At 40.9% G+C, this 71,694-nt stretch overlaps 2 protein-coding genes across 2 annotated transcripts; both read left to right on the forward strand.

The window, feature by feature from the left end:
* The first annotated feature begins 7,727 nt into the window (after positions 1-7,727).
* On the forward strand, positions 7,728-41,221 carry ANKUB1 (ankyrin repeat and ubiquitin domain containing 1). Its single transcript, XM_007471299.1, is given in 7 exon segments — positions 7,728-7,817; positions 9,133-9,276; positions 25,347-25,563; positions 36,883-36,997; positions 40,288-40,692; positions 40,694-41,016; positions 41,019-41,221. Coding segments are annotated over 7 exon segments (1,497 nt in total).
* Positions 41,222-58,334: 17,113 nt separating this feature from the next.
* Positions 58,335-66,384, forward strand: COMMD2 (COMM domain containing 2). Its single transcript, XM_007471300.1, has 5 exons — positions 58,335-58,447; positions 58,544-58,621; positions 59,289-59,371; positions 62,500-62,673; positions 66,028-66,384. The coding sequence occupies exons 1-5, from the start codon at positions 58,381-58,383 to the stop codon at positions 66,223-66,225; spliced, it is 600 nt and encodes a 199-aa protein (XP_007471362.1). The 5' UTR covers positions 58,335-58,380; the 3' UTR covers positions 66,226-66,384.
* The last annotated feature ends 5,310 nt before the right edge of the window (positions 66,385-71,694 follow it).

Genomic DNA, 71,694 nt, shown 5'->3' on the forward strand with positions numbered 1-71,694 from the left:
CACTGTTGTTACAAGGCTTTTAATGATATCAATCTACAATAACCTATGTTGTTTATTCAATCACTGCAAGGCACTGAGCTATGCCACTGGGTATTCAAAGGTGATTAAGACACTGTCCCTCCATCAGAAAGCTCCTAGTCTAATGGGGAAGGCTGAAACTGACATAATAAGTGGAATGCAGTATAAAAGGTTCTACAGGTAAAGAATACATGATGCAGTGGAAGAACAGATGTCAACCTTCCGGGAGAGATAAAGAAGGCTTCTTGAAAGGACTGAGTTGGGCTTTTTATTTTTGGATTTTATTTCTAACTTAATTTTTTGACTGGTTAATGCCTCCACACGGTTCAAAATTTTAAAAGAATTAAAAGGTAATACAAGCATTGATAACACCAAATGCTGGTTAGGACATGGAGCAAAATCATTGCTGGCAGAAATGCAAAATGGTACAGCCACTCTAGAGGACAATTGGCAGTTTCTTACAAAACTAAATATACTCTTACCATACCATCCAGCAATCACAATCCTTAGTATTTACCCCAAGGAACTGAAAACTAATATCCACACAAAAACCTGCACATGTATGTTTATAGCAGCGTTATTCATAAGTACCAAAACTTGGAAGCAACCAAGATGTCCTTCAGTAGGTGAATGGGTGAACAAACTGCAGTACATCCAGATGATGGAATATTATTCCCCACTAAGAAGAAATAAGCTATCAAGCCATGCAAAGACACGGGAGAAGCTTAAATGCATATTACTAAATGAGAGCTTATCTGAAAAGGCTACATACTATATGATTCCAACTATATGACATTCTGGAAAAGGCAAAATCATGGAGGCAGTGAAAAGATCAGTTGTTGCCAGGGGTTGGGACAGGAAAGGATGAATAGACAGAGTAGAAAGGATTTTTAGGGCAGTGAAACTATTCCATATCATAATATAATGTTGGATACATGTCATTACACATTTGTCAAAACCCATACAATGTACAACACTAAGTGTGCACCCTCATGTAAACTATGAACTTTGGGTGATGATGATGTATCAGTGTAGGCTCATTAATTGTAACAAACGTACTTCTCAGTTCAGGATTTTGATAGTGGGTAAGGCTGTCCTGTGTGATGGCAGTAGATATGTGGGTACATGAGAACTCTATGTACTTTCTGTTCAATTTTGCTGTGAACCTAAAAGTTCTCTAAATTAAATCTATTTTAAAAAATGATAATACAGTGAAAAGTACTGTTCTCATCCTTGATCCCTGGCTGCTCAAGTCTCCTCTCCATAGGCACCAGGGTGCTTTCTAGTTTCCTGAGTGTATTAACAGAGATTTTGAGGTATATGCAAACTATATCACATATCATATCTATAGATATGATTTCCCCCATTTTTCCTCAAATGCATACTCTGTTTTGCACCTTACTTTTTGCCTTATTATAAAACTAAATTTTCATAGTTCTATTTTTTACATTTAAATTTTTGATGCATTTTTAATTTCTCATGATGCTAGGTAAAAAAGTAGAGCTCCAGTTTTTTTCTTTCAGGTAACTACTGGGTAATTCAACACTATCTTATTTCCCCACACCATCACCACTGATACAATATGCTACTTCTTTTATATTCTTTTTTCCTTCCATTTTTATTGAGATATAATTGACATACAGCACTGTGTAAGTTTAAGTTGTACAGCGTAATGATTTGACTTACATACATCATGAAATGATTACAACAATAAGTTCAGTGAACATCCATCATCTCATATAGATACAAAATAAAAAATATATATATTTTTTCCTTGTGTGATGAGCACTCTTAGGATTTCCTCTCTTAACAGCTTTCATATATAACATACAGCAGTGTTCATTATATTAATCATGTTGTACATTTCATCTCTAGTACTTATTTATCTTATAACTGGAAGTTTGAAACTTTTGACCATCTTCATCCAATTCCCCACCCTATGGTAACCACAAATCTGATCTCTTTTTAAAAAGGAACCCTTTTACACTGTTGGTGGGAATGTAAATTGGTACAACCACTATGGAAAGCAGTATGGAGGTTCCTTAAAACACTAAAAATAGAGCTACCATATGATCCTGCAATCCCACTCCTGGGCATATATCTGGAGAAAACCATAATTCAAAGAAGATACATGCACCCCAATGTTCATTGCAGCACTATTTACAATAGCCAAGAAATGGAAGCAACCTAAATGTCCACTGACAGATGAATGGATAAAGAAGATATGGTATGTGTATGTATGTCTATATATATATATATATAGACATACATACACACATATATACAATGGAATATTACTCAGCCATAAAAAAGAATGAAATAATGCTATATGCAGCAACATGGAGATTATCATACTAAGTGAATTAAGCCAGACAAAGACAAGTATCATATGATATCACTTATATGTGGGATCTAAAAAAAAAAAATGATACAAATGAGCTTATATACAAAACAGAAATAGACCCACAGACATAGAAAAGAAACTTATGGTTACCAAAGGGGAAAAGCAGGGGGGAGGGATAAATTAGGAGTTTGGGATTAACATACACACACTACTGTATGTATAATAGATAACCAACAAGGATCTATTGTATAGCACAGGCAACTATACTCAATATTTAGTAATACCCTGTAAGGGAAAAGAATCTGAAAAAGAATATATATATATGTATATATATATGTATATGTATACACACACACACACACACATATATATATACATACATATAGAACTGAATCACTTTGCTGCACACCTGAAACTAACACAACATTGTAAATCAACTATACTTCAATAAAAAAAATCTGATCTCTTTTTCTATGAGTTTGTTATTCGTTTTCTGAAGTATAATTAATTGACCTACTATATTAGTTCCTGGTGCACAACATAGTGATTCAATATTTCTATACGTTTCAAAATGATCACCATGATGAGTCTAGTTACCATCTGTCACCATACAAAGATATTACACTATTACTGACTATATTTCCCATGCTGTACATTTCATTCTTGTGACTCAAACTGGAAGTTTGTACCTCTTAATTTGCAAGATGCTACTTTTATCATATACTAAACTCTTGTGAGTCCATTTTTATGCTTTCTATTTTTCCATTGATTTTTATGACTCTTCATATGCCAGGATCACACTGCTTTAATTTTATTGTAGCATTATAATATATTTTAACATCTTGTAGGTGAGTGTTTTTCACTATTCTTCTCTTCCAGAGCTTTTCTAGCTATACTTGCTTATTTTTCTACATTAATTTTAGAACGTCTTGCCTAGTTTGGAAAAATCCTGTTGGTTAACAATTCTGTACTGTATAACTGAAAGTTGCTAAAAGTAGATCTTAAATGTTCTCACTTCCAAAAAAAAAGGTAACTGTGTGAGGTGATGGATGTGTTAACTAATCTTATTGTGGTAACCATCTCACAATGTACACATATATCATCACATTGTACACCTTAAACTTACACAGTGTATATGTCAATTATATCCCAATAAAGCTGGAAAAAGATCCTGTTGGGATTTTTAAATTTATATATTAAATTTATATACAAACTTAGGAAGTTACTTTTATATTGACTTCAGAAGAACTGATGACTTAATTGTTTTGAAACTTCCTTCCAAAGTTACGGTATGCCAGTCCACTTGTTCAAGTCTTTTATGTTTTTTGGTTATGCTTTTACATTTATTTTACACATTTCTTACATGTTTCCTGCTAAGTTTACTCCTAACATATTATAATTTTTCTCTTTTATAAATGGAGTATTTTCTTCCATTATATTCTATATCAGTCATTTGTTTCTAGAAAACTATTCATTTCTGTGTATTAATTATAAATACAGCCACCTAGTTGAATTATTTCATTATTTGTAGTAGTCTTAAAAATTTGATTGCCATGATTTATTGGTTTACAATTATGTCTCCTTTGATAGGGATAATTTTACTTACCCTTTTCAACTTTTAATTCTCATGTCAGAACGTTTTGGCTAGATGGCCAAGATGGTAGAGTAGGAAGACCTTGAGCTCACCTCCTCTCATGGGCACACCAAAACCAGAACTATTTACAGAGCAACTATTGATGAGAAAGACCAGAATCTAGCAGAAAAGATCTTTTACAACTAAAGATACGAAGAAGGAACCACAAGGAGATGGGTAGGAAGGCTAGAGATGCGATATAGTCAAGACCCATACCCCTGCGTGGGCGACCGACAAATGGGAAGATTATTACAATTGCAGAGGTTCTCCCCAGGGAGCAAGGGGTTCGAGTCCCATGTCAGGTTCCCCAGCCCGGGGATCCTGCACTGAGAAGACAAGCCCCCAAAATGTTTGGCTTTGAAGGCAGTGGGGCTTACTTTCAGGAGAGCCAGAGGGCTGTGGGAAATAGAGACTCCACTCTTAAAGGGCACACACAGAATCTCACACAGTCCAAGACCCAGAGCAGAAGCAGTAATTTGAAAGGAGGTTGGGTCAGACCCACCTGCTGATCCTGTAGAGTCTCCCAGAGAGGCAGCAGGCAACTGGAGCTACCCCTGGTGGCAGCCATTCTGGGGCACTCCATTTGGCCAGGAGGATACTGGTGCTGGCAAGTGCCATTTTGGAATCCTCCCTCTAGCTTACCAAAACTGGGACCCAGCCCCACGCACCAGCCTGTGAGCACCAGTACTGGGATGCCCCAGGCCACACAGCTAGCCTAGCGGGAACACAGCCCCACCCACCAGCAGGCAGGCTGCCTTAAGGAACCCTTGAGCACCCAGCCACCCTGGGACACACCCTGTCCATCAGAGGGCTCAGGGCCCAAACCCACACACAAGTGCACTGGCACTAACCCTGGGACCCCAAGGTCCCTACAGCCAGAGACCACAGGACTTGACTACCAGAGGGCCAGCAACAGCCCCAGGACCAGCATCACACAACAGTGAGCATTAGCCCCAGAAACCCCTGGGCCTCAGCTCTGTCCACCAGCAGGTTAACACCAGCTCCAAGACAGCTTGGACCCCTCAACCAGCTGCCCTGGAATCTAGCCCCACTCACCAGTGAGCCAGACCAGCTTTAGGACACCCCAGAACCCACAGGCAACCATTTCAGGAACTGACCCCACCCACCAGCATGCCGACACTAGATCTAGGAACCCTGGCTCCGCAACCAGTTACTCCAGAACCAGGTTCCACCCACCAGGGGGATGGCACTAGCCCTGGAACGCCCCTGGGGCTCTGCAGCCAGCCACCTCAGGACCCACCCCACCACCCAGTAGCCGGCAGCTCCATACAAGTCAGGACCCGGCAACCAACCAGACCAGGGGCCAGCCATGCCTACGAGAGACGGGCATTTACTCCAAAAGCCAAGTCTACTGCAGAATATAAAAATATACATGTATAAGAAAACATGCAGCTCAGGAAGCTATAAAGCATTTGGTTGTGATTTCTTAATGCCTATGAGCTTCTTTAAAATCCTCTGCCCTAGGGGCTTCCCTGGTGGCGCAGTGGTTGAGAGTCCGCCTGCCAATGCAGGGGACGCAGGTTCGTGCCGCGGTCCGGGAGGATCCCACGTGCCGCGGAGCGGCTGGGCCCCGTGAGCCACGGCCGCTGAGCCTGCGCGTCCGGAGCCTGTGCTCCGCAATGGGAGAGGCCACAGCAGTGAGAGGCCCGCGTACCGCAAAAAAAAAAAAAAAAATCCTCTGCCCTAGGCTGGTTTCTCTAAAAGCAGAGCCTGAGACAGGGATTGGGATGTATGCCAATTCCTGAGGGAGCACTCTTCAAGAAAACCTTAGTAAGGAAGAGAGTTAAGCAGGATTCAGGAAAAGAAAGAGCTGAAGAAGCATGTAGTCTCAGGTAAAGTCCAGCTATGGCCTGCTCTACAGAGATCCAATGAAGAATTTTCACCCCTTAATATAAGAGAGTGGGCATTTTGTAGCCCCTTTGCAGTCAATTATTGAGGAGGGGTGCATAGCTTTCCTGGCAAGGTAGCTCCCACCAGCTGAGTGCAATTCTTTGGAAAAGGGGGTGTAGCTATAAGCCTTTAGCAGTCAACAGTAAAGGCAGCTGGAGGGGGTGAGAGAGGGTGAGCAAGACACCAAACCAGCATTAACTATGTCCTATGGTAATACTCTTTCTGTCAAAATGCTGACAGCATAAGAAGGTATCATTGTGTTGCAACATTTGAAAAACATGAGGCCAAAAGTATCAGCTTTGCAGTGAAATCCTTTGCCTTTTTTATGTTTTCCATTTTCTCGAATTTCTTATAGTTGGAACTCAGACTGTGAATGAATAGAATCAGTTAACAGGCTAACATTTACTAAGCACCTATCATGTGGCTCACATTATGCTAAGTGCTGTTAAGAATAAAAAGAAATGAAAGATAGGGATTCTGTCCTAGGTCTGTCTTCAGGAAGAAGACAAGATTTACAAACACTAAAAACATGATCAGGGCTTCCCTGGTGGTGCGGTGGTTAAGAATCCTCCTGCCAATCTTCCCGGACATGGGTTCGAGCCCTGGTCCAGGAAGATCCCACATGCTGCAGAGCAACTAAGCCCATGTACCACAACTATTGAGCCTGCACTCTGGAGCCCGCAATCCACAACTACTGAAGCCTGCATGTCACAACTATTGAAGCCCGTGCGCCTACACCCCGTGCTCCGCAACAAGAGAAGCCACCGCAATGAGAAACCCACGCACCACAACGAAGAGTAGTCCCTGCTGGCCACAACTAGAGAAAGCCCGCACACAGCAATGAAGACCCAATGCAGCCAAAAATAAATAAAATAAAATTAATTAATTTTAAAAAATGATCAGACATAATAGCATTAGAACAAGTGTATAATACTGGGGATTTCGAAGGAGAGTCTAAGTTCCAGTAAAATATAAGCTTGTGTAATGGTGATAAATACCTTTACTCATTTTTTGAGGGTGGTTTGAAATATTTTCCACCAACACTAAGGGAAGTTGAAGGAAATAACAATGGTAAATTGTTCTAAATAACATAAGGGCAAGGACTAAAAGAAATACCAACTATACTGTGTTGTTATTGGGTAGATTCCATTATGCAGAGATGGGAAGGGAAAACCACAGAGTCATTTGCCTACACATTCATCTCCCTAGTGCAAGTGGATATTGTTCTGTACCCCGTGGCAGGATTAGAAATACCGCCAGGGAACAAGTACACAAAGTTGCTATGGAAACCAGAATGCTTCAGCTCAGAGTTATTTACAGAGAACTTCCAGGATGATTGCATTCAATAAAATCAACTCTGTTTTGCTTCACTCTGTGCCAGTGCATCCCAATTCAAATATCTAGTTCTAAGGGTCCTTCCATCAGCTGTACTTGGATGAATATGGATTCAAGTATCAATGGATGGTGGTCACATTACAAAGTATAATTTATGTGTGGCATTTTTGTATTACATGCTTGACGCTTGTTCACACTTGCCTCAACCATTGTCAAGTTTTCTGGTTTCCATAATAGAGCAACAGGTGGCTGTTGACTAATGCCACTGACAGAGAAACATTTCCTCCAATGTAACTGCTGTCAGTTTCACCGGATACTGTGGTACTGCGGGACTTCTCTCTCCACGCTCTCTCAACTCGCCTTTGAGGCTAGACAGTGACAGCTGCCTCTGGCCATCATTTTTGTCCTTAACTGTGAACTGGATTCTCCCAGCTATCCAATAGGATCTTTGAAAACAGCTTCTTTCTTTCTTTTTTTTTTGACAAAATGAGGATTTTCATAGCTTTTGAGGGATCTTTTGAACCATTTGATATTTCAGCAGATGAAACTGTGGAGGCTGTCAAGCTGATGATAAAGGTACATACTTTGTCCCTGAGCCACTAAGATGTGCATTAATTTTAAGTATGCAGTGAAGTTTAAACTGTACGTGGGGTAGAGATACTATTGGGTGCATTTTCAGCAAACAGGGGACTAAAACTATTTGAAAGTATCATTGTTTGCTTACATAATCGCTTGTTAGAAGATATTAACTCTGGAGGTGTTAGACAGGAAAATTCTCAGGGGAAAAAAGTTTAGCTTATCTTTATCATATTTGTAGATTGTGTATTGGCCAGATAGTATTACTGAAATTCTTCACAAAAGGAGAAAAACAAGACACTAACTCTAGGCCAGGTAAGTGGAGCATACAGTTGTCAGATAGATGGCCTGTGTGGTGAGCAAGCAACTATAAAGAACCAAAGGATTTTGGAGGTGTAGAGGACTTCTGGACTACAGCCTCATTTTGCATCCAGGGAAAACTGAAGCTCAGATAGATTGACCATTTAACCTAGGATCACAGAGCCAGAATAAAAAATAATTTGGGTGCAGTACCTTTCTTACAAATTTCTTATAAATACTCACTATAAAATGGAAAATTAAGACAAATATTTAGGAACTGACCATCAAATGGTATTTAACTTGGAGATGATTTATTCCCATTTACTAAGGAGCATTTACTGAATCATAGTTACATGATGTATAATCAATTACTATGATCCCTAAAATCTAGATCTTCTAACACAGAAGCTCTTAATCTTTATGTATCATGGATCCCTTCGGCAGTCTGGTGAAGCCTATGGACTCCTTCTCAGAATGTCTTTAAATGCATAAAATAAAATACATACCCCCCAAAAAGGAAACCAGTTATAGTGAAGTACAATTTTAAAAAATTAAAAAACAAATTGTGATATTGTGACGTGGGTTTCCTTATTAACACATTAACAAGTGTTTGCAGTGTATCTCATAACTATTACAATTTCAAAGGAGATCAGTATAAATAATATTTTGAGATATCTGCAGCAACGGGATATGAAAATATCTGTAATTTCTATTGGTGACAAAGTCACAGGAACAGTCAATTACTGCTACTTTAGCTTGTTGTCTATATACATAAGAAAAATCCCAATTTTATTTGAAGTTAATAAAAACCAAATGTAGTTTTTTGCCACCTAAGTTCTGACCATCAACTTTTGGGGATGTCTAAAGACTTCAGATTAAGAACCCCTGTCTAATACTTCCTCCTTCTGTCCCAATTTTATAATACTCAGTGGAAAATGTAAAAGATAAGAGATTACATTGCTGGTCTAGTAATGTAGAGATATGCTGTTTTCATAATATGCTATTGATTTTTAAGGATTATTTCCACATTCCTCTCTCTGAAGATGAACAAGGCAGGAGGCATCTGGAGCTGACGTACGCTGGAGCAGCCCTAAAGGACAGCTGGAGTCTTACTGATGTTGGAATATCTTTTTGTTCAACTCTCAAATGCTTTATTAAGGTATGACGGATGATCAGAGTAACAATTTGTCCAAGATGTCTACCTCATTTCAGATAAAGTTATGAATAATTCAACCAAAGTAGTTCACAACGTAGGAAGAGGTTTTCTCTTCTTACCTTCCCCTCTCTTCCACTTGCATAGCTAGACTTAGGCACAATTTGTGCTGTAAGGGGAAATAAGGCATGGAGACTGGATAGAGCTCCCTTTGTTTACTCTTTCTCTCCCTTCCCTCCTCTATCCCCCTTGTTGCCTGCCCCAAAACAGTCATGCAGAGCAACCCATAAACCAATATAAGATCAAGGCCAAGGGGCTGATCTGGAATACTGATGTGGGAGAAAGAAGATTAGGTCACTTCCATGGCCTTACAATGGATTACAGGAATGAGGAAAGGGAAGAAATTCTAAGTAACAATAAGAATGAAATGGCAGGATCTACATTCAAATCCAACAACGCAGCCATTCATGAATTACGCGTACCTATAAGAGAGACAGCATTTTCCATTTATACTGTCCTTAATCAGTGGTGCTTAATTTGGGATCCATGGCTGGCTTTAAGAACAAAATGCTAAAACTGCAAAATATGCAAAATTATGTACCTGGAGACTTTCTGGGTGAAGGATCCTTAACTTTTGACAATTTCTCAAAGAGACAGGTAGCCTAAAGAGTATTAAGAGCTGCTCTCTAGGATAGAAATAGTATTCAGTACTGGTTCTGAAAACACGAGCCTCAAGGAACTTAGTAAAGTACATATTTTCTGCTAAATGGGGCACTTATTTTCTCATGGTTAGCATTAAAAAAAAGTTTATGGTAGCTAAAGCTAACTCTTTTTCTTTTCATATATTTTACTGATCGACCAAGTGGGAAGTCTATTTTTTAAAGGAATTTTCTAAAATATTTATTATTAAGTAGTAAAGATAAGTCACAGAAAAAAAAAACATTGTATGATCCCATTTATGTAAATAAAAACACCATATTTTATACATGTTTTTAATGTCTTATAAGCATTTATTCATGTATTTATTTTTTAATCTTTTTATTATGCTTTTTTAGATAAACTTTTAAAGTTTATTTTTTATTGGGGTAACATTGGTTTATAACACTACCTTACACATCTTTCATGTGTACAGTATTATATTTCTACTTCTTTATACTCTACAACATATGCTCACCACTAGAAATTTAGTTTCCAACCATCTCCATACAGTTGATCCCCTTTACCCATCTCGTCCTCCTCCCACCACCCCTTCCCCTCTGCTAACCACTACTCTGTTCTCTATATCTATGTTTTGGTTTGGTTTGTTCAATTGTTTGTGTTAGTTTACTTGTTTTTTATATTCCACGTATGAATGAAATCATATGGTATTTGTCTTTCTCCGTCTAACTTATTTCACTTAGCATAAATTCCTCTAGGTCCATCATGTTGTCGCAAATGGCAAGATTTAATCATTTTTAAGCCTGAGTAGTTCCGTTGTGTATATATATATATATATATACATATATATATATATATATATATATGTATATATATATATATATATACATATATATATATATATATATATACACGTTGTGTGTGTATATATACATACACATACACACCACATCTTCTTTATCCATTTGTTCATTGATGGGCATTTATGTGTTTCCATATCTTGGCTATGGTAAATGATGCTGCAGTGAACATAGGGGTGCATATATCTTTTTGAATTACTGGTTTGCTCTGTGGAATCTTTTTAGTTTGTTGTAGTACCATTTGTTTTCCTTGCCTGAGGAGACATATCTAGAAAGATATTGTTGAGACCAATGTCAAAATGCATACTGCCTATGTTCTCTTCTATTGCATTTTATGGTTTCAGGTCTTACATTTAAGTCTTTAATCTATTTTGGGTTGATTTTTGTGTATGGTATGAGATATTGATCTAGTGTCTTTCCTTTTTCTTTCTTTTTTTTTAATGTGGCTATCCAGTTTTCTCAACAACATTTATTGAAGAGACTATCCTTTCTCCATTGTATATTCTTTGCTCTTTTGTTGTAAGTTAATTGTCCATATATGTGTGGGTTTATTTTGGAGCTCTCAATTCTGTTCCATTAATCTATATATCTGTTGTTCTGCCAATACCATGCCATTTTTATTACTATGGCTTTGTAATATAGTTTGAAATCAGAGCATGTGATACCTTCAGCTTTGTTCTTTTTTCTCAAAATTGCTTTGGCTATTCAGGGTCTTCTGTGGTTCCATATAAATTTTAGGGGTTTTTTGTTCTATTTCTGTGAAAAATGTCCTTGGGATCTTGATAAGGATTGCATTGAATCTGTAGATTGTTTTTATGGACATTTTAACAATGTTGCTTCTTACAGTCAATGAGCATGGCATATCTTTCCATTTCTTTGTGCCTTCCTCAGTTTCATTCAACAATGTCTTATAGTTTTCAGTGTACAGGTCTTTCACCTCCTTGGTTAAATTTATTCCTAGGTATTTTATTCTTTGTGTTGTGATTGTAAATGGGATTGTTTTCTTAATTTCTCTTTCTGCTAGCTCATTGTTACCATCTAGAAATGCAACAGATTTTTGAAGGTTGATTTTGTACCCTGCAACTTTATTTATTATTTCTAATAGTTTTTGGTGGAGTCTTTAGGGTTTTCTCTATATAAAATCATGTCATCCATAAATAGTGACAGCTTTACATCTTCCCTTCCAATTTGAATGCCTTTCCTTTCTTTTTCTTGCTTAATTGCTCTGGCTGGAACTTCCCAATATGTTGAATAAGAGTGGCAAGCGTGGGCATCCTTTTCTTGTTCCTGATTTTAGAAGTATTCTTTTTAGGTTACTGAAAAATGTCTAGTTATCAAAAAAGGAAATAAAAACAATTCTAATTTCTTCTGCTTTTCTCTCTCTGATACTCAGAAAATTGTAGTATAATACTTTAAGCAGACCTAAATTCTATGTCATTTCTTAAATGTCTCATGTCTTTAAATATGTATATACATACTGTGTTTTTGTTACTGTACAGTATAAACCCTCTAAAATTTCCTGGAATTCTCCAACACCAATAATGACGTTCAAGACTTTTTTGTTGCTTGCTTACTTGGAGATAGTGGTATAAGATCAATACTAATATTTGGCTTTCTTTGTTTTTTTTTAATTAATAGTAATCTTTTATTTATTTATTTATTTTTATATTTATTTTTGGCTGTGTTGGGTCTTCGTTTCTGTGTGAGGGCTTTCTCTAGTTGCGGGAAGCGGGGGCCACTCTTCATCATGGTGCGCGGGCCTCTTCACTATAGCGGCCTCTCTTGTTGCGGAGCACAGGCTCCAGATGCGCAGGCTCAGTAGTTGTGGCTCACGGGCCTAGTTGCTCCGCGGCATATGGGATCTTCCCAGACCAGGGCTTGAACCCGTGTCCCCTGCATTAGCAGGCAGATTCTCAACCACTGCCCAGGGAAGCCCCAGTACTAATACTTGAAATAGCTAGAGGAATCTAATTGAACCACAGCTATTCAGGGATGTAGACAAAGTGTGTTAAGAGTATGAATAGAATACTTTTACTCAACTAAGCACTGACTTTATTTTATTATTTTAAAAATTTTGTATTTATTTTTGAGCAGGTAGTACAGTCACATGGTGCTCAATTCCAGTGGTACAGCAGGATACACAGTAAAAAGTCTCTCTCCTACCTCTGGCCCCCAGTCTTCCTCCCCAAAGTAACCTGTGTTCATAGTTTTACTTACAAAAATATTTCATAACTTCTGCCAATTAAGCATCATCTGTCACAGTGATGCAAGCTGCCTTTGCACTGAACTCTAACCTTTCCCTGGAGTTCTAAACTGCTAATGACAAGAACAGAATGTAGACGTAAAAGACTACTCCAGAAAGCCCAGGCAGAATATAATTATGAGTCACAGGGCTGGCCAACATGAAGGGTTTAATTAAAAACTCTCAAGTTCCATGGAATTTTTACTGATCTTCATCTTCACCTTCTCTGGCAGAATCACATTTAGTGAATTTCTTATCACTAGTTTTGGGAAGGAAAACAATATCTTGAATCTGAAGGAAGAGAATTACCTGCAAAGCCATAAATACTGGTTTCCATCCTAACTCAGTTCCTGTTAAATTAGATGATATAACAGGCCTATTTCAAAAGTCCACACTATTCACTGCTTATGTATGATAACGTCCAAACTGGGTTTGTAACAACAAAAATACCTTATGAAAATGTCCCTTGCTTCAAAGAATGAAGTCATATCAACTCTATACTGTTTGATCTATCTTAGGTAACCAAAGACTACCTTCTTAGTCATATTATTGCTTTATTGCATAATTAGATGCATACAAACTTAAGTAGTACTTTTCCTCTCTAACTATGTTACTTCATGCAATTGGTTCCATTTTCTGAGAATCTAGGAAAGCTAGAGTCTCAATTTATTTTGGTATAAGTTAGAAATAGCATGATATGAACCAAAAACTTGGCAAGTAAGCAATTTTTTCTTTTTAAAAAGATGTAAGTAGATACCATGTGTCATGAAATCAATCCAGACTATTTGGTTTCTTAATTGTGCTTATATTTTTGTATGGATTACAAGGTTTTGCTTGTGTGAAAAGCGGGAAAGATGTTAGATAAATGGAGGTGTTCTATTCTAAATAGTCAATAGATTTTCCAGTTTCTCTGCTAATTACACTTTCTCCTTTAACAGTAACGTAGACACATTTGGAAAAGTGAATGGGGGATGACATGAGAATAGTAGGGAAAGAACGTTGCCTTAATTTTTCTTTCTTTGGAAAAGAACTCCTACAGAAACCACAAGAAATATTTTCTCTGGCATGTATCGCCATGTTCCATCGGCACAGGTTTCAGCCCTGCCCATTCATTGCTGATGCTGTTGCAGTGTTCCTGTAAACCACACATGAGGCATTGCAAAGGCCTGGGTCACTGTGTGGCATGCAGAGGTGCTATCGCCATTTACTTCCTTCATTCTAACCTGTGTAACTGTGGAAACTATTGCTTGAGTTTTGTTCATTGTTGTCACCAGTGTATAGAATAATACCTGGCACACAGTAGGCTCTCCATAAATATGTGTTGAGTAAATGAGTTGATGAAGGCTTGAGGGATAAAGTATGAAAATAAACAAGAAGGTATATGATTGTTGTGAGAAACGTCACAGGTATTGAGATGCATTTCAGGGTTTGGGTTCCCTCCCTTGCTGTGACATCTCTCCTCCCCTTCTACCCTCGAGGCAAACGTGCTCCAGTCTTAGTGCTTTTCCCTATCCAGCATCAGGGTTCTTAGGTTGCAAGCAGCAGAAAGGAACCTGGACAATTAAAGAGGAAAACAAACATATAAGAAAGGCTATTGCGTAGTTCACAGTCTTGACAGGAAGATTAGAGAATCGGGCTCAGAGATTATGCAGCCAGAAATAATTTCTAAATCATGACCCACAACTAGTCCAGGAAGGCCCCCACTGCAGCCGCCCTACAGCCCTCAAAGCAGGCCCCGGACTCAGCTGCCAGCCCTGTTGCCAGGCCAACAGTGCTTCAGATCTGCCACTGCCAGGGAAGAGTCCCTGTGTTTGCTGCTTCTCTGCCTTCCTGGATCCGAATTCAAAGTGGAGGTGGATGGGGAGGCTTGACTGGGCAGCACCCTGGTCACACATCTGGGTCGCACAGCAAAGGGGGCTGAGAAGCAACCATCTGGCAGGTTGTGTCTTCTAAAGTGTGAGGAAGACTCAGTCTCCCTAATACTGTTTTTTTTTTTTTTTCCACCGCACCGCACGGCTTATGGGATCTCACCAGGGATTGAAGCCGGGCCACAGCAGTGAAAGTCCAAAATCCTAACCACTAGGCCACCAGGGAACTCTCTCCCTAACACTCTTTATGGCTTCCCTGCCTCCTTCTATCACAATACTTCCACCAACCAAGGGCTGCAGTTAAAACTTAGTTAATTATTTCTGGCATCCTTGGAAAGTTGTTTTATGGTGAAAGATTGTGTTATTTGTGGCACCACTGAGTAGATGTCTATCAGACAAATTGGAGAAGTTTGAACTATACTAGTAGGTCTAAAATTGATTCAAAATCACATACATTTTAGCTTTCAAAAGGCACTTTTAAAACACCAAAATCTAGGTATGTCCCTGGTGGTGCAGTGGTTAAGAATCCACCTGCCAATGAGGACACGGGTTCGAGTCCTGGTCTGGGAAGATCCCACATGCTGCAGAACAACTAAGCCCGTACGCCACAACTACTGAGCCTGCACCCTAGAGCCCGCAAGCCACAACTACTGAGCCCACGTGCCACAACAACTGAAGCCGGCGTACCTACAGCCTGTGCTCTGCAACAGGAGAAGCCACCACAATGAGAAGCCCACGCACCACAGTAAAGAGTAGCCCCCACTCGCCACAACTAAAGAAAGCCTGCACACAGCAACGAAAACCCAACGCAGCCAAATAAATAAATAAATTTATTAAAAAAAAAACACCAAAATCTATGAGATGCGTATGTGAACTCAGATTTTAAACACAATTTAAACACAAAAACATGTATAAACATGCTCCTTAAAATGTATAATTTACAAATAACATGTTTCTAAATAAAATGGCTACTTTTTTCTAAACCTAAAGTCTTAAAGAATAGTATATAAAGAATTTGGTGGGGAATTCCCTGGCAGTCCAGCGGTTAGGACTCCACGCTCTTACTGCTGAGGGCCGGGGTTCAATCCCTGGTCAGAACCTGTGGGGAGCTAAGATCCTGCAAGCCATGAGGCATGGCTGGGGGTGAAAAAAAAAAGAATTTGTGGAGGAAAGTTGTTTCAATTCACTGTCCTAGACTCCAAGTATAACTTCTCCAGAATGACTATCATACAAAAGGAGAAGTTCATGAGGCTAAGATGTTTATGAAGACATCTCAACTTGCAATTTAACAAAAACAAACATTATTTCCCCTTTTGGTCTACTCTGGAACAGTTGGGGCATGTTTCTGCTTATTTGGCGCAGCAACTCCAAAATAGCAAAATATATTAAAAAAAAAAAAAAAAAAGGAACCAAGATGGCGGACTAGAAGGATGTGTTCTCCCTCCCTCTTGCGAGAACACCAGAATCACAACTAGCTTCTGGACAATCATCGACAGGAAGACACTGGAACTCACCAAAAACAATACCCCACATCCAAAGACAAAGGAGAAGCCACAATGAGATGGTAGGAGGGGCACAATCAGAGTAAAATCAAATCCCATAACTGCTGGGTGGGTGACTCACAGACTGCAGAACACTTATACCACAGAAGTCCGCCCACTGGAGTGAAGGTTCTGAGCCCCACATCAGGCTTCCCAATCTGGGGGTCCGGCAATGGGAGGAGGAATTCCTAGAGAATCAGACTTTGAAGCCTAGTGGGACTTTGACAGGACTGGGGGAAACAGAGACTCCACTCTTGGAGGGCACACACAAAGCAGTGTGTGCATCAGGACCCAGCAGAAGGAGCAGTGACCCCAGGGGAGACTGAACCAGATGTACCTGCTAGTGTTGGAGGGTCTCCTGCAGAGGCAGGCAGTGGCTGTGGCTCACCGTGGGGATAAGGACACTGGCAGCAGAAGTTCTGGGAAGTACTCCTTGGCGTGGGCCCTCCATTAGCCCCACCAAAGAGCCCAGGTAGGCTCCAGTGTTGGGTTGCCTCAGGCCAAACAACCAACAGGGAGGGAAGCCAGCCCTACCCATCAGCAGTCAAGCAGATTAAAGGTTTACTGAGCTCTGCCCACCAGAGCAATAGTCAGCTCTACCCACCACCAGTCCCTCCCATCAGGAGACTTGCACAAGACTTTTAGGTAGCCTCATCCACCAGAGGGCAGACAGCAGAAGCAAGAAGAACTACAATCCTGCAGCCTGTGGAACAAAAACCACATTCACAGAAAGACAGACAAGATGAAAAGGCAGGGGGCTATGTACCAGATGAAGGAACAAGATAAAACCCCAGAAAAACAACTAAATGAAGTGGAGATAGGCAACTTTACAGAGAAAGAATTCAGAAGAATGATAGTGAAGATGATCCAGGACCTCGGAAAAAGAATGGAGGCAAAGATCGAGAAGATGCAAGAAATGTTTAACAAAGACCCTAAAAGAATTAAAGAACAAACAAACAGAGATGAACAATACAATAACTGAAATGAAAACTACACTAGAAGGAATCAATAGCAGAATAACTGAGGCAGAAGAATGGATAAGTGACCTGGAAGACAGAATGGTGGAATTCACTGCTGCAGAACAAAATAAAGAAAACAGAATGAAAAGAAAAGAAGACAGCCTAAGAGACCTCTAGGCTCAACAACAACATTCACATTATAGGGGTCCCAAAGAAGAGAGAGAGAAAGGACCAGAGAAAATATTTGAAGAGATTATAGTCAAAAACTTCCCTAACAATGGAAAGGAAATAGCCACCCAAGTCCAGGAAGGGCAGAGAGTCCCATACAGGATAAACCCAAGGAGAAACACGCCAAGACACATAGAAATCAAGCTGGCAAAAATTAAAGACAAAGAAAAATTATTGAAAGCAGCCAAGGGAAAAACAACAAATAACATACAAGGGAACTCCCATAAGGTTAACAGCTGATTTCTCAGCAGAAACTCTACAAGCCAGAAGGGAGTGGCATGATATACTTAAAGTGATGAAAGGGAAGAACCTACAACCAAGATTACTCTACCCAGCAAGGATCTCATTCAGGTTCCATGTAGAAATCAAAACCTTTACAGACAAGCAAAAACTAAGAGAATCAGCACCACCAAACCAGCTCTACAACAAATGCTAAAGGAACTTCTCTAAGTGGGAAACACAAGAGAAGAAAAGGACCTACAAAAACAAACCCAAAACAATTAAGAAAATGGTCACAGGAACATACGTATAGATAATTACCTTAAACGTGAATGCATTAAATGCTCCAACCAAAAGACACAGGCTTGCTGAATGGATACAAAAACAAGACCCATCATCTATATGCTGTCTACAAGAGACCAACTTCAGACCTAGGTACACATACAGACTGAAAGTGAAGGGATGGAAAAAGATATTCCATGCAAATAGAAATCAAAAGAAAGCTGGAGTAGCAATACTCATATCAGATAAAATAGACTTGAAAATAAAGACTATTACAAGAGACAAAGAAGGACACTACATAATGATCAAGGGATCGATCCAAGAAGAAGATATAACAATTATAAATATATAAGCACCTAACAAAGGAGAATCTCAATACATAAGGAAACTGCTAACAGCTCTAAAAGAGGAAATCGACAGTAACACAATAATAGTGGGGGATTTTAACACCTCACTTACACCAATGGACAGATCATCCAAATGAAAATAAATAAGGAAACAGAAACCTTAAATGACACCATAGACTAGATAGATTTAATTGATATTTATAGGACGTTCCATCCAAAAACAGCAGATTACACTTTCTTCTCAAGTGCACATGGAACATTCTCCAGGATAGATCACATCTTGGGTCACAAATCAAACCTCAGTAAATTTAAGAAAATTGAAATCATATCAAGCATCTTTTCTGACCACAACGTTATGAGATTAGAAATGAATTACAGGGAGAAAAACGTAAAAAACACAAGCACATGGAGGCTAAACAATACGTTACTAAATAACCAAGAGATCACTGAAGAAATCAAAGAGGAAATCAAAAAATATCTAGAGACAAATGACAGTGAAAACACGATGATCCAAAACCTATGGGATGCAGCAAAAGCAGTTCTAAGAGGGAAGTTTATAGCTATCCAAGCCTACCTCAAGAAACAAGAAAAATCTCAAATAAACAATCTAACCTTACACCTAGTTCCTTTGGGAACTAGAGAAAGAAGAACAAACAAAACCCAAAGTTAGCAAAAGGAAATAAACCATAAAGACCAGAGCAGAAATAAATGATATAGAAACAAAGAAAACAATAGCAAAGATCAATAAACTAAAAGCTGGTTCTTTGAGAAGATAAACAAAATTGATAAACCATTGGCCAGACTCATCAAGAAAAAGAGGAAGAGGACTCAAATCAATAAAATTAGAAATGAAAAAGGAGAAGTTACAACAGACACCGCAGAAATACAAAGCATTCTACGAGACTACTACAAGCAACTCTATGCCAATAAAATGGACAACTCGGAAGAAATGGACAAATTCTTAGAAAGTTATAACCTTCCAAGGCTGAATCAGGAAGAAATAGAAAATATGAACAGACCAGTCACAAGTAATGAAATTGAAACTGTGATTTAAAATCTTCCAACAGGGCTTCCTTGGTGTCACAGTGGTTGAGAGTCCGCCTGCTGATGCAGGGGACACGCGTTCGTGCCCCGGTCCGGGAAGATCCCACATGCCGTGGAGTGGCTGGGCCAATAAGCTATGGCCGTTGAACCTGCGCACCTGGAGCCTGTGCTCCACAACGGGAGGGGCCACAACAGTGAGAGGCCCACATACTGCAAAAAAAAAAAAAATCTTCCACCAAACAAATATCCAGGACCAGATGGCTTCACAGGTGAATTCTATCAAACATTTAGGGAAGAGCTAACACCCATCCTTCTCAAACTCTTCCAAAAAACTGCAGAGGAAGGAACACTCCCAAACTCATTCTATGAGACCACCATCTCCCTGATACCAATACCACACAAAGATACGACAAAAAAAGAAAATTACAGACCAGTATCACTCATGAATATAGATGCAGAAATCTCAACAAAATACTAGCAAACAGAATCCAACAACACATTAAAAGGATCATACGCCATGATCAAGTGGGATTTATCCAAGGGATGCAAGGATTCTTCAATATACGTAAATCAATCAATGTGATACAGCATATTAACAAATTGAAGAATAAAAACCATATGATCATCTCAATAGATGCAGAAAAAACTTTTGACAAAATTCAACACCCATTTATGAAAAAAACTCTCCAGAAAGTGGGCATAGAGGGAACCTACCTCAACATAATAAAGGCCATATATGACAAACCCACAGCAAACATCATTCTCAATGGTGAAAACCTGAAAGCATTTCCTCTAAGATCAGGAACAAGAAAAGGATGTCCACTCTCACCACTATTATTCAACATAGTTTTGGAAGTCCTAGCCACGGCAGTCAGAGAAGAAAAAGAAATAAAAGGAGTACAAATTGGAAAAGAAGAAGTAAAACTGTCACTGTTTGCAGATGACATGATACTATACATAGAGAATCCTAAAGATGCCACCAGAAAACTACCAGAGATAATCAATGAATTTGGTAAAATTGCAGGATACACAATTAATGCACAGAAAACTCTTGCATTCCTATACACTAATGATGAAAAATCTGAAAGAGAAATTATGGAAACACTCCCATTTACCATTGCAACAAAAAGAATAAAATACCTAGGAATAAACCTACCTAGGGAGTCAAAGGACCTGTATGCAGAAAACTATAAGACACTGATGAAAGAAATTAAAGATGATACCAACAGATGGAGAGATATACCATGTTCTTGGATTGGTAGAATCAATATTGTGGAAATGACTATACTACCCAAAGCAATCTACAGATTCAATGCAATCCCTATCAAATTACCAATGGCATTTTTTATGGATCTAGAACAAAAAATCTTAAAATTTATATGGAGACACAAAAGACCCCAAATAGCCAAAGCAGTCTTGAGGGAAAAAAACGCAGCTGGAGGAATCAGACTCCCTGGCTTCAGACTAAACTACAAAGCTACAGTAATCAAGACAATATGGTACTGACACAAAAACAGAAACATAGATCAGGGGAACAAGATAGAAAGCCCAGAGATAAACCCACGCACCTAGGGTCAACTAACCTACGACAAAGGAGGCAAGGATATACAATGGAGAAAAGACAGTCTCTTCAATAAGTGGTGCTGGGAAAACTGGACAGCTACATGTAAATGAATGAAATTGGAACACTCCCTAACACCATATGCAAAAATAAACTCAAAATGGATTAGAGACCTAAATGTAAGACCAGACACTATAAAACTCTTAGAGGAAAACATAGGAAGAACACTCTTTGACATTAATCACAGAAAGATCTTTTTTGATCCACCTCTTAGACTAATGGAAATAAAAACAAAAATAAACAAATGGGACCTAATGAAACTTAAAAGCTTTTGCACAGCAAAGGAAACCATAAACAAGACCAAAAGACAACCCTCAGAATGGGAGAAAATATTTGCAAATGAATCAACAGACAAAGGATTAATCTCCAAAATATATAAACAGCTCATGCAGCTCAATATTAAAAAAACAAACAATCCAATCCAAAAATGGGCAGAAGACCTAAATAGGCATTTCTCCAAAGAAGACATACAGATGGCCAAGAAGCACATGAAAAGCTGCTCAACATCACTAATTATTAGAGAAATGCACATCAAATCTACAATGAGGTATCACCTCACACCGGTTAGAATGGGCATCATCAGAAAATCTATAAGAACAAATGCTGGAGAGGGTGTGGAGAAAACAGAACCCTCTTGCACTGTTGGTGGGAATGTAAATTGATGCCGCCACTATGGAGAACAGTATGGAGGTTCCTTAAAATACTAAAAATAGAATTACCATACGATCCAGCAATCCCACTACTGGGCATAAACCCAGAGAAAACCATAATTCAAAAAGACACATGCGGGCTTCCCTGGTGGCGCAGTGGTTGGGAGTCCGCCTGCCGATGCAGGGGACGCGGGTTCGTGCCCTGGTCCGGGACGATCCCACGTGCTGTGGAGCAGCTGGGCCTGTGAGCCATGGCTGCTGGGCCTGCACATCCAGAGCCTGTGCTCTGCAATGGGAGGGGCCACAGTGGTGACAGGCCCGCATACTGCAAAAACAAACAAACAAACAAAAAACTAAAAATAGAACTACCATATGACCCAGCAATCCTACTACTGGGCGTATACCCTGAGAAAACCATAATGCAAAAAGACACATGCACCCCAATGTTCATTGCAGCACTGTTTACAATAGCCAGGTCATGGAAGCAACCTAAATGCCCATTGACAGACGAATGGATAAAGAAGATGAGGTACATATATACAATGGAATATTACTCAGCTATAAAAAGGAACAAAACTGGGTCATTTGTAGAGACATGGATGGATCTAGAGACTGTCATACAGAGTGAAGTCAGAAAGAGAAAAACAAATATCGTATATTAACGCATATATGTGGAACCTAGAAAAATTTTACAGATGAACCAGTTTGCAGGGCAGAAATTGAGACAGAGATGTAGAGAACAAACGTATGGACACCAAGGGGGGAAAGTGGTGGTGGTGGTGGTGGTGGTGGTGTGATGAATTGGGCGTTTGGGATTGACAGGTATACACTGCTGCGTATAAAATTGATGACTAATAAGGACCTGCTGTATAATAAAATTCAAAAAAAAAAAGAATTTGTGAAAGATACTGTGGTGTTCAAAACTTGCATTACCTTCTCTTTTGTCTCTTTAACTTTTCCTATTTAACGCACATGTATGTATTTACAGTGAGTTTGCATTTCTTTTTTGTTTTGTTTGTTTTAATTAATTAATTTATTTGGCTGTGTCGGGTCTTAGTTGCAGCACACGGGATCTTCATTGTGGCATGCAGGATCTTTTTAGCTGTGACATGTGGGATTTAGTTCCCTGATCAGGGATCAAATCCAGGCTCCCTGCATTGGGAGTGGGGTGTGTTAGCCACTGGACTAGCAGGGAAGCCCCCTGCATTTATTTTTTGAAAACAAAAGTGGAATTATTACCATGCAATAGATCTGTGTATTTTTTTTTTATTGAAAAGTAAGACACTTTGTATGTATCTCCTACCATGGTGTCTTGGTTTGTTTGTAAAGCAGAAAATCTAATTTTACATTTGTCCAACCATGATTTGTTTATGGGATTGCTTATTTAATAGCATCTGACTGTTTTGGGTATAACTTACCAGTGTTCCCCCATTCATAACATTTGGGGAGGGGTATCACATAGATAGATGCCTTTTTTTAAATAGACAAGGTGAGTTAGCAAGTTGCTGGTAATCAACAGCTATCTGCTCATTCTCTGTATAAGCCACAGGAAGAAGTGTCACCAACTGGTGTGTCACACTAGAACTTAAAATGGGTTTCCCACAAAAACAAGGTTTATAAAATGGTGAATATATAGAGTTAAAATAGGACGATGAGAACTATGTTCCAGATATGTTATGAACTATTTATTTGATACATATTTATGGACAGTCTCCTCTGTACCAGGCACTATTCTAGGCACTGGGTGACAACAATGACCAGACAAACTCAAAGCAATCGTTTCCACAGTAACACGGATTAGAATGAAGGAGGCAAACGTTTATTCATATTCTGAGAAGCATCTTTTAAACTTATTTTTCTAACATCAAATAGTAGTTAGTTAACTGTTAAGGGTGACTTGAGCCTTTGCTCCTTTGATTGCATGTTACACATTTAATTCTAAATATAAATTAGAACCTATGCCAAGGGCTAACTTTAGGGAAATCAGAGTAATCATAAAAGAAATAAGGAACAACTATTACATAAAATATAATTTTTCTCTCTTCCTCACTATCTTTTTATTCACCTTTCATAGGAATTTCTTCCTGCCCATATATACTCCATGGATTAGGTCAGGCAGATACCTGCCTTAATGGAGCCATAGGAAAACATGAGCATGGTGAAAGGGAAAGGGTGAATCCTTACGTTCTTTCAATTTTTATTGAGCGGATTTATGAGAAGCTGTTGAGGAAAACTGTCCTAAGCGCTTTAAATTCAGCCAGCAGCTCAGCTGGCTAATGGCTTTATGCTCAGCAGAAGACATCGGAACTTCTCCCAGTGACCTGAGTCACTGAAATGGACCCCAGATCAGAGCACTGCAGCCTAAACTTTCATCAATAACGCTACGTACTCCTTAAAAGCTCTTTCAAAGAGATCTGCATGTTGATCACATTCTGGCAATGTGTTATCTGGTAGGTGGGGGATGAATTTAATGTATTATAAACCTGAAGCAGGGAGGGGTCCCTGCAGAAACCCTAGACGAATTTGACGGGAGAAAAGGGGACGGTAATGGGCGGGGCAAGGGAGCAGTGACTGGCTGGAGTCCCCTGGAGGAACCTGGAGGCCAGGGCTCTACTTCTCAGTTTTGCTCAAGGTCCCACGTTACTCTTACCAGAGCTCTCGGTGGCAGCTCCCGGCGCTCACATCTGCCACACCAGCAGCGCACTAAAGAAAAACATGATCGTCCTGAGTCCACTAAAGAGGAAATAAAGCCAGTTTCTCTTTTGTTGCTGTTGTTAGAAAAGTGAAAATTTTAATAACCTTCCCTCCCTTCCCACTCTCCCCTTTTGCTGTGTTTTTAGTTTTAGTTTGATTGCTTTAACTGTTAACAGAAGAAAAAATACTTTCCCAAACTTTCCTTCTTAACTCTTTCGGATATCTCAGTTCCACCTGCTTTCTTATTTAGGTTCCAAAACAAAAGGAACAAAGGAAACTTTTTTCACTTACATCTAGTACTTCCCTTTTTAAGTAGTAAAAGTAAATACACGTGGTTATTAAAAAAAAAAAGAAAAAAGTCAAACCATACAGACAAGGAAGACCATAAAATGATAAGCAAAACTCTCTTCCCACCCTGAGCTCAGTTCCACTCCCCAGAGATAACCTCATAGAAATAACTTTTTCAGTTGACTGTGGTTTAGAATCCACAGTATTGCCAAATTAAAGTGCAGCGTGATGGAGGAATTTTCTCTAAACTAACACCTCCATAAGGACAATGTGGATATAAATTCTCACCACTCCTCTTGTGTATCTGGGTCCGTAGACTAAGAAGTAAGAAGGGACTCAAAGCCCTGCCACGTCTCCCTCACTTTTCTCAAAGAAGGAGGACTCATAAATTTCCTCAGGTCAGAAGTGTGAGACTCAGACCAGAAGTCAGAGAACTTAACTAGCCTTTGCTTTCATCCTTAGCACCCGTGTTGTGGGAGCTAGAGGCACTCAGAGCCACCTTCCAAGATGTTTGTCCCTTGTCCCAACCCCCAGACAGTGCTTATTTCTGAGTTCCCTTCTTTTCTCTTCCCTTAGGAAAAAGAAAAGCCCACTCTCTGCGTGTTCAATGCTGTGACCCAAGAGACAATGCCCATAATGGAGAGCGTTTCCCTTCTTGGTAAAAAAGTGTCTGATCTGAGAACACTGATAGCTCTGAGATGTGGATTCCCTGTGAGTGTCTTCTGTCTTCGGACCCCAGAGGGACTGGAGATGTACGACTGCAACACACTCAGGGACTACCAGACAGACCTCGGTACCGCCCACTATATGTGATAGCAGCTACTACTCAGCACTCAGGTTTTTTGATACCAGCCTCACAACAGAAGGAGGAGTTGTTTCTAAACTAAAACCTCTGTAGGTGCAGTGTGGATGTAAATTATCAAAACCCCTCTTTGGTGTCTGGGTCTGTAGGCTAAGAAATAAGAATGGTCACATACCCCTGCCATGTCTTGTTCTCTCTGCTCAAAGCAAGAGGACTTGTTAATATCCTCAGGATAGAAGACTAGGACTCAGATCTGTTTATATTTTTCTCTTTCAAAATATATTTCAAGCATATATAGAAGCAAGTTCTAGTAGATATTCTTTTTCCTCTTTTTAATGCAAGTGGTAGCATATGATACATATTGTTTGAACCTTGTTATATGCGAACTCATTTTGAAATATTGTCAGTTATATTAAACAATCTTTTAATTAAACAGTATGAAGTCAATACTGTGCAGGCTGAACAGGTGCCTCAGTGAGCACCATTCATCCCTGATGGACAGATTACAACCTCTCTTTAAATACTGTATTTCAGTCATGTCTCCTGCAGCCATACATTATTAAGCCAAACTCAAAGGACTGTCAGATTTGTTTTAACCATATTGGCAAATGGTTCAAACTTTATAGAGATTCTTCCTTGAGGTGAATAAGTTTTTGCTGACAGCACACCTTTAGGTAACATTGTGCTATAACATTTGCTGCAATGGAATTTGATTTCTCCCAACTTATTTATTTATTTTTTTTTTGCGGTACGCGGGCCTCTCACTGCTGTGGCCTCTCCCGTTGCGGAGCACAGGCTCCAGACGCGCGGGCTCAGCGGCCATGGCTCATGGGCCCAGCCACTCAGCGGCATGTGGGATCTTCCCGGACCGGGGCACAAACCCGTGTCCCCTGCATCAGCAGACGGACTCCCAACCACTGCGCCACCAGGGAAGCCCCTCCCAACTTATAATCGGGCCTGTAGACATCCATGAATTAAGCAGTTTTGCTTTTTATAACTGCTAAATTTGCATTTATCGTTACCTTCCTGATTATTATGTTTGATTATTCTTTCATGTTATTTTTAACTGAGGCTCTCAAAACTTTGACATCAATTACCATCCCTGTTTTTGATCAGAGGAAGTGTTGTTCTAGGAGTCGTCCTCAGAGTACCTTACTGTAAACACATATCTGCTCTGTGTGCTTGCTGGGGGATCAGCCCTGCACAGAACATGGTGGCGGCTGATTTAAGTAAGGGCACACAAGTGGCATTTGTCTTCGAGCAACTTATGACCTAGTTATTTAATGAAATGCCAAAGGATAAATGAGAAAACTAAGGTGACTGTTCTTCAGGCCTGTGCTGCTCAGGTCATGATGTGACATTTTAGAGCACGAAGAGAATTTAGAAATGTCTTGGCCCAACACCTAATTTTGGTTTTTGGTCGTGCGCACGCCATGCGGGATCTTAGCTCCCCCACCAGAGTGGAACCCATGCCCCCTGCAGTGGAAGTGTGGAGTCCTAACCACTGGACCACCAGGGAAGTCCCCCAACCCCTAATTTTTACAGATATAAAGACAGCAAAAAGTTCTGAATGGTTAAATGACTTGCTCAGGATGTGTCAAGGATAACGCCCCTTAAAATGACCCTCTAGGAAGGAGGTTTTTCAGATGTAAGGTTAGAGGCTCCAGCATGACCTGGGTAGATGGCTTTGGCCACCACGAGAACACAGGGCATGGGAGGAGGGACAAGGGAAGAAAGAACTCAAAGGAAAAGGAGGAAGAGCCTTTGACCTGCTTCACACCTTTGCCTAAAACACTCCTAGCAGTCTTTTTTTTTTTAATTTAATTTTTTATTTTATTTTTGGCTGCGGCGTCTTAGTTGTGGCATACGGGATCTTTCGTTGCGGCGCGTGGGCTTCTCTCTAGTTTTGGGCTTCTCTCTAGTCGTGACGCATGGGCTCCAGAGCGCATGGGCTCTGTAGTTTGCGGCACACAGGCTCAGTAGCTGTGGTGCATGGGCTTAGTTGCCCCGCGGCATGTGGGATCTTAGTTCCCTGACCAGGGATTGAACCCATGTCCCCTGCATTGGAAGGCAGATTCTTAACCACTGAACCACCAGGGAAGTCCCCCTAGCAGTCTTTAAGTAGCCAGCCCACCTTTTTAAACTACAGGGTAAGGGAATCTTTGATCCGCCTCTCTTCCAGATTCTTCTCTTTCCAGTCAATGAGTCACCCCCGATGCTGTCAGGAGTTGAACCTTGACCCCTTTCCAAAGGCAGTGGAAAGTCAGAAGGTTTTGGAGAAGCAGTCAAAGAAAATCAAAGATTTAAGTAGCTCAGTTAGTCCCTGCACATACTAGCTCATACAGTAATATATAAAACTGCCTGCCTCTGCACTCTGGGCATTTATAGTAAAGTGGTAGAAATGAAGCATACACATTTACTCAGTTATAATCCAATAAGCCAGCTCCTTGTAGGCTGAAGGGCTCAAGGGAGGGCTTTTTGGAGAATGTTGGACTGGAGCACACAAAGATGCGAGAAATATGCATCATCTGAGAGGAGGAAGGGAAGACATTCCAGGCTTCTAGGCAAGGAGAAAAGCGTGAGCCACAGGTTCAAGAACATGGGCTTACATTTGCAGCAGCATGGATGGACCTAGAGATTGTCATACTGAGTGAAGCAAGTCAGATGGAGAAAGACAAACATCATATGATATCACTTACATGTGGAATCTTAAATAACGGTACAAGTGAACTTATTTACAAAACAGAAATAGAGTCACAGACATAGAAAACAAACTTATGGTTACCGGGGGGAAGTGGGGGTGGGGAGAGGGATAAATTGGGAGACTGGGACTGATATATACACACTAGTATATATAAAATAGATAACTAATAAGGACCTACTGTACAGCTCAGGGAACTCTGCTCAATACTCTGTAATGACCTATATGGGAAAAGAATCTAAAAAAGAAGGGATATATGTTTATGTATAACTGATACCCTTTGCTGTACAGTAGAAACTAACACAACATTGTAAATCAACTATACTGTAATAAAATTTTTTAAAAATCAAAAAAAAAAAAAAAAAGAATGTGGGCTTAATCCAGGGAAGACAGAAAGCAGGAGACTGTTCTAAAGAGTGGAGGAGCCTCGTGGAGACCAATGGGAATCTCACAGCTGAGGTCATACTGAGGAGGGTCTTAGAGGTGAGGCAACAGAGCACAGGTTTCATGTGCTTGCAAACAGAGCCATGTACATTCTGGAACAGGAGTGTTTCAATAGAAGTTTAATCTGGTGGCAGGCAGCATGAAATATAGAAAGGAGTGAGGAGAGCCTGGAAGTAGAGTGATATGCTAACTGGAGCTTTTGATAATCCCAGTATTAATTAATTCCACTAGGAATGGAAGAGACAAATCTGAGAAATTCATGAGAGAGAGACAGAGCATCATGCTGGATCACATCTAAGAAAAGGGAAACGCCAAGGCTCTGACGCTAGGACAGCAATGGTGAGATTGGGAAAAGGAGCTTATGCTTTGGGTCTTCAACTCTAAATATAAGGAAAATCAGAGAGTACATTTTTTTTCCTGAAAATTACTCAGCTAGTTAGTGGCAAAGCTGTTAAGTACAACTGAGTTCTTCTAATTCTCCGCCATGACAAATATGGAGCTAGGGCTTGAGTGATGGCTTGGGTTAGCAGGTATTGCTGTAGGCGTCCTGCCCATGGAGTTGGGGGTACAGCACTGTGAGAGGTGCTTTCCTTAGACAGTAAATACAGAGAGGGACATGTCAAGGGCCAAGGGCCAGTGCTCAGGACTTGCTGAAGTCAGGGTAAGTAGACAGAAGAGAAGTCAGAAAATGAGACACAGAAAGCTGTCAGAGTCGGGAAGAAAAACACAGTCTTTGCATTGTCACAGATGATGAAGAGACTGTGGGATGCTAGTAAAAGGCCAAAGACAGCGTCTGAGCAAAACCTTTTGATTTTGCTTAGAGGTCATTGGTCAGCTTAGAAAGAGAAGTTTTAATAAAGCGGATGGAGACGGAAAGTTTGTAGGGATTAAGAAGAAGATACGTAATAAGGGGATAAAGGGCTTTTTTGGTGGTAAAATGCTTAATAAGTAACTTATCAAGAACTTATCAAAGCTAAACATCCCCTAATGTTTGTGATCTTGAAATTTTGTGACTTGAGGATTAGTGACACATCATATAGGTCCAATATACACACGTGTGTGCATGTACACGTGCGCGTGCACGCACGCGCGCACACACACACACACACACACACACACACACCTTTTCTTGAATCGACCTATACAGAATGATGCCATTGGTACTTTTCACTGTGAATGCCTCATGGCATGTATTCATGGCCAGACTGAGAACATCACATCTGAGAGGCTATTCCAGGAGAACGGTCTTGTCAGCTCAGATCCTGAAATCTAGGCGGGCTCCAGGGTCCCCCACCAGCCCTCAGGCCCCTTAGAGACCTACTGTGCCATTTTAATTCCTTTTATAAATGAGAAAACTGAGGCTCAGAGAAGTTAAGTGACTTGGTCAAGGTCATACTGGTAATAATTAGTCATCCTACACTCAGGATTGGGTTCTTTCCAACAACTTATACTGCCAACCCAGTGTGTCTTTATTGATACCTATTTTTACTGATGCTCTTTAAGTACTGATCAATATCTTCTTTTGATTCCCACTAGGGGAAACCCAAACCAGAGAAATGGTTTCCACATTCAGAAAGAAAAAGTCCAAATCAGATAGGCAGATATTGATCCCAGAGTATGCATGAGGAATCCAGAAACCTGGGATATGGGGACCACAGCAGGAGAGGTTGGAGACGATTCCCTAGAATAGGCACTGTTGCTTGCACCTGCTTTCCTGCACAGCTTGGGCATGGTAGGTGGATTTGTAAGTAGAGAGTGGGTGAATCCAGGTTCTGTAAATATATACAATTTGGGGAGTCCAGTTTAAAAAATTAAGAATAAAGAATTAGAAAGTTCATATAGAAAGAGGCCTTGAAGCTTAATTCTCATTAATTTTACTTTCATTTCAGTTATAGATTTTAGTTGTATTTTCTGGAACAACATAGCATTTTTAAAATAAGTTTCTATTTTCTAGCAGAATGCCTAAGCTTATGAAGGAATTTAATGTGTGACAAAGGAGGCATTACAAATCAATTGGAATGGAAGGATTATCCAGTAAATGGTGCTGGCTAACTCACTTAGAAATTCTCTGGATATTCAAAAGTTGAGCATTACGAGAAAAGCCATCCATTGTTACCTTTGATCTTTGAGAAATTAAGACTGCTTCATTGCCAAAAACTGAAATTGATAGTTATGACACCTGTAACATTTGTTCACATAAAATACAGCCCTTGTTGGAGGTGCCCTAACTGATAAGAATTTAAATCACATAGTATTCTCTAGTTTTCACGGCTCATCAGTAGTGGACAGGTTGAGCTAGGGAGAGCTGAGACCCTGAGGCTAGGCAACCACCTAGGGAAGTGCAGATGGGCCAGGAAGACCCCACCCATAGACATCTAGCAAAAAGAGGTTAGCCTTAAATAGGTCCTGCTGGTGGGGGTCCTGGAACAGGCAGGTCAGTCTGCATTAGCAATTGCTAAGATGGAGGAAGGCAGAGGGTGATCCAGGGAGATCCAGCAGGGACCCGGCAGGTGAACCATAGCATCAGAGCATCAAGGTAGTGAATGAATCAATGAACGAATGACATAAAAGGTGGGAAATGAGACAAGCTGGTTGCTGACACAGGAGCCTCTGTCAACATGTAACAGAAATCTAACCCCAGAGACTGGGGTTTGGAATAGGAACTCTCTGAGTTCCAGGCTCGGAGAACAGAGATGGGGCCTCATTTATGAAACCCAAAAGGTAGAGTAGGATACTGAGACTTGTGCTCTGAGGCACAAGGTGCGGGCTTGGTCTCTTATTCCTGGAGGAATAAGGCAAGTTACTAGAACAGGACAACACCTGAGTGGGCTGAACAGGAAGAGCAACTCCCCACCAGACTTCTGAGCAGCTGGCCTGGACTCTTAACAAATCCCCTACAACTGAAATTAAGACTGTTCCGTGGGGGCTTCCCTGGTGGCGCAGTGGTTGGGAGTCCGTCTGCTGATGCAGGGGACACGGGTTCATGCCCCGGTCTGGGAAGATCCCACATGCCACGGAGCGGCGGGGCCCGTGAGCCATGGCCGCTGAGCCTGCGCGTCCAGAGCCTGTGCTCCACAGCGGGAGAGGCCCCAACAGTGAGAGGCCCGCGTACCGCAAAAAAAAAAAAAAAGATATTGATGCCTAGACCCACTCCTAGCGATTCTGACTTAATTGGTTTGGGAGGGAGCTCAAGCAAGTATCAGCATTAAAAAAAAAAAAAAAGATATTGATGCCTAGACCCACTCCTAGCGATTCTGACTTAATTGGTTTGGGAGGGAGCTCAAGCAAGTATCAGCATTAAAAAAAAAAAAAAAGATATTGATGCCTAGACCCACTCCTAGCGATTCTGACTTAATTGGTTTGGGAGGGAGCTCAAGCAAGTATCAGCATTAAAAAAAAAAAAAAAGATATTGATGCCTAGACCCACTCCTAGCGATTCTGACTTAATTGGTTTGGGAGGGAGCTCAAGCAAGTATCAGCATTAAAAAAAAAAAAAAAGATATTGATGCCTAGACCCACTCCTAGCGATTCTGACTTAATTGGTTTGGGAGGGAGCTCAAGCAAGTATCAGCATTAAAAAAAAAAAAAAAGATATTGATGCCTAGACCCACTCCTAGCGATTCTGACTTAATTGGTTTGGGAGGGAGCTCAAGCAAGTATCAGCATTAAAAAAAAAAAAAAAGATATTGATGCCTAGACCCACTCCTAGCGATTCTGACTTAATTGGTTTGGGAGGGAGCTCAAGCAAGTATCAGCATTAAAAAAAAAAAAAAAGATATTGATGCCTAGACCCACTCCTAGCGATTCTGACTTAATTGGTTTGGGAGGGAGCTCAAGCAAGTATCAGCATTAAAAAAAAAAAAAAAGATATTGATGCCTAGACCCACTCCTAGCGATTCTGACTTAATTGGTTTGGGAGGGAGCTCAAGCAAGTATCAGCATTAAAAAAAAAAAAAAAGATATTGATGCCTAGACCCACTCCTAGCGATTCTGACTTAATTGGTTTGGGAGGGAGCTCAAGCAAGTATCAGCATTAAAAAAAAAAAAAAAAAAGACTTTTCCGTGGGCCTAAGACTGTTCTGGTCATTCAAATGGAGGCTATGCAGTCTCAGCTGTGGAGGACCAGGGAGGCTGGAGTATAGTGCCAGGCTAAAGCTTTCCAACGCTCATCTTTGAGTGATTTTCATAATAAACTAAAAACAAGGTAACTTTAGGCAGGAGATGAAATAAATGCACTTGGAGCACTGTTTGAAGTCTTTTGTTTCCAGTGCTATTCATAGAAATCAAATATTTTACAAGAAAGTTTAAGTACAACAAGAAGCTTTAGAGAAACTAAATCTACTATGTCATGGGTGATCCATATTTTGGAAGATGTTTATCTAGGCATTTCTAGAGTGTATTTGCAGAACTGCTACTTGATCTCTACAGAATAACTCCATAATTCTCCAGCAAAAAGAGTGAATTCTCCTAGCTGAGGCCAGACTTGTGAGGTTAAGGTAGGTTAGGGCCTTGATGGCATTAATGCAGATCAGGCTCTGTGGGTAAACATGCACAGCAACTAGGAATCAACCCACAAAGGACAGTGAGGCCAAGGTCAAGAAATCCCAAACCAGAGTCAAGAGTAAGGGAAGAAGAGCTCCATTTCAAGATTACAGGTTGTAACGTAGGACGTCCAAAAAGGGAGGGATCAGCAGAAAGAACATATACTTGGATGTGTGTCTGCCTGTGAAGTGGATGCAAGAAGGGCAAGAGCCGGGAAGCAGAAAGGAAAGCAAGAGAAAGGCAGCGGAAAAGAGGAGGCTTCCGAAGCACTAGAGAGAATTCTAGAGACAAAAATTCCAAGCCAAATTCTACTCCCAGCTTGCTGAGTAGCTTCAGGCAATTCCCCATGGGCCTCAGCTTCCTAGTCTATAAAAGGAGACAATGGAGTGGGCTGGTCTTTTAGGATCTTTTTATCTTCAGCATTCTGTGACTCTAAGATTACTGCTGTTATGTTATCCTTCCTTCCTTCTCACCTGCAGGTATTTATGATGAACCTGTCTGAGCCTGAGGATATGTGTGGATAAGCCAGTCACACACTGTCCCATCACAGCTTTGGCATGCAACTTCTGGGGCCACCATATTGATTCAAAGGCAGCCAATCCATAAGCTGTCCACTGACACCACCTCTCCTAGCTGAGACAATTAGAGTCTTGCTTGGAGATAAGTATAACACAGAGGACAGGCACATGGGCCCGGCAGCCAGATTGTCCAGGTCCAACTCCTGGTTCCACTATTTACTGGTTATGTAGAAGCTGGGGAAGTTACTTCATCTTACAGTGCCTCAGTTTCCTCAGCTGTCAAATGGAGAAAATAATATAACCCATCACTTAGGGTTGTTGTGAATTTTAAATTATTAAATTGTTCATGTACTTAGAATAATCTAGAGCATATAGTAAGCACTCAATGAATATTAGCTATTCATATTCATATTCAATATATTACTGTTATTATTATTAATTATTAGTCTTGTGAATCCAAATTGGGAAATGTAGAGAGACAAAATTGGTTATCAGTAGGGTTGGAAAATGAAGAGTGTCAAGAAATAAGGTTGGGTCACGGCAAACGCATGTTGCATGCATGCCAAAGTTGTCATAGGACAGAAGCTGTAAGTAAGCAGGGCAACCTGTCAGTAGAGAAAGGGAGAAGACACACAAAGAGACCTAAAGGGCATGAGAGAGAGTGAGAGAACCTGGGGCCCATAGGAGAGATGGGCAGTGGTCCATCTTGAGAGCTGTCTTGGTTCCTAATGCATGCTAGATGTGGTCACTGTCTCAGTATAATAAGCTCCATTTTCTTGAGGGTCTCCTTGCAATCCAAGAGCATAACTAAAACAGAGCCCATAGACTGGATGAGACATAATGCTTGGGCTCAAAGAGTTTTTTTAGTGTTTGTCAACTGGCAATTCCAAAGCAGAAATGTATGTTCAATAATAAAGACTTTCAAAGTATACTTTGCAACCAGTTGAGCAGTCATTTACCCTATCTGGGGAAGTGAGAGGATGGTGTAGTCAAGGAGGGCTTCCTAGAGGAGGTGATGCCAGGACTGCATCATAAGCTATTGGTAGGAGGATGGGGGAGTCAGAAGAATTCAGAGAGAAGGGACAGCAAAAGAAGATGCCCCAAATCCAGAAACAGCCTGGGGTATACACAGAAGTACAGGCCAGCCTGCTGGGCTACTAAGGGTTAGGAGGGCAGCACATGGCCAGAACAGGTTTGAGGAGTGGCTTAGAACTTCATTTAACAAGTATTTACTGAGCACCTACTGTGAGCCAGGCACTATTGGGGAAAGCAAGCATAGAGCTGTGAGCAAGGGTAGCAAGGTCCCCACCCTCTTAAAGCTTCTTGCATTTCAGTAGGGAAGGCAAGCATCAACCCGTCAACAGAAAAATATCGAATTTTAAATAAAATTAAGGAATACGAAGTAAAACAAAGCAGGATAAGGGAATAGAGAGGGATGTGAGGAGGTGGGGAAAGGCTATTGCAGATGGCTGGCCAGAAGAGGAGATGGCATCTGAACAGAGACGTGAATAAAGACAGCGGGGAGGCTGTGGGGAGCTTCTCGAGGTTGCTTTAGGTGAGAGATTATCTAGGCCTGAAATAGGGTGGCGCTGGTTAAGATGGAGGTGAAGAAGCAGAGTTCTTCAACATTTGGGAAATAAACTTGTCAGGCCTTAGCGATTGTACAGATGTTGGGGCCATGAGAGAAAGGAAGGGATGAAGAACAACTCCCAGATTTCTAACTCAGGTAGCAAGGAAGATAGTGGTGACACAAACTGAGACACAGAATATAGGAGGAAAAGCAGGTTGGGGATGAAAGGTGACAGGTTGTCCTTCAGAACAGTGGGGCCCTGGCATGATCCCTTAGATTATGGGGCAGGGGGAATCCAGAGCTGGAGCAGAGGCCTGGCTGGAATTTGGACTCAGGAGTGACTGGCCCATGGGTGATCAATGAAGCATCAGCTGCACTGAGGCTGCCTGTCAGTCAGCCAACAAGTATGTAGTGAGCACTCGGCAAACGGCAGGCAGTGTGGCAAGTCCTGAAGGGCGTCGTTTGTAGTGGGTCGTGAACAACAGTCTCCAAACAAGTAAAATGATTTCAAGTACTGATGATAGGTGCTGTAAAGAAATTAAAATAAGGTCACGGCATAAAGAGTATTGGAGGGGAGGAAGGGGTGGTAGCAGAGATTGCTTTAGCCCTGGTGGCCAAGACGGTCCTCTGTGAGGACACGATGCTTGAAGGGAAAGCTGAGTAAGAAGGACACTGCCCTGTGAACTCTGGATAAAGATCCTTTGAAGCAAAAGAAATTATGTTCAGATGGGCATGGCCTTGGTGTGTCTGAAGGACAGGTGAAAGGTCAGAGTGGCCAGAACAGAGTGAGTGAGGCAGGCCGGAGGGACAGAGGTCAGAGTGGGCCACATGGGGAGGAGACTGGGTTTTATCCTGAGGGAATGTGTAGAGTTAGAAGAGCAGAAGCCTGAGGAAAGATTCCTGGGAAACACGAGCCTGAAGGACGAAGGCAATGTAGTCACAAAACCAGGAGCGGGTAGGCTTCTGAGGAGCAAGTGAGAAGTCCTCCAGCAGCAATGAATATATCCCTTTTATGTTCATAACACAGAATGGCTCCTGTTTTGTGAAGAATGGAATGAAAGGATCATTCAACTTCACCCACAGCCCACTTGTAAGCTAAAGGCCCGAGAAATGCATATATCCTGCCACAGTATCTTGAGTTTCTCTTCCAACATAACAGCTTTTGTTTACCTGGTGATGTGTAGATCAGCGTGGAATAGATGTCCACAGAAATGTTTTAAGATAGCTGCAGAAAGTAGTTCAGCATTGTATGCTTTCACTGTGCAGAAGAGAAAATGCAAGTGCACAGAAGCTTAAAGGCTTTTCCAAGTCAATATAGGCCTAAGATCAAGATAGCATCCCTGCCCCTCTCTCTCTCTCTCTCTCTCCTCTCTCTCTCTCTCTCTCTCTCTCAGCATCCCTGTCTCCTTATTCAAAGGCTACTTTTCATTTGGCACCTAGCTCATGTCTGTTGGGAGAAAGCTATCATTAGAAGTTTTTGGACCACCAAACCCCAGGGATGGACTGGAAGCATCACCACCTCTCTTTATCCACAGGCATGACACTTCGCTTGGACGTCTGGGATGGATGGAAGGAATTTCTGATGGGCTGTCTCCTCGGACAAAAACGTAAAGTCCAACGCTATTTATCAAATGAAGGACCAGTACTCAAGTACGAGATAAAGCAAATGCTAAACTAATTAAAGTAATTTTTGCTAAACTTTCATAGGAACTTGAGTCTGCAATTCACTCTTTAGCTGGGGTGCTGCTCCAAGGGAGTTCCCTTGAGACATTTTTACTGAGATATTTGCTCAAATAAGATAGCAGGGATGCCACAAGGGCTGACAGCCTTTGGTGATGTATTGTAATTCAGGTAGACTTTCATCAGGAAACATTATCTAAATGCACGACTTCAGTTTGGTTTGGATATTAGACTTTTACTGGCACTTCTTAAAGGATATCAGAATAAGTGCCTTGCCACTCTCACATTCAATTATTCTAAAAACCACTAATTGCTTATTGATTGGCTGAAAACATTGCCTACCTCTTCCTAAGCTATCATGTAACTTTTCAAATCCCATCTAATACACACATTCATACTTTTGCCATACATGAAGTGTAACACGTGCTGCTGGGGCAGTGGAGGAGGGTAGGCTCAGAGAAGCAGGTGAACGTTTTAACATATCTCTGCAGCCAGCGGCTTCCCAGGTGCATAAACTGCATTACCCTTTAGGTTTTAATTCAGTGGTATTTTAGAACAGTGCCCCCTTGTGGTGATTTAGTCATACTTTACAGAAGCACACACGCTCAGCAGGAGCTCTAAGGGCTCTGTGAAGTGACAGATTGGAAAACCAGCTTTTGCAATTTTATAAAATATTTAAAATTAATTTCTATTTGGGGATAATTATAATTCTCTCTTTTCTTTATTTGCTCTGAATCCAAAGAAATAGCTGTTGCGTTGTTACTTTTAATAGTGCATATTTACTGAGTACTTTGTAGCATTGTGTCATATTTATTAACTAATTTTATACTTATAACACTTTTATGAGGTGAATACTATTTTATCTTATTTTACAGATAAGGAAACTGACCTAGGAAATCTGCCCAATGTCACACAGCTAGCAAGGGCACAACTGGGTTTTAGATCCCCACAATTTAATAAACTCTAGTGCTCATGTACTTAACTATTTCCACTTAATCTTTAAATAAAATCTAAGAGCTCAGAGAATATAAACACGATATGCATATGATCAGAGTGAAAAGCTCCTTTTATTCCTCCACCCAATCAACAATGTATGTATTATGTACTATGAAAGCAATAAACAAGATATGGTCCCTGCCTTTAGCAAACTTATAGTCCAGTAGGGGAAACAGAAAACAGGTAACCAATTCCTGGAGAAACAACTGCAAAATGTCTGGGAGTACAAACTCCAGTGCTCATCTACCTAGGTTCAAAGCCCCACCCCCTCAGTGTTTAGTCGTGTAAACTTAAGCAAGTAGTCATCCTGTACCTCAGTTTCCTCTTCTATAAAATGGGGGAAATCATAGTACCTATCTCATAGAACTACTTTAAAGATTAAATGAGCTAGTATTATAAGGAACTTAGAGGGCCACCTGGCACATGGTAAGGAGGATACAAATGTTAGGTGTCGCTGTTACCATTCAGTGTGAAAATTGTTATGACATGGGCATTGTGCAAGAAGATATGGGAATGTATAGTATGGACAGCTGTAGGGGATCCGGTAAAGCAACCCGAGAAAGGGACTTGAAGGGCTGATACTCAGGTAAACAGTAGGCAGAAGAATAAAAATGTCTCAAAACAGATGGCACCACGTGTACAAAGACCCAGGGGGCAAGAGAATGGATTCAAAGAACTGAAAGAAGTTCCACATGGTAGATTATAGAGTAAGAGGAAGCTAGCGGCCAGAGGCCGGAAAGATAAGAAGAGGCCAGCTCATGCAGGCCCCTGTAGGAATGTGCAGGAATTTGGATTTTATCGTTTAAATGTTGGGAAGACATTGAAGGCCATGATGAGATCTGCATTTTAGAATATTGGCTCTGACTGCAATGTGGGGAATAGAGGCAGACAGGGAGACAGGAAAATGGTCAAAAGAAAACGGCAGCCTGCTTATGACAGCAGAGGTGGGGCTAAGAGGACAGACTGTGAAAAGATCATTTAGGAGGCAGAATCAACTAGTCTTGGTAACAAGAGTGCTCTAGTTCCCACAACATGGGTGTTGAGGATGAAAGCAAAGGCCAGTTGGTCCACGCAGGAGGGGCTCTTCTCCCCAAATCACATTCAGAGCTGCTGATCTGCACTAGTGAATTTCAGACGAAATTGATATGTGAACCAAAATGCCAGCATATTAATGTATAACTCTAATTAGTTATAATCTGTCAGAGGGTCCTAAAACCCACATGCTCTGGGCAGACCGTCTCTCTTACACGGGAAAATTACATGGGATGCCACATACACCTGAAAATTATGGTGTGGTGAGCACGCAGTCAGAGACGGGAGAGTTAGTTATACGCAGATTTTGGATGATACCAGCTAGCTGGCCTCCATCTCTACCATGGGGTCACAGAGAGCCTTGCCCAAGTAAATCCTGGACAAAACCTGATGGAACCCTGTCTAGCTTTGCCTCCCTAATTCTTATTTCTCTGAATAGTCTTCATCACCCATCATTCAATTTGTGCCTGATGGGGAATTGGAAGGATAGGGATGGCAGGAAGGCCAGTGTGGCTATAGTTCAGTGAAAGAGAAGGGGAGTGGTGGGAAGTGAGGCAGGAGCTGGGGCAGGGTCCAGGTGACAGGTGCCCTGAAGGCCAAGATGAGGAGTTAGAATTTCAGTTACAGCCGGAAGCTACTAGAGGGTTTGGAAGAGAGCATAGGCCACCTCCAACGTATGGAATAAAAAGACTGCTAAGCACTGTAGGAGGAAAAGCCCTTAGGGGGATAAGAGGAGGTGGGAGACCAGTTAGGAGACTGTGGCACTGGTGGTCATGCTGGTGGGGGGCAACCTAGAGGTTTCGATCAGAATAGCAGTAGAGATTTTGAGAAGCCAGAGAATAAGGACTGTTAGAAAAGACAAAGCAAACAAACATACAAAGCATTCAAATTTCTAAAATGTACTGAATTCCTTCCTATGCTTTCCCAGTGAATATAAAGCTTGATATTTATCTTGAGCATTAGATTTTCGTAAGGAAAACACTGCTCCAAGGAAACCAGTTTGAATTATTTATATGTACACAATAGAACAATGTGTATAAGCAGGACCTGTGCAGTTTAACCTGTGTATTACTATAGACCTTTTCTGAAAATATTTTTAAAAGTTAGGAAGGTAAAAGTAAGGAAGAAATAAATATTTTAACTAGAATGTTTTGTGGGTATTTAGTGTAACTACCTTTGCCTGTTTGCTGACTTACTAAACAGCCCCATTCTCGCTTGTTTCATTCATTCAGGTATCAGAAAAGGGTTGCCCTGTACATCGCCGCCTTTTACGGGCACACTGAGCTCACTGAATGGGCCCTGAAGCAGGGTGTGCGGCCCCACGAGATGGTCGGTGTGCACCCCTACCGAGCCTGGTGCCATGAAGCCCTTCACGCAGATGTCTCTAAATGCCCCATTCATGCAGCCGCAGAAGCGGGCCAACTGTTGATTCTGAAGGCTTTTGTCAACTGCAGCGTGCTGTGCCTGGAATGCAAAAACGCAGCGAGACAAACTCCCCTTACCATTGCGTTCAAACACAAGCATAAAGACTGCGTATTATATTTACTGGGTAAAATGTGGTCCACTGTTTCTTTTCTGAAAATCTCAGTCCCCATGAGGATTTATATTAAAATAAAACAATGGGTACTCAGAGCTCAGTCACAACCTTAATAAAAGCCAGCTTTGCGGAGCAAGGGTCTTTGGAGCAAAAGTTGGAGACATTGTGATGGTGGATGGTTTCACCAAACCCAAAATGACCTCCAAGAGCTGGCATAAGGCTGAGAACAAGGACTCACAAGGCACTGTGGGCAAACTACCGCCTCTCAGGGAGCAAACTGTAAGCAGGAAACGTGTCAATCCTTTGGCAATTTCACAGCAGGACACAAGAGAACAAACACTCAAATTTCCTCCGCTGGTAGATGCAAATACGTTCTTTGAATTACAAAAACAACAAAATCGGAAAAAAATTACTGCCACAGTTAGGAAAAAGAAAAGCTTATAAAAAATACATATCTCCCCCAAGTCCCCCTCCCTCCAGTTTCAAGAGTGAGCTATTCACACCCATCTTTTTACTATGCAACACCCAGTGCCAACTTTTTACTCAGATCCTCCTTTGCATCTTTCTAAGAGCACAGTGGAAGGACTCCAAGGGAGAATGCCATCTACTACTTAGCTGTGGCCAGGTAAGGTTTTCTCTTCAAACAAACAAGGATAAACCTTTAATAGGGCAGGTCTAGGGGAGGAATGGTCTATGAAGCCATTACACTACCATGCCATGTAGTATAACACAGGTTTTTCCTGTGCATCAGTACCCAGCTTCAAGGACCTAGCCTTGTTCTAGGACAAAATGAACTGATTTTATTGGCCAATCCATGTAGTACTCTACTTGTCAAATTTTCAGGAAGAAAGGAGTTGTATCAATTAACAAGGTCCCTTGTTTTGTTTTGTTTTTTTAAAGTAAAAGAAATTGTTAATTATAATTAAAGGGATAAGGGGGAAACTGGAAATCTGGGAGACATCAAAAGTGCCATGGAAGCCTGGATGGTAATGAAAGTGGAAGGAAAGAAAAGAACAATTTAATGACAAACTGAATCATAAAGACTTCAGTTGGCTTATAGACAAGAAATACAGGCCGGGGGAGAGCTATATTGGATAGGGTGATAGAATTGATATTAATATTTAAGGTAAGTTTAAAAAGTAATCCATTATCACATTTAAAGACATAAACAAGTGTGTTGGAAGTGGACTTTTTGGGCACATTCATTTCATAAAGTAAAATTTTATATATTGGTCATCAGATTTCACTGAAAACACAATTCTGATTAGATCTCAAGATAAATACTTATGAGGTATTATTGGGTGCCAGTATTACAGTGAAAATATAGATTTATGAACGGTTTTTCCCCTTACTCGATATAATGAGAAGGAAAGAAAAATAAGGCTAGATTGTTTTAGTTGCCTTTCTGTATTGGTCTTTATTTCAGATCTACTTTATTTCAGCTAGGTTGTTGCCACCTAGTGGTGAGAATAATTGCCATAGTGGTGAGCTATAAAACGCAAACTTCAGCATACAGCATGATGAGGTTGAGAAAAGATGAAGAAACTGCTTAACAGCTTCAGTCTTTGTAATTTGTGAGATATCTCTGACTAGAATGTATAAAAAGATAATCTAAAATTAGAAAAGTACCAGAAAATTATTAATTGAAAAAATTATATAATCCGTCTTAAAATCAGCCTGTAAACATAAGGAAATACTGATCAGTTTTATCAAAAGATGCACATTAAAAATGATTTTATTTTTTAAACATCCAAAAAATGCTTATTATGGCCCAGTGCAGTGCTAGGCAGAATGGAAATGTGCAAAAGTATCTGTGGTTAAGGTGGCCATGTATGTGGTTTTGGGTGAAAGGCTGCCAGTGTCTATTGTGTGTGGTGCTTTCTTGGGGAGGAACTGAGTTGTGATATATAGAGTTAAATGCATAAAAAGCACTAATCTCACATATACGGCTTTTTTAATTTTATTTTTAAAATTTATTTATTTATTATTTATTTGGTTGCGTCAGGTCTTAGTTGCACAGGCTGACTCTGTAGTCGTGGCTCGCAGGCTCCTTAGTTGTGGCTCGCCAGCTCCATAGTTGGGCACTTGGGCTCCTTAGTTGTGACACGCGAACTCTTAGTTGCAGCACGCATGTGAGATCTAGTTCCCGCACCTGGGATCGAACCTGGGCCACCTGCATTGGGAGCATGGAGTCTTAACCACTGTGCCACCAGGGAAGTCCCTGAATTTTTATATTTGCATACATGCATGTAACAACCAGTCAGATCAATTGCAAAATATTTCTAGCACCCCAAAAAAGCTCCTTCATGCTCCTTGCCAGTCAATGACCCCTCCCAGATATAACCATTATTCTGATCTCTATCAATGAGATTAGTTTTGCCCCTTCTTGACTTTCATATAAAGGGCACCATATGTTATGTATCTTTCACGTCTGGCTTTTTTGTGCAACAAATTGTCTATGAGATTCATTCATGTTTTTGCATGTATTGATTCTTCTTATTTCTGTATAGCATTCCATTTCTATGTAGTATTCCACATCTCTATCCGATCTCCTATTGAGGGGTATTTGAGTTGTAACTAATTTGGGGCTATTTTGAATAACACTCTATGATTATTCTTGTATATAAGTTTGGTGGACATTTGCATTCATTTCACTTGACTCTATAACTAGGAATGGAATTGTTAGGTCATAGGGTTAGCTTTAGTAAACAATTCCACACAGTTTTCCCAAGAGGTTACACTGGTGTGCTGTTTTTGCAGGTACACTTCGTAAGTATTGGAGTTATCAAGGGGAAGCAATCTCAAGGTTGAGAAGGGACTTGGTGGGGAAATCATTTCATTCAACAAAGAGGTTAGTGCAGGGAATTCTCTGGCGGTCCAGTGGTTAGGACTCCATGCTTCCACTGGCGGGGCCACGGGTTTGCTTATAGGAGGAGGGGTGGTCAGTCTGATTGTTCACTTCCTCTGGCAAAGTTACTCCTAGCAAATCTTTCCAACTATATTGTTTCTCTTTTCCCAGTGCTTTTCTCTTCCCTCTATTTGTATTCTCTACTGCCTTCCCATCTGTTTTCTCCCCTTTCCACTGCATCTATCCCAGGATCTGTCCCACATCCCTCTGCTGGTGGGCTGTGGAGGGATGAGGGGACCTGCACGCCTCACGTGCCTGCAGGGCTCTTTCTGACCTGGCTCATTGTCCCCTCAAAGGAGTCATGAAAGCACCCATGTCCACCTGAAGTCACCAGTCAAGCCAGGCAGCCAGGTGGTCTGAGCACTTACCACTAAAGGACCAGTACAGCTCTTGTGCCAAAATGTAAGGAGCGGACATGCGCTATCTTGAAGGCTGGGTCCACCATCATCAAGGTAGTATCATAGCCAGGAGATGGGGAAGGACCTAACTAATCTTTCCTGGTGCTAACCTGGGGGAACTGGGTCAGGGTGGATCCATCTGATGCTGCTGATTGTGTGGGAAGGGGGACCTCCCAAACCAGGACCCCAGACATCTCATCTGGTGTCATGTGAGAGCACTTGCTGGAACTCCACCTTTAGATTCACGAAAATATACCTGTGAGGGTTGACTCAAAGAGAGTATTGCTGCAGTTAGCTCAGATCCAGTGCTAATGTGGGTCTGGGTTGGTGCATGTGGCTGGTGTGGAGATGATAGTAACTCAGGCCAGATTGAGTCTCATTCCCCAGAAGATGGTGTCAGCTTTATACAGATCAAAGAATATTTACAAGGTGTGTCTAGAAAACTGTCTTCCTTACTGCTTATTGTCTGATTCCAGTGAGGTTGATGAAACTTGGAAGCCCAGCTTAGTAAAGATTCAAATATGGAGGATTGGTCCAGAAGGTTCAGTGTCCTGAGTGCACTGAGAATAGGTGACAGTCCCCAGTGGTGACTCTGATGGGCTCTCATGCTCCTGATAAAAGTAGAGCTCTCTGTGTTGTTTTGTTTTGTTTCGCTTTGATAAAAAGTACCAAGGATGGGGCAGGGGACCCTTGCCACAAGTTTAAACCACTGTGGTTGATGAGGGTGTTTGCCTCAGCCTTGGAAGGTGAATACAGGGAATAAACCTGCTTGGCCTGGTCATGCCCCTAAGCCTCACTCTTGATACAGGAGTAACTCCTCCCCAAACTCCTTTTGATAAGCGCTCTATTTGTTGGGGATTGTAGGCGCAAAGGAGAGTCTGAGGGGAGATGAAAACAAATGACGAGGCAGAGAAGAAGTCTGTTTGGCCTGAAGGCAGTGTCGGTGCAGAGCAGAAAGCTGGGCAATGTAATATTTTCCCTTAAAAAAAGAATTTTAAGGGACTTCCCTGGTGGCGTAGCGGATGAGACTCCACACTCCCAATGCAGGGTGCCCAGGTTCGATCCCTAGCTGGGGATCTAGATCCCACATGCATGCCACAACTAAGAGTTCACATGCCACAACTAAGGAGCCTGTGAGCCACAAGTAAGGAGCCCACCTGCCACAACTAAGGAGCCCAGGTGCTGCAACCGAGCAGCCCACCTGCCACAACTAAGACCCCATGCAACCAAATAAATATATTTTTAAAAAGAATTTTAATTAGAAAATACAGTAATATGTGCTTTCTGGGAAGCATCCGAACAACATGGGAATGTATAAAGTAAACATGAAAGTCTCCATCCATCCTCCAGCCCCACTCCTCTCCCCTCTCATGAATCCCACGTGTCTCCACAGAAGGCATCATTGTTACTATTTGTAGCCTCCTAGAACTTTTCCATGTATCTCAATATATGTATGTGAGATACGTATATGTGCATGCCCTTTTCATCCTAAAAGGGATTTTACTGCATTTATGTTCCCAAATATATATCTCTTAGACATAACTGTCAAATCTTTCTATGCTAGGGAGAAGGAACTACCTTGTCCTTTTTAATGGCTGCCGAGTATTCCACTGTGTCCACGTATCATAAGTTATCTAACCAGTCCTCTCTTGATTTACATTCAAGCTGTTTCCATTTTTCACCATGATAACAGTGGTGCCATATATCCTTTTATGTGTAATACTTAATCATCTATGGAAGTATTTCTATAGGACACTTTCATTGAAGTGAAATTGCTTATTCAAAGGACATATACGTACTAAGTTAACTTCCTGAAAGGTTGTAGCAAATTGTACCCATCTATACAGTATGAGAGGCTACTTTTGAGTGAATTACATATCTGCAGCTAGGAGGGGCCAAGGCTCAGAGGGAGTTGTAGTGAAGGAGTGAAGGAGAGGACCTGACAATGTCTCTAAGGGTCAGCTTGTGTGCTACTGTGTTATAAATCACCCTTCCCTGAGAAGAAACTGCCAGTAGTTACCCTGCCCCAAGAACAGTTTGGTACAATTCAGTTGCTGGCCCTTGTAGAAAAAGGCCTGCCCTGTACTTTCCAAGTTTACCTTGCAATGGGTATGGGGCAGGTATTTTCTCTCTTTGATTCCTCAGGGATATAAACTACCCTCTCCCTCTCCCTGTCTCTCCCCCAACCCCACCCCCTGCATAAGGTACTGGGGTACAGTGGAAGCAGGGGCTAAGGCTCTGCTGACCTCCCTTTACTGGCAAGCCTGCCATTTTGCATAGATGAGCACGTGAGCCCTAGGAAAGCACAGGCATTGAGCAGGGCACCGTTCTTGTGCATTCCTGAGCACTGGGTTTAGGAGACCAGTTGCATCACATCATCTCCTCAATTCTGCTTTGATGAGAGAGCCCACAAGAACAGCAAAGGGAGACATGAGCTGGACCTTCAGCTTACACAGTCACAGAGTTGACTGAAATCTGACGGTTCAGCCTCCCAGCCTAGCTTGCCCAATGCTGCATGCCCAGGTCTTGCCCTCCAGTTGAGGATCTTGAATCCGTGACCCATTCAGGTGGGCAAGAACCTTGTTTCCTCTGTTCACTTTTATACCTTTAGCACAGCGCCTGGTATACAGTAAGGGCTCAATAAATAGGTGTTTAATGGATGCATAGAAGCCAGGGAGAGGTGGATATAGTTATACCATTCTTTCCTCCCTAAGCTGGGACTTCTATGCTGAAAAGAAACACTGAGATTCTGTTAGGTGGTTGGGCTGATGGCCCAGTTAGTGGTTACTAATGGTTATTCATTCAACCAACATTTATTGAGCTGGAGGTATGGTGGTAACTTTCCTAGTTTTAGCACTGAAAGTTCTGTTTCCTGAGAAATCCCTCAGGCCTGGGCAAATCAGGACAGTTGGTCACCCTATACAGTCAAGAGCAAATACAGATACAGTCCTGCTCTTTGTGAGGCAAACCGTTTAGTTGGTGTGATGGGCATTATCACACAGGCTAACTGGGGAAAGTGCTATGAAGGAGAGGAACATGGAGAGAGAGGTTCTATGGACGTCTGACATAGACCTTGACCTCCCTAAGAAAATGTCTGAGCTGAGATCTGAAGGATGGGAAGGAAGAATGCAGTGCTCCAGGTAGAGGAAAGAGCTTGTGCAAAGGCCTTGTGGCTGGAGCTTATGGGCAAGTTATGAAATAGGAAGATATGCTAGAGCAAAGGGAGAGAAGAGAGGTACAAGACAAACGTGGAGAGGTAGGCAGGGCTCCATAAGAAGACCTGGGCTATTTTACCCTAAAAACAAGGAGAAAGCATTGAATGGTTTTACCTGATCAGCTTTGGATTTTTTAAGACCACTTTGGCTTCAGTGTAGGAGAACAAGAATGGATTCTGGAAGTCCAGATAGGAGTCCAGGGCAGAGATGGTGGGAGACTGCACTATAGGAGTCATGGAGAAAAGTAGATGGGTTGGAGACAAATATAAGAAAGAAATTGATAGGATGTGGTGGTAGAATGCATATGATAAGGAATGAGGGGCAGGGTGGATGGAAGGACTCTTGTCTTTGGAGATAATCAAAGCAGGGGTGAGGTTCTGGGCTCACAGAGACTCCCAGCCACTGCCGAAGCAGCACTGTCCATAGTGCTCTTTAGAGAGATATGGGCAGCTATAGGAAATCCCAGGTCTTCCCAGGAGCTTACAGACATATTTGCAGCAGGGCCTAGTGTTCACAGAGTCCAAGCGAGAGCCCAGTTGATGGAAGCAAAATGATGCTGTAGCAAGGCAACCCTGTTGATGAGTATGCTTGTTGTCTTTGCATGCCAGACTGATGTAACCACATTTGGCTTTCCTGGGTAAGTTCCAGGAACCCAGAAAATGATGACTCAAGGACAAAATGCCTAAGTTAGGCCACTTTCACACATTCAGGGGGGTCTGGGCTGGCAAAGAGGCAGAGGCTGTTAGAGAAAAAACTGACCTGGGAGGTGCCGGCCTGTACCCCCTCCTGCCAACCCTGTCTTGTTTCTATTCACAGAGCCATCACAGTATTATATTAGCCTTCTATTTGTGTATTTGCCTCCCCACTAGAATCTAAGTTCCCTGAAGGCAGGGACCTTGTGTGTTTTGTTCACTCTTTGTTTCTTCAGCACATAGAACAGTGCTTGGTATTGTTAAAAAAAAGAGACAATAGGTCCAAAATGGAGTCCCTTGTGCTAAGCCCCACATCAGCAAACCAAGACTTAATACCTAACCTAATTGCAATGTCAACCTCTCTCCTAGTCTTAAAATAGTCAATCTGAAATTTCCTGGTCAGCAGTAGTAAGGTAATCTATCTGATAAAACCCTGCCATCCCCCAAAGAAAGATGAGGTAATGGCTCTTTCCTTGTCCCTGACCCCTTCTACCTATAAAAGTCCCCCATATTATTCAGCTCTTTGGAGTTCCTTTCTGCATGGGATGCTGCCTGACTCACGAATCGTTGAATAAAGCAAATTATATCTTGAAATTTACTCAGTTGAATTTTGTTTTTGTTTGTTTGTTTGTTTGTTTGTTTGTTTTTTGCGGTACGCGAGCCTCTCACTGCTGTGGCCTCTCCCGTTGCGGAGCACAGGCTCCGGATGCGCAGGCTCAGCGGCCATGGCCCACGGGCCCAGCCACTCCGCGGCATGTGGGATCCTCCCGGACCGGGGCACGAACCCGTGTCCCCCGCATCGGCAGGCGGACTCTCAACCACTGCGCCACCAGGGAAGCCCTGAATTTTGTTTTTTAACAACATATAGTAAGTGCTCAATTAACAGTTTTTGAATAAACACAGAAAAGCCAGAGTTCAAATGCCAGGGAGAGAATCAAGACAAGCCCTAAGCTTAGGGAGGAGCTAGATATGCAACAGAAAGGGAGAGAGAGAACTTTAAATCAATTCGGGTGGGATACAGAGAAAGGCTAAAGGTGTCTGAGTGATTTCCTTATGGCATAGGACTTGAATATATGGACAGCGTTGATGAGTTAACCCCATTTAGAGGGCCCAAGGAGACACAGTCATTGAGGTAAAGCAAGGAGTTAATCCAGAAGATTAAAGATGAATCAGCCAGACTTGGATCTAGTTCAAATGTTTGAAACGCTAAGGTACTTTTACGCAAGGCTGTTCCTAATAGATTGAGTGAAAGCCCTTTAAATCTATGAGACTTTCCACACAAAAGGGGTGGTGGTCAGAAAAAGGAGTCAGGTAAAGGTGGCTACATGGTCTAAGACACTCTTTTGTGAAAGGGTAAGAAAGAAATTTAGTTTTCAGGAAAGTAAGTGGATTTGCAAAAGGTATTCTAGGGGATAGGGAGGAAGTGGCTGGAGAGGAGACTGGCAAGGTAAATTACACCTACACTGAGAGGCATTTTGTGGGCCCAAGTGGACAGCTTGCTTCTTAGATTTTTTCCATGGGGGAGGAAGTAGGTAGGAAGATCACAGAAGTTCTTTTTCATCAAACAAATCACATAATCAGTTTTCGTTTATTTTTGAAGACAAATCTGGTGGAGATGTGTAAAAGAGTCACTGGAAATAAGTAATACTAAGGGTGTGGAAGGACTACAATAGGGTTAGGAGACTTTGCAATAAGAGAAACAAGAGGCAATAAAGACCTGGACTGGAACAGCAGTAATTAGGGAAGAGGGGAAAGGCCAAATATGACAGATATTTCTGAGGAATAATCTACAAAATGTCATCACTAATTGGGCTTAGTGGTGGACAGAGGAGGAATGAGTTTTGTTTCTGGCTTTGGAGATGGTGAGAAGAGCAACGTCACTGTGTTAGAACAAGGATACTGAAAGGGACAAGTTTAGGAAGAAGATAAAAGACGTGTAAATTGGAAGTGTCTGTGGGATGTCCAATTATCAAATGATTTTATTTGATAATTGGAGATATGCATCTTTTCGGAAAGGTTGTGATTTGGGAGTCATGAATATGGGAGTTGAAGCAATTAGTAAATAAAGCCTCCCCGTGAGGGTGCAGAGAGAGAGGAGGACAAAGGATAAAAATCTCAGAGGACCCCAACATTCAAGGAAATGTAAAACCTCTCTGTAGTAAATCACATTCGCATCCTACAAAGTAGGAGCAATCATATTCAAATTTATGTTTTTGTTAGTATACAGCCAGAGAATAACTATCACAAAACATTGTTTCATCGCATTTCAGTTAAAGGCTATCAAAATATCTAATATCTTACCAATGAAAAAATGTATTTGTGGTGGGAAAGGAGAGGGAGAATAGGTCAGTATGTATAGGGATGCCTGGCGGGATAGTTAGAAAAAGGTTTGGGAGTTTCCTGATGGCCTAGTGGTTAGGATTCTGGGCTTTCACTACCGTGGCCAGGGTTCAATCCCTGGTCGGGGAACTAAGATCCCACAAGCTGTGCGGCGCAGCCAAAAAAAAAAAAAAAAAAAAAAAAAAGTTTCAACCCAGAGAATTCTATGACATTGAGTGGCTTTCTATTTCTAGCTGTGGGTGCTAAGCTTCCGGTATTGCCTTGGGAAAATACCATTCCCACTACTTCACAAGGAACTGGTTTTAGAAAGATTCCTCTTTCCTATTTTACCTCCTCATATGACAAGATAAATTAGCCACAGCTACAAAATCAGCCTAAAGATTTCCATCATTTTAGCTATAAATGGGGACAAGAATGGACCTCCTTATAAATTATGTTCTGTTTTCTTACAGTGCCTTTAAAGAGAAACGATGGCTTCAGCAGTTAGGAATAGCAAGAGTCCTAGCGAAAAAGAGCATTTCTAACCTGACTACCCAAGGAGGCCTGACAGCGTGTGAAAATCCTCCTGAAATTTTGCTTTGAAAAGTCATGACAATCCCAGTTTGGCTGAAGACCTGGTCAAATAGAACTTCTAGTTCTAAGGCTAACATTTCTAATAACAGTTCTAATGCTGGAATTTCTAAAAACAGTTCTGATGCTACACGACTATCAACAAGTTATTTAATGTTTAACACCATGTTTTCTTGGACTCCATTATGCAAAGTGAAAATTTAGGGAGTTTGTTTTTGCATAAAGAGTCTAAGGAAGAATTCGTAAGAACTAAGAATAGTAGTTGCCAACAGGGTAGGGCAACTGGGAAGGTGGGAAACAAGGACATGAGCAAGAATGTTTACTTTCTCTTTTTTTTGCTTTCCTGGGATTTTTTAAAATACTTTTTGTTTCTTAAACCATATGAATGTAGTACATAGTAAAAAACTAATTTAAAAAAATTCTATATAGGGCAAGTCCCTAGGAGAGTTATAAATACCATCTAAGTCTAATACTGGTCTCAGACATCTTTTGAATTTCTGCTAAAACACTGTTTACTATTAATTTTTAAAAATTGAGGTAGAGGGCTTCCCTGGTGGCACAGTGGTTAAGAATCCGCCTGCCAATGCAGGGGTCACGGGTTCGAGCCCTGGTCCGGGAAGATCCCACATGCTGCGGAGCAACTAAGCCCGTGCACCGCAAGTACTGAGCCTGTGCTCTAGAGCCCATGAGCCACAACTACTGAGCCCGTGTGCTGCAACTACTGAAGCCTGTGCGCCTAGAGCCTGTGCTCCCACAACAAGAGAAGCCACTGCAACAAGAAGCCTGCTACCACAACTACAAAAAGACTATGCACAGCAACAAAGACCCAATGCAGCCAAAAATAAAAATAAATTAAAAAATAAATAAATTTATAAAAAAAAATTGAGGTAGAGTTTTCATACAGTAGATTGCAAAGATCTTAAATCAACGGCTTTAACTAATATATACATCTGTGTAACTAACAGCAATCAAGATGTGAACACTTCTGTTACCCCAGAAAGTTCCTTCAGTCTCCTATCTAAGTCTATCTTAATCCATATAGACACCTGCTATTCTGATTTCTTTTTTTTTTAATAAATTTATTTTATTTATTTATTTTTGGCTGCGTTGGGTCTTCGTTGCTGCGCACGGGCTTTCTCTAGTTGCGGCGAGCAGGGGCTACTCTTCGTTGTGGTGCACGGGCTTCTCATTGCGGTGGCTTCTCTTGTGGAGCACAGGCTCTAGGCGCACGGGCTTCAGTAGTTGTGGCTCACAGGCTCAGTAGTTGTGGCTCATGGGCTCTAGAGCACAGGCTCAGTACTTGCGGTGCACGGGCTTAGTTGCTCTGCAGCATGTGCGATCTTCCTGGACCAGGACTCGAACCCATGTCCCCCGTATTGGCAGGCGGATTCGTAACCACTGCGCCACCAGGAATTCCTGCTATTCTGATTTCTACCTCCATGCATAACATTTCCCAATTAAAGCAATCATATAGTTGTTTACTTTTATGTCTGGGTTATTTTGCTCAACTTAATCTTTTGAGACTCATTTACATTGTTGTATGTATTAGTAGTACATTGTTTTCCTTTTTCTCTATGTAGTAATATCCCTTTTTTCATTCCCGATATTTGTATCTTTTGCCCTCTCTATTTTATTTTTGTCATGAATAGTCAGTCTTGTAATGATTTTGTCAATTTTACTAGTTTTCTACAATGAATCTTTTGTTTACTCTTTATGCTGTATATTTGCTTTCTAATTTGTTAATTTCTTGAGTTTCTACTTCTCTGATTAAATACTTTATCTGTCATCTAATGTTTTTTGTTTTTGTTTTTGTTTTTGTTTTTTGCGGTATGTGGGCCTCTCACTGTTGTGGCCTCTCCCGTTGCAGAGCACAGGCTCCGGACGCGCAGGCTCAGCGGCCATGGCTCACGGGCCCAGCCACTCCGTGGCATGTGGGATCTTCCCGGACCGGGGCACGAACCCGTGTCCCCTGCATCGGCAGGCAGACTCTCAACCACTGCGCCACCATGGAAGCCCTCATCTAATGTTTTGGACGTATTATTCATGGTTATTTTAGAGTACAGGTCTAATAACTCCAATATCTGTACTTCCTCCATACAAGTCTTCCGTAGATCTTTTTTTACTACTGAGTAGTATTCCATCGTGTAGGCACACCATAATTTATTCAAATGTGTGTACCTTTGGGTTGCTTCAGTTTTGTGATATTGTGACTAAAGCTGCTTTAAACATTACTGTAAAGGTCTTTTTCTGGACATATGCTTTCCTTTCTTTGGGGCAAGCACCTAGGTGTGGAATTGTTAGGGAACAGAGTAAATGTACATTTAACATTATAAGAAACTACCTAACAGTTCTCCAAAGTGGTATTACTGTTTTACACTTCCACTAACAATATACAAGTATTCTGGCTGCTTCACAGATCCACCCAAATTTGGTGTTATTAGTACTTTTGATTTTTAGTTATTCTAGTGGGTTTGAAATGACATTTCGTGGTTTTAGTTTGCATTTCCTTAATAACTAATAATACTGAATGTTTTTTGTGTGCTTATTGGCCATTTGTACATTTTCTTTTCTGAAGTGTCAACTCAAGTTTTCTGTCCGTTTAAAAAATTGTGGTGCTTTCCTGGTGGTGCAGTGGTTAAGAATCCGCCTGCCAATGCAGGGGACACGGGTTCGAGCCCTGGTCCCGGAAGATCCCACATGCCGCGGAGCAACTAAGCCCACGTGCCACAACTACTGAAGCCCACACACCTAGAGCCTGTGCTCTGCAACAAGAGAAGCCACCTCAATGAGAAACCCGTGCAACAAAACGAAGAGTGGCCCCCACTCACCCCAACTAGAGAAAGCCGTGTGCAGCAAGGAAGACCCAACGCAGCCAAAAATAAATAAATAAATAAATATTTTAAAATTGTGTTGTTTATCTTTTAATTATTGGTTTATCAGAGATTTCAATATACTCATGATACAAGTTGGTTTATTTTTGGCTGCACTTGGGCTCAGTAGTTGGATTCTAGAGTGCAGGCTTCAGTAGTTGTGGCGCACGGGCTTAGTTGCTCCGCAGCATGTGGGATCTTCCTGGACCAGGGATCGAACCAGTGTCCCCTGTATTGGCAGGCAAATTCTTAACCACTGCGCCACCGGGGAAGTCCCCCAAGTTCTTTGTCAGATACATGTATTGCAAATACATTTTCCCAATCTGTGGCTCTCTTTTTCATTTTATTAATGGTGTCTTTTGATAATGAAAGTTTTTAACTCTAATGAAGTACAATTTATCATTTTTTCCTTTTATGGTTCATGCTTTCTGCTTCCTCTCTAAGAAATCTCTGCCTACCCCAAATTCATGAAGATATTCTTGTTTTCTTCTAGAAGTTTCACAGTTTTAGCTCTTATGTTAGGTCTATAATCCATCCTTAATTATTTTTTTTTTATTATTTTTGTGTGTGTGTGTGTGATGTGAGGTGAGAGTCAATTCTTTTCCATAAGTTTATCAAATTGTTCTAGTGCAAGTTGTTGAAAGTTCTTTCCCCTCATTGAATACCTTGGTACTTTTGTCAAAAAATCAATTTACAATATATGTATGGATCTATTTCCAGACTCTTTATTCCATTCCATTGGCCTATTTACTTTTCCTTATACTAAAACCACACTGTCTTAATTACTATAGCTTTACTGTGGGCCTTGAAATCAGGTAGTATGAATAACTTTGCCCTTTTTCCTACTTTAGTTTGGCTATTCTCAGTCCTTTGAACTTCCAAGTAGATTGTTAAAATAAACCTGTCGGCCTCTATAAAAATGCCTGTTGGGATTTTGATTGGTCACAACTGACATCTTAATAATAGTGAATATTACAGCCCACGATATATTTCTCTATCCATAGTATATGTCACCATTTAAGTCTTCCATGATTTCTCTCATCAATGATTTTTAGTTTTTAGTGTAGAGGTCTTACAAATCACTTATTGTTTTCTTAAATATTGCATATTTTTGATGCTATCTGTTAGGAAGATTTTTAAGATAGATTCTGTTACAATAGTCAGAAGCACCTAAAATCTAAATCTCATTTAAAAAAATAACTTTAGGTTTCTAGTTTGATATTATGGGGTTGGGGCACATAGAAGGTTAATACAAAAGAAAATACAAAGATGATACCAAAGAGATGTTGTAAGGCAGCATGTATATAGGTATTAGTTCATTGTAGAGACAGCAAGAGGAGACAGTGAGTGGAACAGGGCACAGCAAAGGTTCTGGGGTACTGGTAACATTCTATTTCTTTTTTTTTTTTTTTTGCGGTACGCGGGCCTCTCACTGTTGTGGCCTCTCCCGTTGCGGAGCACAGGCTCCGGACGCGCAGGCTCAGTGGCCATGGCTCACGGGCCCAGCCGCTCCGCGGCATGTGGGATCTTCCCGGACCTGGGCACGAACCCGTGTCCCTTGCATCGGCAGGCAGACTCTCAACCACTGCGCCACCAGGGAAGCCCACATTCTATTTCTTGATCTGGGTTAACAGATATGTTCAATTTGAGAAAATTCAACAAGAAGTATTTTTTAAGAATTTGTATCCTTTTCTGTATGCATTTTATCATCCAGTTGAAAAAGTTAACTAAAATAATGAAAAAAAAATTCAGGAGCTAATTCATGCATTTGACGGCAGCCTCAGACTCATGAGAGGGCAATTCATGTGAGTGATGGGTGTCACCATGCTTCCTTCCCCTTGACAGTGTGCTGAATTAATCTGAGATTCCTTGCGAGAGACGATACTATTTTATGTATCATTGAAAACGTAACCAAGGAGGTGCCTGGTGCAAAGATTCTGGGGCAGGAGAGTCTATGAAGAAGAAAGAAATATGGGGAAATATGAGAGGAAAAAAAGGAGGTGGAGGATGATAAGGAGAAAATGTGAGAGGACAATTGATATGAAGCCTTCTTCCTTGCCAGAATCAACTGAAAAATTACAGAGTATTTATCCTTTCTTCACTTTAGCCCTAGTAAGATAGCATGAAGTGACATTAAGATCTCATTTTCTTATAATATTATACAGTTGTAAAGCATTATTATCAGCATAGACAGGATACCATGGGACATTTATTCTAAACCTGAATCTTATTTAAATCAAAGTTAAGTGTCACCTTCTCTTTGCTCCAGGTCATTTTGTTCCTTCCTCGGGTATTACCACTCATCACACTGTGTTCAGATTACTTGACTGTCTCCTTTACTTTACTATCATCTCCTAGAAGGCAAGGAAAGTGTTTTATTCATCTCTAAGTTGCCAAGGTATAGCATATACTTGAGCTTTGAGTCATTGCTCTATAAATCTTTGTTATATTAAATGAATGGATTTTAGCATGATCATGCTCATGGAATTCCCAATGACCTGAGTACACAAAATCTGCTCCTATAAAATATAAATGTTTCAGTTACCAAATCATTTGTTAATGCTAATTTATTGTTTAAGTTGATCATCAAAATCAATTTCTTAATATGAATTTATTAATTCATCTGAGCATCACAGCAGCCCTGCATGGCACAGAAGGACAGTCATCATTAAAATACCCATTTTAGGGCTTCCCTGGTGGCGCAGTGGTTGGGAGTCCGCCTGCCGATGCAGGGAACACGGGTTCGTGCCCTGATCCGGGAAGATCCCACATGCCGTGGAGCGGCTGGGCCCGTGAGCCATGGCCGCTGCTGAGCCTGCGTGCCCGGAGCCTGTGCTCCGCAACGGGAGAGGCCACAACAGTGAGAGGCCCGCATACCGCAAAAGAAAAAAAAACCAACAAACCCATTTTACAAATGATGAGGTTAAATTTATAACATATAAGAATAACTTGTTGGAGGCCCTACAGGTAGTGAGAGTCAGAGCCAGAGCTGGAACCTAGACTTTTGAGTTTTCACTCAGGTAATTACCTCTAAAGAAATACATAACATTTGGTAACAGAAAGTCACTCTGTACATTATCGTAGGAAGTTTTTTTTTTTTTTTTGCATTACGCGGGCCTCTCACTGTTGTGGCCTCTCCCGTTACGGGCGCGCAAGCTCAGCGGCCATGGCTCACGGGCCCAGCTGCTCCACGGCATGTGGGATCCTCCCGGACCGGGGCACGAACCCGCGTCCCCTGCATTGGCAGGCGGACTCTCAACCACTGCGCCCCCAGGGAAGCCCCTCGTAGGAAGTTTTAACTCCTAGGCTGGTTCCCCCAGCCATAACTTGGCTTTTTGACCACCTTCCTTGACCACCCCATTCTGTTAATCCTTATTTCCTACCTTCACCCCTGCCCCGCCCCCACCTTCACTCCCACTTCAGTCCCTGAGATCACAGGGAAGAAATGCTATTTTATATTGGCATAATATTACCCCTATTTGTAAATTCATTTTGGCATTCCTTATTCCCTGTATATAATGGACATTTTCTCAATAATGTATGTATAAAACCTTCTTCAGAAAATGCCATTTTTGCTGATCTGCAACATAGTCTAAGTAAGAATTGGGCTCTCTCTGCAAATGCTGCTTCAAGACTTAACTAACAAGTTTAAAGACCTGCCTTTCTGTGCCCCAGTATGGGAAACAGTTTCAGTTTCAGTCAGATGTAAGGGATGAGGTAGACACAGAGAGCACAGCTGAAAAACTCTTCCAGTTTTCGCTTCTGCTCAGAGACATGGAGTATAGAAAGCTTGGCATATACATAGACAGCTTTCTCTCTGTAGCCCTAGATATAACAACTGCAGATGTGAAGTCTCTCTCTGTCTCTCTCTCTCTCTGTTCCCCCTTGCTTTCCCCCACCAAGACAGTGAGATTTGAAGACTATCAATTAGCCATTCTGTAGTCTCTTATATTTGCACCACAACAGGTGAGAAGAGTGAGTTGGTAAAGGAACCAGATTCTCACAGGGCCCCCATCACATAAAAATAAAGACAAGCGTAGTCGTCGTCTTCCTCCTCTTCACTGTCTTTATCCTAATTTATAATCACTCACAGAACTTGTTACCAACCTTCAGCTTTCAGCCTGCTGTGCAGAATGATGGGTTTTGGAGCAGGTGATCAAGGGCTCCGAGCTTCTCCTTCCAGCTCTGTCACTGGCTTATGACATAGTCTTTGGAACTTGGATTCTTCATCTGTACAAACGATGGCCCGCACAGTACAAACGATGTTATGGCTATTGAGCATATTAAATAAGATAAATCAAGTAAGATAACATATACAACAGCTCTGTACAAACTAATAGCTCTATAAAAGTTACTTTCAACTGCTTGACCTGTCCCTCAGTTTCCTTGTCTCTAATGGGAACAATAATGGTACCTACCTCATAAGTTTCTCGTGAACTCTAAATAAGTTAAATGTAAGAACAGTTCCTGACATAGTGCTTAATAAATGTTAGCTACTGATATTATTAATGTAAGCTCCACGGGACGGGGGCGGGGCGTGTCGAATTTTAAACTTCTTTTCATCTTCCTCAGAGCACAGCATTCTACACCAGGCAGGCTACAACTGCCTGGCGAACGGAAGAATCTTCTCATCCCAGTCTGAGCCGCGGAAGGCATTTGAGTGTAGGACGGCGGTAAGCCGGAACCGAAAGCTCGAGACGCTGAGACGCCGGAGCCTTTTTACGCTTGGACTCAGGGCCCGGAAGTGGCGAGGACGGGGTTAGCGCTGCGGGGTAAAATCGGCTAGCCAGAGAAGATGCTGCTGGACCTGTCGGAGGAGCACAAGGAGCACCTGGCCTTCCTGCCGCAAGTGGACAGCGCGGGTCAGGGGGCCCGGCGGCGGAGGGTGGTGCTCTGGTGGTCTGGGAGGGGATCGGTGGGAGCGTCCGGTGCTAAGGGTCTCCTGGCTTCCGTTGCAGTGGTCGCTGAGTTTGGGCGAATTGCGGTGGAGTTCCTGAGGCGTGGCTCTAACCCCAAGATCTACGAAGGCGCTGCGAGTAAGCAGGGGGGAGGCACAGCGCTGAAAACCGCGCGGAGAAGTGCGTTCTCTGTCCCCCTGGAGGGGAAGGGGTTATTGGGACTCTAAAGGTCTTATTCCCATTGTGGCACAATAAAAGCAGAAGGACTTTTCAGTCAGGGCGCAAATCCTGCCCGTCCCCTAAGTATCGTGAGTTTTTAAAAGCTTGTATTAAGTCGATTTCCTGACGTGTTAATGGACATAATACCATCTGTCAGAATACTGTGATGCTTACCTGCATCCAAGTGTGTGGAATAGCTGGGTGAACCATAAATATACAAGTGTTTGGTTATTATCAGTTGTTCAGACATCTACTTTTGCTGAAGGATTTTTACCCCAGTGGAGGAGGGACGGTTTCTATTATTGTCCCTTCTGCCAGGCTTGAAGTAGCGGCGCACTCAAGAGAAGGACTGTGCGCCTGGTATTGTCTCCACGGGTCTGTTTTTGTAAAGGTTACATGGTGGGAAATACTGAAGGCATTTGGCTGGGAGTGGAGAATGAACAGGAGGCTATTACCAAGTCATTATTTTTTTATAATAATTGCAGTGTTTGAAAACATGGAATAATAGATAACATTTACCCTTTAGAGTTTGAATAAAAGAATAAATACCACATAATTTATTTGCTCATTTTTCCTCTTTTTTCAGGAAAACTCAGCGTGAGTAGTGACACTGTCCAACATGGTGTGGAAGGATTAATACACCTCCTCACTGAAAGTTCAAAGCTCATGGTAAGGGCTTTGTGGACTGTTTTGTATTAGCAGGACCTTAAGGAGGTTCAGTATACTCTGCATCAGTCCTGGCAGGATCTGCTCATTTCAGTAATGTTGTTACTGGTTTATAATGGATTTAGTGAAGCCATGCCTAAGCAATCTGACTATAATGTGATCTGCTGGCATGAACACCTCTTGTCAGTATAAATTAGAATTGCCTCAAATTCTGCATGTTATTAAACCATATACTATAGTATGTATCCCAAGAGGAGGGAGAATGAAATGATTTAATTTTTTGCATATTAGCAGTATATAGCTTGTTGGAGAATTGAGAAAATTTTTTCCATTTTTTTTTAAGTGTTAGTTTCCCCTTCCTTAATGCTAGCTGAGGGATCTTGTACCAGTATTTGTATCTTCATGCTCATAATAGAAAAAATATTTGAAAAATTACAGGTGGCTGCATGGGGCTTAATTTACATATTATCCATTCTACTGTGTCTCAGATTTACCTTTCTGTAAGAATCACGTGTGACCCTTGTTAACCAGATTCCCGGTTCCTACCTCAAACCTATTGAATCGGGCTTTCCAGAGGAGCGGCTTGAGAATTAATCTTTTCCAAAGGTGCCTCAAGTGATTCTTAAGATCAGGCGAATTTGGGAAACTACACTAGAGGCTCAACATTTTGATAGTGAATCCTAATGCTGGAAGTGATAAAAGATGCAGTGTGGCTTACTTGAGTTGTTATCACCCTAACAGTTAGATTATTTGAGTGGTTATGAACAACTTCATAAAAAATTTATTTTATAGATCCCTTTTGACAGACTTCCTAAAATATTACACTTAGAGGTGGTCCACAGCAAACGCCCTGTCCCATAAATCCATGTTCCATTAATTGATATGGGGAACTCATTTTTGCTGCCCTAAGCAATCCGTTCTGGCCCTATCCAGAGCTTTCCTGGCTGCTCTCCTCCTGAGAATAGATCTCTAGCCTCCTGCTCTTCTGTGTAGTCAAACTGAATCTTCTGGCAGACCACCTGGTGTGATTGGTCAGCTACCCCAACCTGCCCGGCCCCCAGGACTATAACCTCCTCCACAAAGGCAATGAGCCTGTTGGTTTTGTTCAGCTCTGTCTTCCTAGCACAAGACCCATCCCACAGTAGGATCTCAGAAAATATTTGTTGAAGGGATAAAATACACAAGCCTATGCTATTATAAACAGAAACAAGTCTAATGACATTAACAAACCTGAAAAAGAAAGGGTGGCATGCAGAAATTGGAAAAGAGCAAGGAAAGTAGAGTGTTAAAGTGGCTGAGCTGAATACAACGAAAGGAAGAGGAGCACAGAGAAAGACTGTGCTTTCTCTACCTTTGCTCCACCTTTTTATCCCCTCCTCACTTCAATCATCCAATAAGGGAGTAAAAGCAAGGCTGCTGTTGGCAGCTTCCTTTTATCCTATTGAGGGTCAGTGCCAGTATTAGGATTGGTCCCCAGTAATGCTGAACCATTGGACAGCAAAACTGTGGCTCCATGCCCTTCTCTCCCAGTTCCCTTTCCTGGCCAAATATATGATTTCTTTGTGTCCAGTCAGCATCTGAGTATCCCACTAGGACTTAGCCAAACCAGGAGCCCTCATTCTCTCACTAAGGCTTTTTTTTTTAAAAAGTCTTTTGGCACCATTCACCTATTTCTCCCATCCCACCTCCTACTCCCTGCCTCTGGCAACCACCAGTCTGTTCTCTGTATCTATGACCTTGGTGGGTTTTTTGTTTTTGTTTTTGTTTTTTAAGATTTGACGTGTGAGAGAGACCATACAGAATTCCTTTCTCTGACTTAATTCACTTAGCATAATGCCCTTGAGTTCCATCCGTGTTGTTGCAAATGGCAAGATTTTATTCTTTCACTTTTTCATATGGTGGATAATATTCCATCGTGTATATATGCTACAATTTCTTTATCCATTCTTCCGTTGATGGACAATGAGTTTGTTTCCTTATCTTAGTTATTGTAAATAGTGATGCAGTGAACATGGTGGCACATGTATCTGTTCAAGTTAGTGTTTTTGTTTTCTTGGATAAATATCCAGAAGTAGTACTGCTGGATCATGTGGCAGTTCGATTTTTAATTTTTTGAGGACCCTCCATACTGTTCTCCATGGTGGCTGCACCAATTTACATTCCCACCAGCAGTGCACGAGGGTTCCCTTTTCTCCGCATCCTCGCCAACACTTATCTCTTGTCTTTCTGATAAGAGCCATTCCAACAGGTGTGAGGTGATATCTCATTGTGATTTTGATTTGCATTTCCCTGATGATTAATGATGTTGAGCATCTTTTCATGTACCTGTTGGCCATCTGTATGTGTTCTTTGGAAAATGTGTATTCAGATCTTCTGCCCATTTTTTAATCGAATTGTTTGGTTTTTTGGCTATTGAATTATATGAGTTCTTTATATTTTTTGGATATGAACCCTTTATCAGATATATGATTTGCAAATATTTTCTCTCATTCAGTAGGTTGCCTTTTTATTTTGTTGATGCTTTCCTTTGCCCCGCAGAAGCTTTTTATTTTTTCAATTTTTTATTATAAATTAATTTTTTTATTTTTGGCTGCGTTGGGCCTTCATTGCTGCACGCGGGCTTTCTCTAGTTGTGGTGAGTGGCGGCTACTGTTCATTGCGGTGTGCGGGCTTCTCATTGCAGTGGCTTCTCTTGTTGCGGAGCACGGGCTGTAGGCACGCAGGCTTCAGTAGTTGTGGCTTGTGGGCTCTAGAGGGCAGGCTCAGTAGTTGTGGTGCATGGGCTTAGTTGCTCTGCAGCATGTGGGATCTTCCCAGACCAGGGATCGAACCTGTGTCCCTTGCATTGGCAGGCAGATTCTTATCCACTGCGCCACGAGGGAAGCCCCCAGAAGCTTTTTAATTTGAAATAGTCCCACTAGTTTATTTTTGTTTTTGTTGCTTATTTTTATGTATCAGAAACTCGGAATTTGGAATAGTGGGCAAGGGTTGCCTTTTACTAAGAAGTGTTATTTCTTCTACTGGACAGAAAGAAATAAGGGATTTCATATCCTTTTGCATATTTCCAGTATTTCAGCATTTCCTAGACAAAAATAAATTTTGATGTTCTGTTAAACTCGATTCACTTGTAGATTTCTGAACTGGATTTCCAAGACTCAATTTTTGTTCTTGGATTCTCTGAGGAATTGAACAAATTGTTGCTTCAGCTTTATCTGGACAACAGAAAAGAGATCAGAACTATCTTGAGTGAATTGGCACCAGACCTTCCCAGTTACCACAGCCTTGAATGGCGACTAGATGTACAGGTATGACTATTTTTTTTTAAACCTGACATAGAATATAAGATTTATTTTAGGTTTATGTCCTGAGGCTTCTTGTGTTCTTTACCATCTTAACCAAACTCTGGTTTGAAACTTCCATTTTTTAATGTTCATTTTTAGACCATTTCCCAAATAGTTCATTTTCTTATATTTTTAATGTGTTCACATTGGTTCAATTCAGTACTGAATATAAATAACGAGAGGTGGTTAGCAGCTTCTTAACCGTGTTATTTATTAAATATTTCTTGTACACCTATCATGTGCCAAGTGGTGTGGCTACAGCAAAGAACTTGACACAGTTTATGCTCTTGGAGACCTTAGAAGCAGCAACTCCTGTGGGGCTCACGGGGAGGAAGAGATCACTGTGGTTATGCCTTTATGTTTACGTCCTCTCTTAATAACCAGGTGGAGGAGATGTGGGAATGGTCATGTTCACGAACTTCAGCACTAGTTTATCTTGTGTCCCTCTCTTATGTGGAGATAGCTTCTGACTTTTGGGTTCCAGTAGCCCTTAGAGGTTCTTTTTTCGGCTTTATTGATTTTCTTTGAGTTTTCCCATTATTAAGACATTTTTAGAAGTTAGAAACTTAGGCAATTGAAATTTCTAAAATTAGACTCAAGAGAGTTCATTTGCCTAGTAAAATGAGTTTGAATTGCTGTTACTGCAAGGACTAATACAGTTTAATGTTGAGGGTATATTGAGTGAATATTGCATGTGGTGAGGTGTATTTTTTTTTTTTTTTTGCGGTATGCGGGCCTCCCACTGTTGTGGCCTCTCCCGTTGCGGAGCACAGGCTCCGGACGCGCAGGCTCAGTGGCCATGGCTCACAGCATGTGGGATCTTCCCGGACCAGGGCACAAACCTGTGTCCTCTGCATCGGCAGGCGGACTCTCAACCACTGCGCCACCAGAGAAGCCTCGTGTGATGAGGTGTATTTAAGGGCTGAAAAAGCTACTCAGAGAACTAATGGATTTACTGAGCTCAGGGAAGGAAGGTAAAGAAGTCTTATCAGATGAAGACCAGATAAATGGCTAGGAAACTAGTAACAGGATATAGAACCTTTCATTTTTGAGTAGCTGACTCATCTCATGGAGACTGGTAGCAAATGGATAGTTACCAGCTAATTATTGTGCAGTTGCTGATGGGAAATAAATGAATCATCATAGGTTAGTTTCTAATAGAAGCATTTCCCATACTTCATAAATTGCCAGCACTTGTTAAATAGCATCAGTAAATTGAATGCATCTGAAACCGGCGCAGGAGAATGTTACCTTTAGGGCTGATCCTTTTAAAGTTGCTGCTATTATTTTTACAGGGAGAAGGACAGAATTTCATCCCCATTAAAAAAATAAGTCCATATCAGGAACTTCGTGGAAAGAAAAACTTTGTGGGCTGCTGTTCTTTATCCTGTAGTACTGTCATTCAGTACCTTTGAATCACCCTCCCCAAATTACAACCCCCTCCCAGCCCCCTAAGGGTAACTATTATCCTGAATTTTCTGTTAATCTTTTCTTTATAGTTTTTTTAATGTATATTTTTTCACTAGACTGTATAGTTTTTAGATTTTCATGTATTCTTCTGCAACTTACTTTTTTTTTTTTTTGTCTTTTTTTATTTTTGGCTGTGTCGGGGTCTTCATTGCTGCACACGGGCTTTCTCTAGTTGCGGCGAGTGGGGTCTACTCTTCGTTGCGGTGCTCAGGTGGCTTCTCTTGTTGTGGAGCATGGGCTCCAGGCACGCGGGCTTCAGTAGTTGCGGCATGCAGGCTCAACAGATGTGGCTCACGGGCTTAGTTGCTCCGCGGCATGTGGGATCTTCCCGGACCAGGGCTTGAACCCGTGTCCCCTGCATTGGCAGGCGGATTCTTAACCACTGTGCCACCAGGGAAGCCCTGCAACTTGCTTTTTTGATTGAACGTTTTCTTTTTAGATTTATTCATGACAATTCATGTTGCTGTAGTTCACTTCCTTTTGCTATCATTTAGTAAGCATTTCACTGTATGAATATTCTCAATTTATCCATTCTGTTGTTAAAGAATATTTCAGATTTGTCTAGTTTTGGACTCTTGGAAGCAAATGCTATTATGAATATGTGTATATGTGTAAGAGTTTAAGGTAAATACCTAGGAGTGGAATTGCTGGTCATGTATACGTTTTCCAAAGTGATTCTGTCCTCACTCTCACCAGCAGTGGATGAGAGTTTTCATTACCATCACTTTACAGTGCTCCCTGTGGACAGGTTTCTAATTCTTGCAAGTCAGATAAACAGTATCTTACGATTTTATTGGCCATTTTACTGATTTCTAATAAAGTTGAACATATTTCCTATGTTTATCTATTTGTGTTACTTCTGCAGAGTGCTTAGATAGGTCTCTGTACAATTTTTTCTTGGTTTTGTGGGGTTTGTATTAAATCAGAGCAGTTCTTCATACATTATTATTATTATTTTTTTTTTTTGCAGTATGCGGGCCTCTCACTGTTGTGGCCTCTCCTGTTGCGGAGCACAGGCTCCGGACGCGCAGGCTCAGCGGCCATGGCTTACGGGCACAGCCGCTCTGCGGCACGTGGGATCTTCCCAGACCCGGGCACAAACCCGTGTCCCCTGCATCGGCAGGTGGACTCTCAACCACTGCGCTACCAGGGAAGCCCCTATATACATTCTTGATACTAAGTTGTTTTTTTTTTTTTTGGTTGTATGTGTTACAAAATATCTTTTCTCAGTTTGTGGCTTGTTTTTCCACCATTTTTAGGTATCCTTCGAAGAAATTTTAATGATTGTTCAGTGTATCAGTTTTTTTCTTTATAGCATGTTTAAGAAACCCTTCCATGCTGACTATACATCCTGATTGACTGTACATTCTGGTTTCTTTTTTTTTTTTCCCAAAGGTTTTTTTTTTTTTTATATATAAACTTTATTTATTTATCTTTGGCTGCCTTGGGTCTTTGTTGCTGCGCGCGGGCTTTCTCTAGTTGTGGCGAGCGGGGACTACTCTTCGTTGCGGTGCACGGGCTTCTCATTGCGGTGGCTTCTCTTGTTGCAGAGCACGGGCTCTAGGCGTGCAGGCTTCAGTAGTTGTGGTGCATGGGCTTAGTTGCTCCGTGGCATGTGGGATCTTCCTGGACCAGAGCTCGAACCTGTGTTCCCTGTATTGGCAGGCAGATTCTTAACCACTGCGCCACCAGAGAAGTCCCTCTTTCCAAAGGTTTTAAAGTTTACTTTTCTTTTTGAAGTCTGTGATTCATCTGAAATTAGATTTTTATGTATGGTATAATATAATTATTATATGTTTAGCATGATTATTAAATAGTCCTTATGCTCTTATTCCATTTAAAATCAAGCTTGCAAGCAGAAGCCTCAGGCAACAGATGAAACCATCAGTGACTATAAAGCTGCACCTTAATCAGAACGGAGATCACAACACCCAAGTTCTGCAGACAGACCCAGCCACCCTGCTTCATTTGGTTCAGCAATTGGAACAAGCCTTGGAAGAAATGAAAACAAACCACTGTAGGAGAGTTGTGCGCAATATCAAGTAGTCCCAACTTGTTTCCTTCCCTTAGAATCACTTGTGAATTGATGATATGCAGCAGTTACTTTTCAAAATAAAATTTTTAATTGATAGTGATAAATACATAGAGATTTCATAACATTTCTTTTCCTGTGTGAAGATACTGAGGTCATGATCAAAGGCTAAGTAAATTTCCTTTCCTGGTGCTAAATGTGGTCAGCTTCTTGACAATTAAGATGTATTTGGGGGTCTTCCCTGGTGGCGCAGTGGTTGAGAGTCCGCCTGCCGATGCTGCGGGTTCGTGCCCCGGTCCGGGAGGATCCCACGTGCCGCGGAGCAGCTGGGCCCGTGAACCATGGCTGCTGAGCCTGTGCGTCCGGAGCCTGTGCTCCGCGATGGGAGAGGCCACAGCCACAACAGTGAGAGGCCCGTGTACCGCAAAAAAAAAAAGATGTATTTTGTATTTTAAATGTGTAAATAGGATTGAATCAACTGGAAGTGAATCTATACTGTTCAAGTCCTCTGTATATATAAATGACTGTACTTTTTTTGATACTTTTCTGACTACTTAACTTTATTATTTTCCTCCTTATTGACCTAAATTTGACAGTAAAGTTCACAACGTAATGCTATATTACTATTCAGAATATTCCTAGACAGTTTAATGTTTGTGACCTTTAAAAGCACCCCATGATGTTAACAGCCACAGAATAGTTGGAAGTGAATATAAATTTTTTTAATGCTGTATTTAGGCAGTTCTTGCATTCTTCTTTGCCCGTGAATATAGTAAGTATTTACCATGTTGCTTAAGTTTAAGTTGCCATGGCTAATAAGCTTATTAAATAGTACTCAAATTTGTGTGAATATATTGCATTTTATTAAGGACTACTTTTTTCCCTATTATCCATAGCATCTAAGAGATACACTGTCATTTACATTTATAAACAATGGATGCAGACATAATGTAATCAATTCTTAATTATCTGGTTATAAATTATAGTCACTTTTTATAATTCTGTTCGAATAAAGTATAAAGAGGGCAAAGAGAGGCCATGTTTACTACATTCCAAGCAAATATCCCTTCTTCCTTACAAACTTGATTTTTGTTTTGTTTTGCTTTTTAGTGGGTAACTATAAGCTGTTAGCCTGAAAAATTCAGTTGCTGATGTGTCAGGTCAGACTCATAGAGTACAGGGACACAGGGAAACTTAAGGAGACACAAGGAGGCTTAAGGAGTAACAGACTTAAGGAGAAAGTCATATGGAAGGGTAGAAACTGGGGTTCAGTCTTAAATATCTAGCCAAGACCTTATTCTGAGAATCTCATCCCATGCAGCAACTCAGGAAGGTCTTTAGAAACGTCAGACTCTAAACTGTACTCTAAGCTCTATCAATACTTTGCCTTCTAAGAGTTAGAGATTTTCAGGTCAGAGTGGCATCATGTTTCTTCTTTCTCTTAAAGGAGAGCCCAGCAGGAAACAGAGGCCAGTGGAAGAAAAGCACAATTGATATTGCCACCCATCATCCCCCTGCAGGCATCTGGGTCACCCTTTTCCCATACATACATGTTCTGCAGTTGCAAAATAACTATAATATCAGATATTAGCAAACTATAATCAGATAATTTTTAATTATAGTGATAACTTGATTAATGAAGCTTTCATATTAACAACCTCACAAACAAAAGGAAACTTTATATATTACATGAAATAGTAGCATATGTCATCAGGTTTAAAAGCAGCATGCCTGCCAAGCTTATATGATGAAAATAGCTCTGTGAGGCTTCTTATTTGTCCACATTTGGTGGGAGATAAGCAGGGCTGACTCCAGCCAAGACTGAAATAATATCCCTGTGTCTCCTTAGGGCAAGCTTTCTTCTTCCTCCGTATCCACTGTTCTTACCCCAAGCAAAACAACAAAGCACATGTTAGTCTTCTTTTATTTGTATCAAACTCCCCTGGTTTCCTTTGGCTGTACTTTGTTATTCTTTCTGATGTTCTGCCTTTTTTGCCTTTTTGGGCCAGAGTGAGTTGGGAGCAGTCTCCTAACTTCCTTTTGAATGTGGGACTCACGTTTTTTTTACAGACCATCTAATGAGCCTCTTCCTTTTCTTGTTTGGACACTCCACACCCTTATGCATTCCTCTGCCTTGTTTGTTTTATGGCACATTTGATTTTTTTTGTAACTTGTATATGAACATATTTTCTGCAGATGCAGTCACTATTCTACTCTCATATATGACCAAGTTTCTTGACTCTGGGATGTTCCTTTCCATCTGTAACTGTCTAAATGTTTGTTAAAACATTTTGGATTATGAGTATGCTAATTTTTTAGGATTTGCTGATGCATGTTTAGACAAGTGTAATAGCTTTTATTTCTCAAAGCCAGAATAGTAACCTCTCATCTCTCAGAGCAGAGCTGTGAGTAGGAAATAATATGTATAATCACAAAGTCTAGATATACTTCACCCATTGGAAGTCTCCTTTGTGTTTCACAAGATTCCATGAGCTTGTTTTGTTATTGATATTTCCAAGCTTAGGTAAATATAAAGCAGCAAACTAGAAAAGTGGTGGGGATACCATAAGAAGAAAATATAGTTCTTTGAAAAGTGAGAACCTGATACCAAGGAAAGTTTGAAAAATCATTAAGTGTGTGTAATGGATGCATGTGTGGGAGCCCTTAAAATTTATTGCAGTATGTGGCCCTTTCGTATATAATCCTATGAGAAGGTTAAGAGGTCAGTCTTTGGAACTGGACAAAAGGGTTTGAATTTTAGGCTCTGTGGCTTCCTTTGGGTCCTTGATAAATTCCCAAAGCCTTGTTTTCTTCATCTTTAAAATAGGAGTAATAACACCTATCTCACTTGGCTTGTAGAGACCAAATGAGACCACATACATAGAATGTTTAGCATAGTATTGGGCTTCAGAAAATATCTGTGTAGACTGAGGATCTCATTATTTTGTAGCCTTGAATTCTGTCTCATATACTCTATTTAAGAAACAGAAAATGTTACCTGATTTCTATACTGAGTTTGAATAACTCATAGTAAAAAAATTTTTTGAAGTCTAAAGGAAGAAGAAAAAAGATCAGGGAATTTAAGTACATTTTTAGTAGTACCTTTATCGAAAATTTTAATTCTTAGAATGATATACATATAACTCTCCAGAAAACTCAGCTATTCAAAACTGCCTAGTCCCCATAGGGCTCGGGTAGACAAGCTGAGGGTTTTACCAATAGGCTTGGTCTAGAGTCCTTTTTTTCTGTCTTTTTTTCTCCACACCAGTGAAAGAAGCATGGGAATCTCAAGATACTAGCTAAGCCAGGTCTCTTTTTCTAGGTAATATTATATCTAAGTGGAGTTGTTTTTAATCTCCAGGAGAAAACACATAATACTTCTTTGTAGTTTCTCATAGCCTTCATGGTCAGGAAGATCTGTCAGCTGCTGTACAAAATCTTCCTGCTATAATGTATGCACTCTTCTCTGTACTTTTCTTTTTTTTAATATATGTTTAAGTCTCTCTTTAGCTTACCCTTCCACAGTTTCCATAGTAATAGGTTACTGTCATCCCTTTTCCTTTCATTAATGGTAGAAAATATTTTGGTAAAAATGGTATCATACTACATTGCCTCTAGTTTAAATATATTCGTTTTTAAAACCACCATGACCATTATGTTCAAACCTAAATACTTTCCTTAAAAACAAAACAAGCAAGCCCAGCTTCACCATTAATGTGATTACGTCAGTGAGCTTTACAAACTTCGAGAGCAATGTTTTAATTATAAAAGCAGAAGAAACCCATTATTTCTCAGCTTTGCAAAATAGTATGTACTACTTGGAGGTGAGAAAACGATGTACTTTATGGCAATAAAGTATATATATTTAGTGATTCAATCACTGAATACTAATGGCTCTTTGTTTTATGTTTGTATAGCTCCAGTCCTGTCTGCTCAGGAACTCAAATGACTTAATTATGTTTGGTAGCCACGAGTCCATAAGATTCTACTTACCATAATGGGGAAATATAGGAAAAGTAATTTTATTTCCTTAATGGACCTAAAGTAAAAAGGAACATCAGGAATACAAATATCCGCATTAATGTATTCTGAAACTTGGCTTCTATCAGATTGTTGCCATTTTAAACCCAATTAACTTTTTATAAGAAAATTTTTAATAATTATAATGTAAATTATGTTATCATTAGAAATATTGCTAATTATGTGGCTATCAGAGTGGGAGGCCATGCACTTTTATTATACTTGCACCTAAATTGATATTTTTTAGTTGCAAAGACTACAACTTTCATTTTCCTCTCCTGCAGTTACCATATCTTCTGCAGAACAGTCTGCCCAACCATCAGCTAAAAAGAGAGGCAATGCCAAGAAAAGGATTTTTGCCCTTTCTCACAAACCATGTGAGAGATTTTACCTCTTTTATTCTTAATTTTTCTTACTCTTTACTCTTTTACTTTGAGATATAATCCACCCATTTATGTATGACAGTGTGCTGATAGGAAAACAGCAAATTTTAAAACCTTTTCTAGCTCTTTTTTTTTTTACAAAGGTACTGACTCCGCTGCATTAAATATTTATTAAATACTCAGAATAACCCATGTTGTGTGTTGAACAAAGGGTGAAGTCCTAAAGTTTAGAATGCTCTCAGGCCATTCCATCCTTGAAAATAGTTTAATTCATAAACTCATCAGGCTGCAGAAAGGAGTATCCTAAGGGAGCTATTCTGAAGAAGGGAAGGGAAGCTGTTGGAACCACTTTTCTTTGAAACTCCACCTTCTTCTGGAGAGCAAAACTTTTAATATGATTCAATGGCTAGAGCTGTAGAAATGTACAGAGGAAAGGACAGATCGCTACAGAATACTGTGGAGTACTTGGACATGGTTTAGATGACAGAAATTATCTTTACCCCTTCTACACTGAAGAGGGGTTCCCTGAGGTAACCAGAGGTGTGATGGGAAAAGCAAACTGAGTTTTTTTAATACCTGCATGCCAATGCTGTGATTGTCATAAATCCAATGAGAAGTGGATGCCTGTGGTTTTGAAGGAATGTGCTTAGTTCACAGAACGAAAAGGCTTCTCAGTTAACTCAAAGGCTAAAAACACAGATTAAAATTCAGAGAATGAGGAAAAGAAAATCCAGGGAAGTCTCTGAGTTTCATTGGAACAAGTATAGATGGTTAGGATTTGGTTTCCTGACATGGTCTGCAAACCATAAGCTTTTATTCCAAGTAAAAAGTTCTTGCAAAGCTCAAGTAAGTGTAAGTGCTGCAACATAATAAAATTACTTGATTTGCAGCTAGGCTGTTGTAACAATGCATAGATTAAACTAAAAAAGGTTGTAGATGATGTTTTGAGTGCCTAAAAAAAATAAATGAGCGAGTCACCATATACTTTCCAAAAAGGCAAAGATGATTTGTCTCACAATATAAGCAATGTAATTAAAAGCTTTTTTTTTTTTTTTTTTTTTTTTTTTTTTTTTTTTTTGG

This window comes from Lipotes vexillifer, unplaced genomic scaffold (genome assembly GCF_000442215.2).
Source record: "Lipotes vexillifer unplaced genomic scaffold, Lipotes_vexillifer_v1.1 scaffold618, whole genome shotgun sequence".
Classification (NCBI taxonomy): Eukaryota; Metazoa; Chordata; class Mammalia; order Artiodactyla; family Lipotidae; genus Lipotes; species Lipotes vexillifer.

Coding starts and splice junctions, on each gene's coding strand:
- COMMD2 (XM_007471300.1), top strand. CDS start 58,381: ATGCTGCTGGACCTGTCGGAGGAGCACAAGGAGCACCTGGCCTTCCTG. Junction 58,622..59,288: donor GATCTACGAAGGCGCTGCGA/GTAAGCAGGGGG, acceptor CTCTTTTTTCAG/GAAAACTCAGCGTGAGTAGT. Junction 59,372..62,499: donor CTGAAAGTTCAAAGCTCATG/GTAAGGGCTTTG, acceptor ATTCACTTGTAG/ATTTCTGAACTGGATTTCCA.